The 72,089-nt window shown below is 41.6% G+C and overlaps 4 protein-coding genes across 5 annotated transcripts in view; 3 read left to right on the top strand and 1 right to left on the bottom strand.

The window, feature by feature from the left end:
• Positions 1-3,917, top strand: part of LOC125893127 (nectin-2-like) — a 96,967-nt gene extending 93,050 nt beyond the window's left edge. Inside the window, exons 8-10 of the mRNA XM_049583659.1 lie at positions 118-175; positions 308-394; positions 2,093-3,917. Of these exons, the coding sequence (XP_049439616.1) occupies positions 118-175; positions 308-394; positions 2,093-2,302 (355 nt within the window). The 3' untranslated portion in view covers positions 2,303-3,917. The remainder of the gene's footprint in view (positions 1-117; positions 176-307; positions 395-2,092) is intronic.
• A 29,008-nt stretch (positions 3,918-32,925) lies between these two features.
• On the top strand, positions 32,926-57,059 carry atp1a3b (ATPase Na+/K+ transporting subunit alpha 3b). Of its 2 annotated transcripts, none has more exons than XM_049583578.1 (23): positions 32,926-33,150; positions 33,289-33,381; positions 45,277-45,396; positions 46,001-46,060; positions 46,845-47,048; positions 47,223-47,336; positions 47,831-47,965; positions 48,062-48,179; positions 48,381-48,649; positions 50,028-50,226; positions 50,318-50,562; positions 50,650-50,842; positions 52,224-52,399; positions 52,513-52,649; positions 52,759-52,909; positions 53,522-53,690; positions 54,699-54,853; positions 54,964-55,087; positions 55,295-55,440; positions 55,529-55,659; positions 55,799-55,900; positions 56,012-56,103; positions 56,890-57,059. In XM_049583578.1, the coding sequence occupies exons 2-23, from the start codon at positions 33,376-33,378 to the stop codon at positions 56,916-56,918; spliced, it is 3,075 nt and encodes a 1,024-aa protein (XP_049439535.1). In that variant the 5' UTR covers positions 32,926-33,150; positions 33,289-33,375; the 3' UTR covers positions 56,919-57,059. The 2 variants fall into 2 exon arrangements, with proteins under 2 accessions (XP_049439535.1, XP_049439536.1); XM_049583579.1 differs by having other exon boundaries at positions 45,316-45,396.
• Positions 57,060-60,887: 3,828 nt separating this feature from the next.
• Positions 60,888-65,202, bottom strand: rabac1 (Rab acceptor 1 (prenylated)). Its single transcript, XM_049583720.1, has 6 exons — positions 65,053-65,202; positions 63,481-63,616; positions 62,964-63,176; positions 62,559-62,656; positions 62,158-62,259; positions 60,888-61,877 (listed from the first exon to the last, which is right to left on the bottom strand). The coding sequence occupies exons 2-6, from the start codon at positions 63,600-63,602 to the stop codon at positions 61,789-61,791; spliced, it is 624 nt and encodes a 207-aa protein (XP_049439677.1). The 5' UTR covers positions 63,603-63,616; positions 65,053-65,202; the 3' UTR covers positions 60,888-61,788.
• A 281-nt stretch (positions 65,203-65,483) lies between these two features.
• Positions 65,484-72,089, top strand: part of dedd1 (death effector domain-containing 1) — a 14,018-nt gene continuing 7,412 nt past the window's right edge. The window contains exons 1-5 of the mRNA XM_049583686.1: positions 65,484-65,642; positions 65,987-66,174; positions 66,996-67,513; positions 67,664-67,792; positions 68,254-68,394. Coding sequence (XP_049439643.1) covers positions 67,039-67,513; positions 67,664-67,792; positions 68,254-68,394 — 745 coding nt within the window. The 5' untranslated portion in view covers positions 65,484-65,642; positions 65,987-66,174; positions 66,996-67,038. The remainder of the gene's footprint in view (positions 65,643-65,986; positions 66,175-66,995; positions 67,514-67,663; positions 67,793-68,253; positions 68,395-72,089) is intronic.

The following is a 72,089-nucleotide window of genomic DNA, read 5'->3' on the forward strand; positions in this document are numbered from 1 at the left end:
TTTTATTTTTTCATGTCTGAATGTTTGTTCTGTAAATTGGTCCATTAGATGAAATGCCACGCTGCATGTCTCAAATTTTTGTGGCTCACTGGTCAGCTGTGTGTTTTTGTGTTTCAGTGGTCCACCCAAGTACAAGCCCCCTCCCCCTAAGAAGACCGAGAGCTCCGCTAACAGAGTGAGTCACACCATCGACAAAAGCCTGCAACACAGTATAATAAACCAGACAACAGTGTCACATTGTTCTACACAAGGCAATGTTAACAGATTCGATTATATGTTATAAAATATCTGATGTGTGTGTCCTCAGCAACCAAACACAACTAATGTCCCAATGACTGAGGACAGACCGCTGCAGGACCAGTACTACTCCACCCAGAGTGCTGAGCCAGTCACGGTAATTGAACATGTTGGTTAAAAATGCAGAGGTGACATACACTCCATGTACTGCAAGTAAGATGTACATTATTTATTATGTTTTTTTCTAACTGAGAATGCACAGCTCAGTGTGGACCAGTGTGAGTTTCTACCAGCATGTAAACATGTCACACAGCTCTCCTTCACTATGCCATGCTTTATTCACAAAAACATTTTATCTCACCATTAACAAGATGGTGTCAGAGTTTGTTTCTGTTTTTTATTCATTAATTACAACCAGTTCTGTGCTTTTGCTGGGTGTCTGAAGGTCGTTATAAAGTCTTAAATTCAATTTTACCTTAAAATGTTGGTAAAAAATCTTAAATTTGAATTTGTGAGGTCTTAATTGCCACAGATGCTTTATCTAATTTAATTCAACCATATTTTAATTTCTTTTTGTCAAATTGAATCAAGCTCTTCTGTGTAAAAATCTAAATTTGTGATATTACAAATCTTTAAACCTGCCACTGAACCTAATACTTGCGCGCTTACCTGTTGGTAAAATTTAGATCAACCTAACTCACTCTAATAACAATATTCCTACATAAAACCTACCTCTGTATGATACCACATACATGTATGGCTTACCTTTAATAAGAAATTGCTGATTTTGTCCAACAGTCAACCTTAAATTTGATTAAAAATGATCTTGAAAACATCCTAAAAAGCATTAAATTTAAGTGTCTGATCCCTGTAGATGTCCTGTTTTTGATTCATCCATGTTATTATATGTTTTGCAGCCAAGTCTTGTCAACCTGCAGAAACATCACTTCACAGGGGGAGCAAACACCCTAGAATACACTGTCATGTAACACCAAACAAATTTTAAATAATGCAGACCTTAATTATTATGCAGTGTTTAATTAAAGCTTTGCATGTTGCTCGAAGTGTAATACATTTGAATTCTATTTTAAGATGATTAAGGCAACACTGCGGTTAAGGGTTTAAAAGTTTCATTAAAAAACTCCACATTCAGATAACCAACATTCATTTATTCCATCTGTAGCCAGTTTATGAATTCATGGCTAAATAAGGTGTGTATTTAATTAATTTTATTTTTACCCTTTCAGTATCCCATCACAACTGAAATTAGGAGGATTGTGGGAGAGCTGCACTCTCATTGTTTCACACAAGAGTATCTCAGATCAGCCTGATGCTCAGACTCAAAGGCCATTTAGCAAATCAGGGGTCTGGAAACAGGCTAATTTCAGACACCACTGACTGGAGTCTGATAAAACTTTGGGTAATGGTGTGTGTCACTGCACAGCTGCAGTCGTTTTAGGAAAACACTGATTAGTTTGAGGAGGACAAAATAACAGTGGTCCACTTAATAGGTTTTGCCAAAATGTGACGGAGTGATGCGGTACTTGTTTTTGTTTTTTTCAAATTTTTCTCATCAGCATCAGGGGAGCATTAAACAATTCATTTGATATCAATAACTGAGCAGTTCATATTCAAACCATCAGAGGGAGATATATCTTTACCTTAAAAGAAAACTGCTGTATCATGTTTTCGCCTTTCAGAAACTAATCAAAGAAAACCTGAGTGCAAAAACACACTGTGCGCCAGCGGCTTAGTAGAATGAGTCTTGAGTAGAGACACAGTATGTACTATTGATTCACCAGGGTAGAAATGTCATCATACATGAAGGATGACATCTTTACTACTTTCCTGGCAGGACCTGGATGCTTACCATGATGACAATGATGATTATGCTGGAGACGACAGGGTGCACTATTACTCTGCTGCCCCCTCGGGCTGGGATGATCCGGGAAACAACGAGGTCCCGCCTCCTTACATGCGCACTGACAGCGACCCCCTGGACTATCATCAGGGCCCCAATGTCAACCGCGGGGACAGCTTTGTGTCGCCTGCCATGTTTGTGTGAGAAGACACAGAGGAGGCAGGCGTGTGTGTCTGTATGTAAATATGTGTGAGTGCATGACTGGGTGAGTGAACATTTATGCAGTCTCACATGAGAAAGAGATAGATGGAAGTCTGTGAATGCAAAGTGTGAGGACTTGTGAATGTGAATTTTATGCTTAGCTATTAATTTTCAAGTCTGTGCTGCACAGACAGAGTCCTGTTTTTGCTATTTTGTCAGAGGATATTTGTGTGTGTGTGTGTGTGTGTGTGTGTGTGTGTGTGTGTGTGTGTGTGTGTGTGTGTGTGTGTGTGTGTGTGTGTGTGTGTGGTCTGTGCTATGAAATAATCGGGTTTAGCTGTTTGTTGCTCCTTTTGAGAATTTCATCATTTTTAAACCCTTATCAGCTTGAGCCAGCAAGATATAAAATGTTGTTACTGTACTATATTCACAGCTGTATCATGCAGCTACAGGAATATCATGAAACTGTTATTCTTAAACTGTAGATAAGTCAAAGACACTGTTGTTTTAAATGCCATGTGCTGTGTGTAAATGTAGCATCACAGGACATAAACACATTTTAAGTACACTGTTGCGTTGCATGAGCGTGAGCACATTTTAACACTGAACAGCCTTGCATTATTGAATGTGGCGCTATCAGACACATTGTGGTTACTCACATGCATAGGTTAGGAGAAGCACAATGTGCGGGTATTAGATCTTGCCTCTGTCTGGTTGTATCTGTCTGCTGCGGTTGGTTTACAAACCCAGCTGGCATGAAGTCGGTGTACAACAGGCACCCTGTGGAGAAGCTATTAGCTGCAGTTAATCAGGCAGCACAGAGAGACTCGCAGACTGTGATGACATCAGGGTTTAAACTGCAGTGAGGGGGTTAACTGCTGAAGGAATACTATTTTTGTCTTAATGTTTGATTTAAATGATCATTTTGTGTTTTTGCATCTTTGCCTTCTGTGTGAAAATTCAGTGACACTCGGCACAGCTCAAATGAAAGGGAACATAACCTGTCTATAGCTACTGACTGATGGAACTTGATTAGCCTGTAGCCTTATAACTGTAACATGTGCTTGTTTTGTTACTTGCATCCTTCCTTTAAGCCATAGCAGAACACTTCTCAGTTGCTCAATCAATGAGAGGCCTCAGTGATGTATTTTTCTGGGATATCTGTTACTTTAAAAAACTTTTGTGCCTGGTTTTTTTTTTTTTGTTTTGTTTTTTTTTCTCCACTTTGCCTACCGGGATGCTCAGATGGATTAGGATAAATCTGGATTATGTCCATGAAATCTGTGGCAATTCATCTCTCTAGTGGAGGATTAGATAGTTCTTTATGGAGTTCAGACACAGAGCCTGCTAGTATACTGATGTGTCCGTCCATTATCAGGGTCAAGGGTTAAACAGGTCAAGAATACTTAGTATGAAATTTGTCTGCTCCGTCATAAATCCAAAGGTGTCTCTCTGTATGTGTTAGTGCCAACCAGTGTATTGTATCAAATTGCCTTTTGAGAAATGTGATCTATTTTCTTTTTTGCTGAATGATGTTGATTTTAATCTGTTTTGTTTTATTTTGAATTATATTCAAAAGTCATTTTGTCAGTTGATTCAATAAACATTTAAACTGTGATCAGAGACATTAATCCCTTCATTCTTTGCAGCTGCAGATACTTTTCACCTCAGCTGTAATTCCTCTATTTCACCACGCGGTAGCAGTATGGACTGATATTATAGGAGGGTTCAGCACTACAGAGAGTCACATGCATGACTAGTATGTGCTTACATCTGAATATTTTGGGAGACATGGGTGCTTCATTTAAGAGTAAGTATTGTGTCTTCACTACATTTATCAGTAAATCAGAGAGTATCAGAGAGAGTATCAACACAAAACTGCAGTTAGACTGCAGCTGCAGTACCTACAGATGTCCATGTGAGGGCTCTAGATTTTAAAGGCTGAAACAGCAAGAGGCTTTAGCTCACCTGATACAGTGGCAGGCACTTGTTCCCTGCTTCCTCCCCTCATGTCTGACTCATCTGTTTCTATCTTGAGCTGCATTTCCTCCAATCCCGTACTCACAGTCCATGAAAAAGTCGGCTGGCACTAGAAGAGGGCCATTTTTAGATCACCGTGATTCATTTCCATCACTGAGACTGCACCAAAGGAGCCAAAATGTGCAGTCTTATGGATGCAGAATATAAAGAGTACATTCACCACCTCCCTGCACCACTGACTCATATGTTCAAACAGCCTCTTGTCTTGCAGCTTATCCACATTAACTGGGTATGGAGTGCAGCAGTGTCCTGAATGAGGCAGGTTTGGTGCAGATTCACCTCTCGTACTGCAGATGAAGGTGAGGCCTGAGTAGCAGCTCACCATGACTCTGCAGTTTGCTCCCTGCCTGTATGCTGATCACACAGGTAGACGGAGGATTCTAAGAACTTAATGTGTAAAGGGTTTACTGCTGACATAATGTTTTTTGCAACCGAAAGCCATTCAAGGCTTTAAACCAAGGTTGACTCACTCCACAGAAAATCTGAAAACTCACTGCTCAAACCAACATGATAACTCTGACTTTCACTCCAAAGATGGCTCCTGTGAGCGTTGTTATTTATTTATTGATTCTAATTTTAATTGAGCTGCAGTATCCTTTGCTGACTTTGCAATGTACATTAAGATACCCACTATATAAACGCCTGGATCAATAGATATGATCTGGGAATCTAGCCAGAGTTGTTACTCTCTCTAATGGCTCTGTGTGTATTGATCGAAGGGATGTTACACTGGTATGGTGGGAATGCACACACTGTCAATGGAGTACTCAGATGTACAGAGAGACGAGGAGACACTGAGATTCAATAAATTAGTTTAAAGTATTTTTCGAGGATCAAAAAGTGTTTAACAGAACAGACAATAGTCATGAAGGGAAATTGTTCTCACGCTTCACTGTGTTACTTTGCTGTAAACTAGCAGTGATCTGTGCAGTTGCAGCATTATGGGATTAACAGACTTTGTGAATCGGCAGCCAGGTAATGAGTGAGGAAGACGGCACAGAATAAACCTCTCATGCCTTCAATGCTGCTAAGCTGGTTAAAAATAGAGGCAGAGGAGAGGGATTGGGAGAATCGGCATGGACAGAAAAGATGAGGGGGTTGGAGGAAACGGCTGATTTGACTCCCAGTAAAGTAGGCGATGAGGGATTTATCAGGTGACCTTGACTGTCAGGAGAACAAATGTGTGGCATTGTAAGACACACAAAGAAGCATGCATCATGCATCTACCTTGATCCTGAGTGCTCTCTGAGCCACCAGCGACCTGACCTGATGGACAGACTCTACCCAGACTTATCATGTGTATGACAGTGATGAGCATGTTTGGCTGCATGCTGTTGGCTTGGTTGGTGAGTAGAGACACATACACATTTATAAACACAGGCCTGATGTAGCCTGACAAGGCTGAGGACACCTTGGATGACCTTGAATATCTATTCTAGGAAGTGGGAAGTAATACAGATTAAAGCATGTTAGAGCTCAGCAGCAATTTGACAAAGCTGGGTCATATTTTCTCCAAACAGAATAGTGATAATTTGGTTCAGTGCTACAGCACTCTTAACATGTACATCTAAACCTTCAAGAGCTTAAAAGAGGATGACATGAGCACGTGGCCTCATAAAGACAGAATGTGTGTGTCTGTAGTTTTTAATGTGCTTATAGGAAAAACATAAAGTAGCTGTTTAAAGGTCCAGTGTGTGAGATTTAGGGGGCTTTAGTGGCATCTAGCAGTGAGAATTGCATATTGCAGCAGCTGAAACTTCTCCTGGTTCGAATTCCTTCAGTGTTCATTGTTCAAGGTGTTTTTACCAGGAGCCAAATTATCCACAGAATTCCAAAAAAAAAAAGACAGAATAAAGCAGTTTCATGTTACAAAGCAGTGTGTCTCCAATGATGTTCGGCATGTCTCAGATGGGTCGCTCATCCAGCAATTGTGTGCTCACCTATTTTCAGTGGTTACTTGTGAACTCACCTTATTCCTGATCCAGATACACTGAACACTGAATAAAGAAGTGAACATTACACATCAGTGTTTCTTCAATGCTAGAGACAGGTGGCTAGCCCAGCACATGCTAATGTGTGCTCACCTTTTTTCTCTGATAACTTAACATCCATACGTTCAGGAGGTTTTATCAGGAGCGGCAAAGGTCTCTGAACTTCAAAAACAAACTGACCTTGTGATTTAAACCCATGGAAACACTGAAAAAAGCAGTTTCATTTTGAAAAAATTCATTTTACTTCCTGACGTACATGTCTCAGAGGGGCTTCTAGAGCTCAGTCTCACTCCGAAGTAGTTGGACAGAGACTTGCAGCATCAGAAACCAACGAAAAAAGGCGTCCATAAATGTTGGCATGATACACAGCTGGTTGCCGTTATAGTTTAACAGCACCCAGCAGCATCAGGGGGAAACACAGTGGGACAAGGATGAAAGTTAAGGCGCGGAAGGGGTGGTGGATGGGTCCAACAAACACGGACTTTCACCCAAGAGAGCAGTGTTCACACCCTGTAAGATTATAAAGCCAAACCCTGTTCTTTTTTCCTAAACCTAACCACTTGTTTCTGTTGCCTAATCCTAAACATTCATTTTTCCTGTGAAAACAGAAGTGTACAATGCATGTAACAGGCAGAAGTTGACACGGTGTCCCAGAACGTCAACAACCAACGCATCCAGGGTACCTTGCATGTTCTATGTGGACGTGGAAAGTCCATGACCAGACGTCAATATGTGATGAGGTTGGAGTGAGAATATGTAGGCTTCTACCTACAGTGGCTGCCAAAAATAAGAAAAAAAGCTCTGTCTAGAACCAGTGTTTGGTTTGTCCATTCTGGGCAACTGTAGAAACATGGAGGTGCAACAGCGGTCTCTGTAGATGAGGACCTGCTCCCTAGGTGGAGATACAGCTCATTCTAAGGCAAGGAAAACACAACAGTTTATACTCTAAAGAAAACATATTTATTATATTATATTATATTTCTGCCAATAAATCCCCCGAAATCCTAGACACAGATTGTAATTTGGTATCCATATTTGTAGCCTTGTTTTCCACTGATTTTCCAGAAAGTAATGTTTACAACTTCCGAAAGCTTCTCACCTGCTCTCATCTTCATCTCTCTCCATCCCTCTCTGTTTTTTTTTTCATTCCCTCCGCCATCATCTCTCAACGGTGCTGATTCTGTAAACACCAGGCCAGAAGGACAAACTGTGTGAGAGGAGAGCAAGAGGACGAGGGAGGCACGAACACTGGCACCATGGTGAGTGACGCTGTCGAGACGCCCTCGCAATGGGGAAGGCATGTGGCTCTGGAGAGGAATGGAAAAAGAGAGAAACTGATAGAGCGGGTGGAGTAGATAAGGGGCACAGGCTGTGAAGGAGGAAAGGAGAGAGAGAGAGCGAGAGAGAGGCTTTGGGGATTAAAGAGGAGATGAAGGTGGAGGGCAGACAAGGCCAATGGACAGCTGGGAGAGGCCTGGCTCAGCTCAGATTGGTCCAGATTTGTATGTTACTCCTTTCACAATGTTCTCACTTTGAAAACTTACACATTGGGTCATTGAAATTGATTATGAAAGTAAAACACAACAACCTTCTCAGTGTAAAAAACAACACATCTGGAGTGATATTTCCATTCTACTCCTTAAGTCTGTTACTTAAACAAAACACAATGAGATACTATGACTGAAACAAACGAACCAGAGCAAACTGTGTCATCCAGCAGACAGAGAGATGAGATAATGGTCCGACAGTGCGGCTCAATATTACAGCACTTTGCTCTCTACATGCCTGAGGCAGGACCAGCACTGACGTATAGTGAACACAGCTGCACTGTGTTTTCTATTTTAGTACATGGTGACATAACTTACTGTTTTATGTACTGTATGATTAAGATTATGTCAGAGTTTTAACCCCAGTTTAAATATTTTTGTGCTGGAAAAAGTACAGACAATGTCAACACTTGATACATTTAATCTGGACATAATCCTCTGTGTCTCTGTCGTGCTATGCAAAGAAATCTTCGAAGCAAGCCAATGTAAATTTTGCTAAGGAGTGCCTCTGTGGTGGCAAGTGGTAATTACAGCATAATGGTGAAAGCCAAAACATTCTGTAACAGTAGCATCAGTGGAAATGATTCAAGCACAGCCTTTTTAAATTTTGCTAACATTAGCTCACGTTAGCCTCCATAATCTACTGCTCATACCAGACCAAGTTAGGCTCTAGCAACAAAAACCCTGAGTGTATTGAACCAAGCAAAAAAGTGTTTTTATTGTTCATGAAGACACCTTTAATGTGTACAAGGACGAATGTGTCATTTTTCCTTCAAAAGTTAACCTTTATTCAATGACAAAAAATAATTTCTGAATGCTGAAATACCTGTAGAGAATGTTAAGAGTGTAATATTAAAAATTAACACATTTACAGTGGTGCCCCGACGGTGGGCCATGGCCTCCCTGATTCAATTGCTGCTTCCCCAGCGAAAACAATTGGAGTTCGACATAACTGTCTTTCAGACTCACACACACATGTTTTTTAAGATAGCATTAAGATAGTGGTATTTTTTGAAACTAGACAACCTAAAAGCATCCAATGGTACCAACCAATTGTACCAGTCTCAGCTGTGTTATTTAGCTAAAGCACACTCCAAGCTTAGGCTAAATTTGGGCAAGGAAAAGACTGGCATAGCCATTTTCAAAGCAGTCCTGTGAACTTTCACCTCAAGATAGATGATTAAAAAAAATGAGTTCTGTTGGTACAGACGATTCTCCCCTAAACTTGGGCTTGCTTGAGAAAAATTAATTCCCTAACTTGTACACATACATAACACATCAAAACAGGGTTGTTGTTGAACTCAAAGTATTTACTGTACCTGTATTTATTTATAAGTATTTACTGTATTAGTGTACATCAGATAGCCTAATTAGTAAAATTAATTGTAAAGAAGAAACCAAAGTATAGATGGGTTTCTGTGCAATATCATCACAGAGATGTGCACACCACTCTTTAGGACATTTCTAGCAGAGCCAAACTCCAAACCAGAGATGACAAGGAGTTGTTGTGCAGTGATCTGCACCAGCTGCTGATGATGGATGGAAAATGTATTCGGAGAGGATCACTTCCTAAAAACAGAGCAAGTTTATGGATCCAGGCCATTGAAAGGTCAGATTGGGATCCTGATGGTCCTAAAGGCAGCGAGAAGTCTGTGCAGCGAGTAACCTAGGCTTCCAGTGTAATCTGTGCCAGCCATTTCTACATTGTCAGAGATGTTGCCAGCTGGCTGTCACATGTGTCTCGTGTGTTGTACAGTATGTTTACAGCAGCTGACACAATTCTTTCAAATGTGGCATGTCGTAAAGTAGCCTTGTCATTAGCATCTTTACTTTAACTTAGCTTAGTGACACTAATGTTACAAGCATGCTCCTCATATTGAGTATATTTGTGTGCACAAAATATTCTGTTTTTTCCCATATTCCAAAAAAACAACCAAAAAAACCCCACTACTATTTATATGGCTAATGAAAATAAATATTCCACTAATATTCCTATTTACATACAGCCACGATTATCATGTCCTAACATGCTGATTATCAAGTCAAAATATGGAACAGTGGAACAACTGTAGCTGTCTTGTGATTGTGGCAGACTTTCTGGGCCTTATGATCATCGCCTCCCTCTTTTATTTCTTCAACCACCTTCTCGACAAGGTCGATGTTGTAATATTTGCACATATCCAAAGACCTCTTAATATCCAAGTCTTTGATTATGTTTACAATGGTGTGCTTTTCTTCTTCTGGGCAGAAATTGAGGCTTTTCTTTTGGGCATGCATCTTTGCCCCAGCCTTGCAAACTGTTGGCAAGTTGGTTTGTGTGCAACATATCCATGACAATACACAGAGCCGACTGTAAACACACAAGAGGCCATGTGTCGCAAACTGCAGTAAAAATCCCAGCTGAGATGCATATTCTGAGTGCACTGTATACATGTCCAAATAATCCTATTAAAACCTGAATAATACCAGCATATCCCACATGTCTTAATCGGCCTAATTCGGAATATCCAAACTGTATATGCTGTTTACATGACCTGCATCAAATTTAGAATGTTGTCATATTTGGAATAATAGTGGAATATCAGTGTGCTTGTAACATTAAACATAGCCATTTACAAATAAGGAGAGGACAGCCAGACCCAACAACAAGGTAAGATGAGTGAAATTATAAGACATGTCAGCAGGCCATAAGAGCTTTTGTGATTTGTATACCTCCTTTGATCTAAATGTTTATTTGAATAACTTAACAAATTTCATTCAGAGAGCTAATGGCCTACTGATAGTCAACTAACAATTTCCATAATTATATATTGATATGCAAATGGTAGACAACAGATCCAATCCTGAAACAGTACTTTATTACTGAGTCAAAAAGAATTAGTAAACAATGTGATACCTACTGATTTAATGGCTGACTGCAATCTTGTGTCTTTATCAGCACCTGATTCCTTAACTCTCATACTTTGAGAATTTTTAATTAGCCTTTATACTTAGACAGTATAATCGTACCCTGAAATTCAATTATGGTTTTTGGTTTTGGTGTGCTACCCTAAGATTGTCAGTGGTTGCATCTGGCCACCCTTATGAAAAATTTCTGGGGACACCACTGCACATTTAATCCAGGTTTCAATGCTGAGAGATAAATATATTTTGCAAATACTACATAAAAATACAAATTAAGCACCATTTTGCATATTGCAGGTGAACAGTAAGTGCTGCATGGGTGTTGCCATGTGTTTGTGTGACATTTGCAGCTTGTTTCCCTGGGGCAGTCCTGAAGCCAGTTGGTTTAAAATGATGTTAAATATTTAATGCTATCAACTCAGGTTGCTTCATTCTTCTATACCTGCTGAGTGACTCCCTTTTCTGTCTCTGCATTTTCTCATTTAAAGGAACAGGGTGTCCAGCATGCCCTTTAAATGTCTTCCTCGGTGAGCTCACAGCTAGCCCGCAAATTATGTCATCCACAATCGCAACTACTTACTCACTTATTATCGGCAGAGGGCTGTTGACTTGTGCGGGACAACATCCATCCTGTGATGATAAGTGTGTGTGAGAGGATCGTGTGACAGACAGAGAGACAGAGAGGTGGTTGATACATTACACATTGTTCAACTCACTCCTCTGCTTATCAGCCAACAGTTCTTTCTAGTAACACCTCCATATTGTCTCCCCAACTCTCCTTTCGTTTTCTCTTTATTTTTATTTTTAATGCTTGTGTTAACAGAAACAATAGTCATTATTTAACATGCCCAGCAACATGAGAGTCCTCTTAATCCAGTCACGTTGTGCTGAGTTTCAGCTCTCGTCCATTCACCCAGGGGAGTGTCTTCTTTCTCCTCCAATCACAGTCATTAGGCCTGCACCGCAGATGCAGGCAGTGGGATGGCGCGCACAGATGTGGATGTTCTTATAGATTGTTAAGTAGGTGCTCCACCTGGACAGGACAAGGTAGAGAGACAGAGAGGAGACTGTGTTTTATAACCTTCAGTCATCATGAAGTGTAGTCATGTGAATATGTTGCAGCAGAGGAGAAATATGCTTCAGTCAGCAGGATGAGATGATGGGGTGATAAAGACACCCTTTAGATTTTCATATACTTAGCGTTAATTTATCCTGGTGTGATGATGATTAATCATATGCAATAAAAACTGACACATGAGATGTAAAGCGATAAACACATCCAGCATTAATCAGAGGATTCTGCATGAACTACAAGGTCGGGATGAAACATTGTCAAGATTAACTGGTGTTCTAGTAAGTGGTAACTAATGGCTTTATAAAAGGTAAATAAATAATGTCATGTTTGAGCTCAAAGGTTCATTCTTGGCCTTGAGAATACATATTAATATTTTAAACTCAAGGTTCACTCATAGCTTCTGGCCATATCTTACAGCCATCTTGAATAAATGCTGGCCTAAAACATGAGCATGGAGGTTGTTGTCTTTTGAACTTGTGGTCCTTGTGCTTGTAGACATTTTGCATACAAACAATAGTAGTGGGGTTTTAGTGTCCGGGACATACAGATGGGCGATGAATTAAAGGGGCTTTATGTGAAATTCAGAGCCTATGAGTTGTCTGGACAGTCCTCAACATGGAGACAGTAGGGGTGTCTTTGTTTTTTGAAGATGCATTTTAGTGTCAAAAGGATAGATACCAAAATCAGGATCAGCTTCTCTTTTCTATGTTGTATATATCTGTATTTTAAAAGCAAAACTGTCTGCGCAATCAACATTGTGTTGTCGGGAACACATCTATTACATGCTTTCTTTGCTTCACCACTGCTGTGGACGTGTTGTGTGCACTCAAACAACATTTGTGGTGCAGACATGCAGCACACCGTTGCATCCACCTTGACTAATTTAACCATAGAGAGTTTAATCTGTGAGATAACCGCAGTGATGGCCGAATGAAATAGGAAAACAACACGAAAAAGAATACTTGGAGCTATATCAGAAAAAAAGAGAGGAGGAGTGAAATGCCTCAGCGTCCAGACCCCTGATACAGAGACTGAGTTCACTGGCAGAGTCTTTTCAAAGAGGTGTTATGGCTGTATGTGTTCTGTGCTGCTGTCCTTTTTCCCTCCCTTGTAGATCTGCCCAGGTGTGCTGCATTAGTTAACGAGATGCATTGCACCTGGCATGGAGGAGGTGTTTAAGAGCTCCTGTGCCAGCAGCAGAGGAGAGAGGCCTCTGGTGTGGGGACTGCTGGTCCTGCTGCCTCTCACCATGTTGTTGTTTGCTTGTTTTAATTCTAATGAATCCCATGGATTTGAGTGTTTCAAAGGTGTTTATGTGGTTATTTTGGGTTGGTGTTGGTGTTTTGTTTGCGCCATAGGGCTGCCTAAGGGTGGGGCGTAACAGAGGCTCAGGCAAGGAATATCCAGGTATACACTTGTGAAATGAATATTTTAGTCAAATCAGATATTCAGCGTTAGTTGTAGTTGGTTATTATTAGCTGTTACTTTAGCAGACTGATTATTCACCTCACAAATCGTAACAGTTCTCGCCTACATGAAAGTACACAAGCCAGTCTTAAAAATTAAATTGGTATGGGTATCAATATCGGTAATTCTGTCCCTGTATTACTTGGTATTGGATCAGAACCAAATTCTGTGGTATCACCAATCCTAAGAGAGGGCAGAGCCAGAGGCTAGCAGCAAACAGTGCTAACTCCCACTAATGGTGTTAACCATGGGTGAACAGGTTAGCGACAGCACTGTCCCGATATCAGCAGGAGGAGCACAATACAAAGTGGCAAAGATAAGCCAGCCAGTGGGATATACACATGCGCCCGGACCGGCTTGCCACATAAACCACAGAGAAACTACAACACACTTAAAAGCTTCATTCTCTGCTCAGGACGTCATTACTTCACTTTACACTTTACATAGAAAATGGTAGAATTCCACAAGTCTGTGGATCAGTACAGGAGGGATGAACACCATTATTCCAAAAGATATTCCCTCACTTGGTTTTTTGATGGTGGTGGTGGGAGAGCGCTGTCTGACTAAGGCTATGGTCTGTGGTCATAGGTGTTTGATTGGGTTGACATCTGGTGCCTGTGAAAGCCATAGCATGCAGTATGATTTATTTATTCAATACTCATGCAGCCTCATTCTCTGTATTGAAGCATCTGCATTCATTACATTTCTGCACTCATTTATTCACCCCTCCATTTGTCACCCGTCTGTGGCCACAGCAGTTAAACAAATTATCAAAAGAAAAGCCACTTGAATCAGGACCAAAATCAACTTGTACACTGTGTTTATCATGGACAAATAAGAGCTGTTTATTCAAATAAAATGAACACAAAATGATTAATTAGGATTAGTTACAAAAGAGCTACCCCTGCGCTATGAGAGGCACACTTCCCAATCAGCCTGGGTTACTCTGTGCTTGGTTATGTGCGTTTGCGACTGAGTGACTAAATGAGTAAAACCAGTCAGTCAAGGCCAACACGCCACCACAGTGCCAGATGTTTCATTCCCCAGTGATGACACAACATTTGAACGACTGAGTGCCTCTTGGGTACTCATCCAAACTCCCTCCCCTTCATCAGCCCTCATTTCATTCAATCTGAAATCACATTTCTGGGCACACGTGCAACCTTGCTGTCTCATACACAAACACACACTCTGACATAGATGCACCAACGCATTCAAATGGCTGCCAGGGAAAACACTTGAATAACAACTTGTTTTCAGTGAGTGATGAATGGCCCCCTGATCATCTAGTCAGAGCAAACAAGCCTTGATTTAGTAGCACGATGTGTAAGCATGTGCAAGCTAACATGGGATAATGTAATGAAACATGACTTATTGGTGGGTTATAGCAACTCAAGTTAATGAGGTGTGTGTCCTTTTTTCTGTGTGTATCCCTGCCTGTGTTAGCGTGCCAGGGTGTGTCCAGATGTTCGGTTCAATTTGATCAAGCCTGCAGCCACACCCCCCTGTTCACCCTAATCCTCAGAGAAGCATCACGCCAAAGTTTGAAATCATCAATGAAATCCAGAAGCACAGCAGCAGCAGATGCCACAAGAACACAAAGACGTCCATCCTAATTATATTCATGTCTGTTCCTCACTTCTGTTGTCAAGCAGATTGAGTTTAACCTCTTAACATTAGTCGTCCACTGTAGGTCAACAGTATGTAATAAGACAGAGCTTAATCCGAACTGACCTCTGCCACTGCCAGCATCCTCAGGCTGAATAATGTGGCTAATGCGTCAGCATTAGTTAAACAGCTGGATGTGGGTTATCTGGCTGAAGTAAGTGTTGCCAGCCACTCGATATGGGCTGCACGCAAAGATCCATTCTTGTATAATGTTTGTAATGTTTCACCAAATAATAATAATTCAAACTCAAGCTGCATTTGCTAGATTGTTTCTATCAATTGTGTCTTATGGTTTTCATCAGTGGATGGAGTGTGCTCACTTATCATGGAGATGGCTCATGTTGTCAGTTGTTGGTTGTGGCTTGTCAAACTGCTGTTTCCAGTTGAAAATGAATTGCCAAAACCTAATTTGTGTAAAGGAGCAGTGTGTGGGATTTAGTGGAATTTAGCGGTGAAGATTGCAGATTGCAACCAGCTGAAACCTCTCTCATGTGCCAAGCATGAAGCCCCAGCTAGGATTCCTCCAGTGTCATTGTGAAGGAGATTTTTACCAGGAGCCAAATAACCCACAGAGGTTTTTTTCATCTCAAAAACAAATGCAATAGGTGATTTAAATGATAAGAACACTGAAAAAGCAGTTTCACATTTAATATTTGTTTTTCAGGAGCTGTTCAGCTCTTTGCAGAGGGGCCGCTAACTACGGTGGCCAAAGCAAAAGCGTGAACGTCCCTGTCTGGAGCTAGTTTGTGGTTTGGTTTCTGGTTTGTCCATTCTGGGCTACTGTAGAACATGGTGGTGCAACATGGCACAATATTATATTCTAAATCCTACACACTGGACCTTTAATGTGTTTTAAATCTAAAGGAAAGAAAAATCAGAAATGAGACCTCTTAAAGTTCTCCTTTGTTTCTCCTTGATATCAATCAGATCAATGTGGTTCCAAAAAGAGAATACCATTTATGTCTTATGGTACTCATTTTTTTTCTCCTCAGAAACATACTTAAGCATTTCTCACATCAGACCTCTGTTGATCTATACAAGACATTTAAAATAAATCTTAAATGATGCTCAATTTAACACCATCTTTGCTTCTCAAACTTTATTCAGACTGATATCAAAGAGAGCTCTCTCCATTGTCTCATTTAAATCCCATTTCAGACTACAAAGTATGTCTGAGATTGGACTCAGTCTGATCTATAAAGATGGTCTCCACACAGTCTTAAATAGCTCTCAACTCAGCCTCAACGTCATGTGTTTTAGATCTGACTGATAATAGACCTGTCTCAAGCCCTGCATTTTTTTCTTGATCCTGTAATCACAGCTGCAACTTTTCTTAAAGGCAGCAGTTGCAATTGGTGAATCAAGGGAAAGGGGCGGGGCTTGAGGTGGATCCATTGCATTGAAGCTGGCATAATTTAATGTTTTCCTCAATATTAAATCGAATAAACCCTGCTAAAATGATATAAACCTTTGTTACTGCATTAAATAGTTTTACACAGTGGGTTAGCGTTTTGTTTGTTTGCTTTATTGCATGAAGAGTTGCATATTCAGAAGGCAATCACTGTCTAATATTACTACCATTTTCATTCTTTTACATTACTCGTATTTCAAATGAGACCTGGAACACAAGGTTTATAAAACACTTGGAATACAGTATTGTAGTCACAAAAACCCAACCCTTACATAATAAGCATGTATTTGACGGCTAAGATTCAACTGTGATGGAATTTTAACAAGCATTCAGAAAAACAGCAGGTGAACAGGCGACAGTCTTGTACTGTGAAGCACCGCCAGCAATTTTCAGTCTATTCTAAAAAATACATAGCCTACATCATTTAGCTCTTAATGTGAGCTCGTTCTGCACTGACAGTTTTTAGCAGGGCACCCACGCAGTCAGTCAGAGCCCTGAAGCCTGGCAGCAGACTGAGATTTGCTCTTCAGGTGGTCACGGTGTGGTTATTTGATGCATGTTCTCACCTACCTAAATGAACCATGACAAAGAAGAAACCACGGCAGTGTTTGACTGAACTGTTTTTTTGTGACCACATTATAGACTGTATATAAGCAATGGACATAATGAACGTGATGTCACGGATCCGTTTGGACTGCCGTTTTAAAGCCTTGTGTTTTGAGTCTGACTACTGCCATGTTGCTCATTTGGAGCCAGAAGTGACCATATTTGGAAAAAAGGGTGGGATAAGAGTGGATCTGAGGAAGCACAAAGGGTTGGGTCGAATCGCCTAAGCATGTCATGTGTGTCAATCAACCCCTACATGGTGGACATCAAAGGCTTTTATAAGTGCTAAAATATTAACGTAGCGATAATATTAATAACAGCCATCACTGCACATGTAATACTAGAATGACTTCTTCAACAATAATAATTCACTTAGTATTTCTACAAAGAAGTTAAAGGGAAGTCAATAGAGCTGGGGCTTTTTGGTGCCACCAGCAGCAGGTCAGCAGCAGTTATATTACCATAAGCATTATGTTGCTGTAGAAGCAATCTGAATGCGGCAGGCGTGTTGAATTCAAGTGGCTGTTGTAGTGAATCACCATACTAAGCATCCCACACTGACTCACATTATGTATTTATTTTTTCCACATAGATTGTAATTTTTACATTTAAAAATGTTGTTTGACATCTAGAGGAGGTTGTCAGCTAATCCGAGGATCAGTGGTTCGATCTTCCGATTAGTGGGCTTTGGTATAGTGCTGCCAATACCAATTATTGTCAAAATCAGTGAATCCATAGATTTTTATGTCATTTCATTTTGCCTTCCAAATGTCAAAAAATGACGGAAAGTTCCCCAGAGTACCAGGATATGTTCGCCCAAGATTCCAAAATTAAAAAAATGTCTAGTGTTTACAATTTAAATGAAATAAAACACAAAACAAGAGCAAATCCTTGAGATTTCCTTAACCAGCAAAATAACACTTTGACAGTGATTATCATTATTAAATGTTTTTTTAATCAGTTTTTTTATTGTAATTTTCTGTCAATCTGTGTTTCTTAGCACTTTTTTTAGCACTATATTTTTTTCAACACAAAACGAGTACAAAAAAGAGAGCAAGTTCTCTCAACTGCTTTGCTTCCAAGAGCATCTGTTTATAGTCACACCGTCCTCGGCCTGTCTCTCACCTTGCTCTGTTGAGGATGTGAATGACCTGTGGTTTACTGCTATAACATGTCTGTAGCAGTTTAAATGGAAATGTGACAATCCCCCCAGGCTTTTCCAAGGATAAGGTTCTGCTTCACTGTGTGCAGTTGTTGAGAGCTGTATGTTCCCTCATGTGTTGGCATGCATAACCTTGGGAGCTATCCTTCCTCTGAGCATCATGGGGCGGCTCAGAGGACAGGGAATTAGCCAATCAGCTTTGAGGGTCACCCCAGTCAAATGACCCTGGAGACACTCTGCCTCCAACCCCCCACCCACCCACACACACACACACACACACACACACACACACACACACACACACACTTCATCACATTACTCATCTGTTTGCACATGCTGCACACACACACACACACTCAAGATGTTTGATGTGAAAATGCATATGTCAGACACAAATATCTAGGGCAGTAAAAAGTCGAGTGTAACTGATGTGTTACGGCTAAAATTAGACTCACCATTGAGTCGGCTCGCAAGGGACAATGAGCGAAAGACGGAGAGAGAAGAAGAGATGGAGCTAAGTGTGGGAGAGGGGTGAGGAGGACGGAGAAAACAAATAGAAGGACACAAGATGGGGTGACATAGGCCCACACGGAAAAGGATTTGTGGCTCGTGTAGCATTCTGCACAGCTGACATTTTCCTGCCTATAGAGAGTGACTCATTAAATAATAATAATAATAATAATAAATAATAATAATTGTATAGGCTTCTTCTGACTAAAAGGATGTTAAAGTATTATACTTTAAAGGTCCAGTGTGTTAGGTTTATGGGAATTATTTTCAGAAATATAGTATTTTATAATAAGTATGTTTTCTTTAGTGTATAATCACCTGAAAAGAAGAATTGCCGTGTTTCCGTTACCCTAGAATGAGCTGTTTATATCTACATAGTGAGCAGGTGTTTCTACAGTAGCCCAGAACAGACAAACCAAGCTTTGGCTCTAGACTGGGCCTCTGCAGATAATTCGGCTCCCTGTAAATTCTTCCTGAACAATGAACACTGGAATTCTAACCAGTTTACATTTGGCACGCTGGAGACGTTTCAGCTGGTTGCAATCTGCAAATCTTCATTGCTAGATGCCACTAAATCCTACACACTGCTGCTAAAAGAGCAAAGTAGTCTGCACAATGCATACTGAAATTAAAAAAAATGGATGCAAGCACATGCAGGATGTACTTAAAATAAATCAGAGCCTATACCATAATTAAATGCCCTCCAAGACAAATAGTCAAGGGGCTTGTTTTAAACAGCTTCTGCTATCTATAGATGTGGGAAAGTTCATTTCAGAGAGTGTGATGCAGTAAAGCGTAAGGTCTAATTTCCCCTAATGCAGAGTTCAGTGAAGGAGGTGCAAAGAGTCAAAAGGACATCATATAGGAGGTTGGAAAATCGACCCTTGTCTCTGAGACATTATATATTTAGCAATACAGATCAGTACTATATGAAGCCACAGACGTATCCAGTAAAATTAGTGGAGGAAATCGGTGGTGTAGCCACACTGTCATTAGTATCTAAGCGGCAGGCTGGAAGATTCTGGCAGGAATCCAGAGGCATAGTATATTGCAGCAGTCCAGCCTTGAAGAGATGAATGGATCACTTTCTCTGCATCAAGGAGAGAAACAATGGGATGTAGTTTGCCACTGTTCTCGAGATGATTAAAGAAGGTGGTACATAAATATTTGATGCAGATTAAACACATCATCATCTTTATTTATTTTCTCTCTTTTCCCTCTTTTTGCCCTTGCAGTTTGAGGCAATGTGAGTTTAATTTTGGCTCTGACTTGCCCGTTACACTGAACATTTCCTACTTGTATCTTACATATGCCCCTGTACCCTGAACACCTTGTGAGGATGTGTGTGTGCAGCACGTATGACTGATGAGTAATGTGACAAGGAGTGAAATGAAAGGGGGATGGGAGGAAGGAGGGCCGGTCATCTCCAGGGTCACTTGATGGGGGAACCCTGACAGCCAGCGTTCCCTTTACTTTTCAATCATACACCTTCCCTTGCTGTTGAATAACGGGTGATTCAGTCATGAACGATGTCATATGTACAGTACCTGTCATACAGATGACATGGCTCTCAGAGACCATCAGCTTTCATTTGGGCTCCAGCAGGTAACAGTACGTGCGATTGCACACAGAGGGGACAAAGCTGTGGCCAGTGGAGGGCCAATTACTCAGTCACTTACACACACTCACTCCCACTGAGGGAACAATGTCTGCAAGAGTCTTACAGTAACGAGCACACAGCAGCCTCTTTCTGTCAGAACAGAGCTCAGGATAAGGGCACAAATACAAATCCAGTGGACAAGCCTGGGGGACAGAAGACACACACACACACACACACCTACTTATGCACACAGCTGACATACACTCCGAAGACAAATGAACTACTAAAATTAGCCAGCAGAGTAGAGGCATATTTCTTTTTCTGCAATCTTCACCTTTTAGTTTTGTGTGTCTGTGTGTGTATGCGTGGGTGCACTTCTCACTTGAATGGTCCAGGAGGGTGGGACTCTGGGACAGAGCCCCACCCTGCCCCATGTCTGAGGTGACTGGGTGCAGCACTAATGAAAACATTGCTGAGGTTGCCTAGCTAGCATAGCGTCAGGCTAGCACTCCATCACACTGACTCATTGGGCACAGCAGCAGCAGCCCCCCAGTCACACACACGCACATGCACAGACACACACACACACACACACACACACACACTACTAGTCCCACGGCTAAAGAACACATACTGATGCACATGATGCATGCACAAATGTGCTGATGCACACAGACTTCAACAGATTAAAATTCACTGGAATCTTAGTTTCTTTACACTATTTCTCACTTACATAAATAAAGGCACACACACACACACACACACACACACACACATATGCAAACACTGTATCATCTTGAACAGAATGGGGCCACACACACGGCAACACATTTGCACATCTGGTCGGGCCACAGCACTGCTGTGCCTGGTGCTGATACCACATATAGCGGAGGTCTTTGCAAGTGAATGCATCATTAGGCTGTTGTCAAGATAATCTATCTAGGTTATAATCAAATGTTGTTGAATACTGAATCAAAGCATTTAGAAACATGTTCACACTGGGGCGCTGGTGGCTTAGTGGGTGGAGCAGGCGCCCCATATACGAGGCAGTTGCCGCAGCGGCCCGGGTTCAAGTCCAGCCCATGGCCCTTTGCTGCATGTCACTCCCCCTCTCTCTCTCCCCCTTTCACACTCATCTGTCCTGTCAATTAAAGGCTAAAATGCCCCAAAAATATCTTTTTAAAAAAAAAAGAAAAAAAGAAAGAAACATGTTCATGCTTGTATCTCACTTTAGTTGAAAAAATGCTAAGTTATTCATACATTGGAAATACACTTATGGTAGACCTATATATGAAGCTACAGCTACAAGACATCAGCTTGGCCTAGCATAAAGCAGCCCACTCGCTAGAAGAAAATGTTGGCATTGTAGGTTTCTGCAAACCACAAATTGAGTATATCAGCTGGTCTCAAACAGCCCAGTCAACTGATGGAGCAGCTGATTGATAGAATGGAGTCAACTGATAGATCACATGATTCCTTTCTATGCAGCTATTGGCAAATCTCATTCAGGGTGCCCTATTTAAACTGCTTTGTCCTGCCTACTGTTGCTGCTTCCTTTGCAAGCCACTTTGCAACCTGCCTCCACCCCAGCTTCTCCTTTTCATGCTGTGCCTGACTTATCAATGTCATTTCTGTTTGTCATTGATGCTGCTCTGCTCTGTTCCCAGGGGGTCTTTGCTGCTGCTCTCTATGTCTTAGGCTTTCCATGTAGGCGCATGGAAGGGCAGGGAGGTGTGCTCTCTCTGCCTCAGACTTTCCTTGTTTGCATGTGGAAGGGCAGAGGGGTGTGCTCTCTCTGCCTTTGGCTTTCTACGTAGGCCTAGGAAAGGCAGAGAGGCCCAGAACAGAGCCATGCCGCCAAATGTTACTGCAAATGGAAATAGAGTTTTCTTTGACTAAAGAGGTCCTGACTGGAATACATTACATTTGCACATTCCATACATATCATTCCATACATATCATATCAACGTTTCTTAAGTGACGTAGAATATGAGCTAACTTTGTTCTTAGGGACCCATTGCAGTTTTTCCAGCTGCTGATTTTCCACTGGTGTAGTGCCACAAAAAGCAACTGTTTTTTTTGTTGTTGTTGTTGTTTTGTTTTTTTACCAACACACTGCTGTGTTTCCTGCCGGGATAATGTCACGAAAAGTGATTGGGTTGCATAAAGATTGTAAACAGGGGTAATCAGAGTAATCAGGTAGCCCGCTCAGGGGTTTCACAGTGGGGATATGTGAACTATTAAGTTGGCAAAACCTCAGGAAGTCACTGCTCCAAGCCAAGAAACAGTTTGATATATAAACTCTGTAAAACCACAACTTGTCCTTGGAATAGTTTTATTTTTGTGAAGATTAAACCAAAGAGATATTACATGTTGATAAGGGTAAATAATAATAATACTTCATAGGCTTTAGAGCTGCTGGTAATCAGATTTTTTTTACCTCTGGACTGATCCAGGTGATCTCTTCTCCTCCCTTCACAGTCTTTATGCTAACTAAAATAAGCTAAGCTAACCATCTTCTGTCTGTAACTTTATACTTATCAGACGTAGGAGTGGTATTGATCCTCTCATCTTACTCTCAGCAAGACAATCATGTAATTTCCCCCCATTTTCTTGACAACAGAGTCTCAATAAATGTCAGCCTCCTTTATCCTCTTCCCCCATCTTTAACTACAATTTTTGTGTCCACATTATTACGACCTCTAAATCTGGGCCCTATTCTTATTCCTCTCTTTCATCCCTTTCAGATAGATTCTTATGCAATGTAAGAGTGTGGCATGCTGTCAGTTTAATCTGGACAGGATGACGTCTGTATGTCTGTCAAAGAGAGAGAGAGAAAGCGACAGAGAGGTGAATGAGGCAGAACTACGCAGCTGAACTTTTAATCCTCTTAGTGTCCCCAACTATCTATCTCTCATTCATCTGTCTGCTATCTGCCTGCATTTAACTATCAGTTTGTTGTATCATCTGTCTGTTTCATGCAGTAGTACATGTACCTTTGGAGTAGTTATGAATACATTTTGCATCTCTTTTTCTTGCTGTGAATTTCCTCTCACTCCCTGCCTCCTCCATCCTCCTTGCACTCTCTGTACCAACCCCCCTTTTACTCTCCTTTATCTGCCCCTTCTGTGTGCTCTTCCGTCTCTACCCTCTCTCCATCCCTCGCCCCCCTGCAAGGTCGTTCCCAAGGACGGCATGCTCCCAGCATCCCCTGCTTCATTGGCTGATGGGTATTAAAGGGCCAGTTCCCCCGCCGAGCACATGGCTCGATTCCAGATCTGCTACGACACTCATCATTCCCGTCACTCCTGGGGCTGCTTACTGTACTTGCATCCACACACGTTGCAGCTCAGCTAACACATGATGCCGACAAAACATCCAAAATACTGACATTCATATTATGCCTTTTAAATCAGGTTGAGGCTGCTTTCTGCACACTGCATAACAGGTTGCTTATCAGAGTGTCAAAAGATGCTTGCCTGCAAATATCCAACACACACAGGCTATGGGAAAAAAAACACTTAACCCATGCTTATAGACAGGCAGCACCGTCTGAACCAAGCAAACCTTTTCCTTTATGATAAGTGAGCGTGACACATTACAAGCTCAGCAGGCCTGAAAAACACAAAGCAAACGGCTTCAAAGCAGCTCGGGCAGATAGAGGGTCAGCAAAATGGCTACCACAGTGAGCACATTTAGCAAAATGTACTCTCTGGAATGGAGAGTGGATTTAAGGGCAGCTGATGAAACATACCAAGAGCACAATTCTGAAAATAAATCTTACAAATGGAGTACACCACTTAGCAGGTTTTACAGAGTCCATCAGTCCCCCAGTTTAGGTGAAAAGCTCATCCGCTAATCTGCTGAATAATCATAGTACTCAAAGGCCATTTTCCCTCATGCTAGTGACCTTATTTCTAAAGCAGTGTGACATCTGGGCATTAGATACAAATGTCTGTGCTTTCTTAAGTACTTCAAGAATGTCATGTATTTATTATGAACAATTTGCTACAAGAGAACAAAGTGGCACAGGAATTAAAGTACCTCTTACTTGTACAGACAAATTACTGCAGGCAATGACTGATAAATTTAAGCCTTGAGTTTTAGCCTGTTTGAACTATTTGTTTGACATTTTACAAGTCTTTAATTCACTTCATTGTGTCACTGAAATGACTTACAAATTTCTTTTAGTCCGATCTAATGTCAGTAATTAGACATTTTGGAAAATTGGTGTATTCTCTCTCTATTATAGACTTAGTTTTAGAAGATTGACCCTGCACTCACATTTGTACTGAAAATATGAAGCTACAGCCAGCAGCTAGTGTAGCTTAGCGCAAAGTCTGGAAACACGGGGACACAACTAGCCTTGCTCTGTCCAAAGGTGAGAAATACGGTTTGAAAAAGATAGAGAATTTACAAATTATTTTGTTAGGTGAAAACATATGGCAGAGCATTACAAACCAGCTATATAGAGTGTGCAATTAATGTTCTTCTAAATAACCTTGAGGATTTTCTTCAGTGCTGATTTCCTGGCTGAGATGCTTCAGTGAAAACAGAAGTCTTGTGGTTTCTTTATTTCTGAAAGCACTTGGTGAAATGAGGCACTTTAACTTTCTTAAGAATAACCTCATCAAAGGAATCATCTGCTTACAGGCTATGAATGCTTTTATATAAACTTAATATAATCATTTTTCAAGACTGACCTAAAAAGAAAAAGAAACACAACCAGCCTACAAAAACAACACAAATAAGACTGATCAAGAACTACACTGGCAAGAGTCATAAAAAAGCCATCAGATAATAAAGCTTTGAAATCACCAAGGAGAATAAATAAACACATCTTGAGGACAGTTTGCAGTTTACTCCATTTTTAAAGGTGCACATAAGGAATATCTATGGTTACGTAGTTATTAAATCGCAGTGTTACCCAACGTTTCCAAGTGATGTTACTGTTGGCACCACAGTTGCAAAGCCAACCGGATAACTTTCCATTTTCCTCAGAGCCCAGCCACCACCACAGTTTCCACATTTACTTCAGTTGCTTCACCGTCCATCATTTCTGCTACTGGGGATACTAAGTGCAAAGAACTGAAATTGATGCCCTTTGGTAAGTGGGGATAGCTACCAATGGCTAGCAGTGAAAACAAAAGCACTGTCCTGTTCCTGTTTTGGTTATGCAATGGTTGATGCACTTCCTTAATGCTGTAAACAAGCCTTAATTTTCCCAGGAGGTTGTACCGGGTTGCCGACAGCATTATAATGAAATATAGGGAACCAATCTATACACCCAGGGTGTTTATAGCCACTACATTGTGCCATCAACATTTACTTCATGATGATGAGTAAAAGCAAAAAACATCCTTTAATTTCACACAGAAAGCCTAGTTACTGTTTTTATTTTGGAGTCAAATGTTAAAATGTGAACCTTGGATGACAGTGTGCTGTCAAGACAGATTTGCAGACTGATCTGGGTACCAATTGAAGTTCTAATGGCAGAATATTTGCATATTAGTGTTTATGAAGTCTAAATGGAAGCCTAAGTGTGCTTTAAGTGCATAGCTGCTAAGAATAAATACCTCCTAAAAGGCAGTTACATAAAATGGAAAACAAGTGGATGGATGTTTGCCTTCTAATGGCCTTGCAGACTGAGAGACTTCATTAAATGCCTTTTGGTTTCACTCATAAATCTTTCAATCATTGCTCCGAGTTTATAAAAAGATGCTACACTGAAACCGCTGACTCGAGTACAACAAATTAGCAGCTGATGATCTTTCAGGGAAACCACCTGTAAGCAGGGAATACTTTAACAATCAAATCCACTTAAATCTTCTCTGCTTTTCTTTTTGAAAGAGTGCAGGAGTGCTTCACATTAAAAGCATGGTGTTCCCAAGTCTTTGTTTGCTGTTTGACCGGCTGGTAAGTGGTATTAAGTAGTTAAGATTTAGATTGTGTAGTGAAAAGAAAATAAGAAAACAGAGTGTTAAAGGTAGAGTGGAGGAGGCTTTTGCTGCAGTGGTGGAGGTGCTGAAAGGACAGCTACCAGAGGAGGAGGGGTCAGGGAGGACGGAGAGGAAATACTGATCTAGAGAGAGAAGAGCAGCCGACTGACAATAATTTGCAATTGTGGCAATTTGGAGTCATGTATGCGCTTGACTCGACTATCACATTATTAGCTCTAAATATGAATGCATGTCTATGTGTGCACTCAGGTGTGTGAGTGTTCTCTGAGAAAGCTCTGGGTGTATTCCTAGCAAACATTTTGTCGTGTCATAGCAGGGAAAGTGCAGGTGTAATTAATAACATGACTAAAGGCTGTATTAGGTGTCCCAGGTCCTCGGCCCTTGTGTTGTGCATGCTGGCTTACTGGCATGGATTACTGGGACATTGAAATGGCATGGAGCCATCGTTAATGATATTATTAACGCCTGTGCTTATCCTGCTACGACAAGTGGAAAAGGTCTTTTTGAATGCAGGGCTGTTGCCAGGAGTACTGAGGTCAGGAGTCTGAGTTATCCACAAAGAAAAATAAATGTTCTGTAGATTTGCCATATTTTAGCTATGCATTTAACTGTCCAGTTATTTTATTTTTATTCCCCTTCATCTACTGGCTTTTTCTATGCCAGGAATAACATTTTAGAGGTGAAACTCTGAATGTTTAAAGGCCCTGCACTCTCATGGTACATCCACAGAGGTGATTTAAATTATTTTGGTTGATTAGATGTCCTCTCAGCACTGTGTGGGTGTGAACAAACAGTCCTTGATAGATATCTCCCTCCCTCTTTTGGCTTTATTGCAGAGGCGAAAACACCTGTTGGAGTACTAGGGACATTTAATTGTGTTAAGTCATACTGGAACACACTGAGCTCAAATATCAACTCAGTGTGTTCATCCATATCAGCCCAGTCACCAGAAGAAAATGTTGGCATTGTATGTTCCTGCACACCACGTACGTTACATTTGCACGTTTCATACGTATCATATTAACGTTTCTAAAGTGACGTAGTATATGAGCCAAGTCATTGGGAGGTGGAGGAAATGGTGGTTGGTGTGACACCTCTGCAAGATGCCTGCTTAGCTGCAGACAACTGTTTTGGGCCAACAGCTTAGACCTTCATCAGGTTATGTATGCTGTTTTTTGATAGCCTTGCACCAATGTGATGTGCATATAATTACTCTCCTTCAAAAAAATGGGGAAAAAAATACATGACCTCACTGTCATCAGCGGTAGCTACTGCCCTGTTCAAAATGTGCTTTATTGGTATATCCATTTTGCCAAAGCAAGTTGCACAAGGTTTACAAAATATAGCTACTAAATATAGCTAAAAGCTAGCTAATATAGCTTAAAGGCTGTGTATGTGACATTTGGAGCATGGCGTCATGAGCCGAAAATGAAGTCACACCACTCTGTGTGTACTGTATTGCGAGCTTCTCTGTGGTTTGTTGTGGTAAGCTGGTCCAGCAGTGGCTAGCTTATCACAGTTGTTTTGCACTGCTTTCATATAGCGGTTACTGTTGATTATGGCACGACATCATCACAGTGCCCACTCTATGGTTCCCCCGGTTAACGCAGCCATTGTTTAGCAGTGTATGTGGAGTTAGCACAGTTAGCTGCTAGCTGCTAGCTCAAGCATTTCCATGTTGAGAAGCATGTCTACATTTGCTTTGAATTTTGCACAGAGCCCCTTTAACTACTGGTGCAAAATAAAAACCCAACAGAGGAGGTAGACTTTGAAAGAGCTCAGTAACATTTCATCTGTTGTTTCCCAATGTGTTTTTTTTCCTTGGCTCTGACATTTTTTCCGAATTCTCTGTTATTTCTCCAAAGATATTTCAATTGAACTGCTAAATTTAAATCTTTTTGTCTCTTTTTGTCTTTTTGTTCTTTCTCTCTAGTTGCCAATTATCTCCCTGTACTTTCACTCCTTCCGTACACATAAATGGATTTTAATTTCAGACTGCAATCTGTTACATTCTGTTATATTGACAGATTCCTGTCTTCCCTTCTGCTTTTTTGCATTCTTATCTGAACACAGACTCTGCTCTACCCTCCATCTATCCTCTCTTGCCCTTTACCACACATCTGCCATTCCATGATAAGTGAGTCATCATTGACAGTCATGTGTCACTCTTTCCACGCTAAATCCCAGAGGAATTTTCCACCACCCATCCTGGCTCTTCCCCCACTTCATCTCTGTCTTACTGCTTGTCCTCTTCATCTCCTTTCTTCCCTCCCTCCCCTCTCACGCCTCATTTCTGTCATCCTCCTTAACCCCATCTGCCTTTCCATCATCCGTCCCCTGAGATCTCAGCCCTCTCCTCTTTTTGTTCCTGTCTCTCCTTCTCTCTCTCCTCCCCTTCTTCTTTGTGTCTCTGCCTCTTTTCCTCCCTTCTGGACTCTGTGAGTGGAACACAGATTATGTCAGACAATTATAAAACCGGATTAGCTAGGATCACCTTCACACACACACACACACATTCATATGCCTGCACACAAACACACACAAATACAGATGACTCCATACACCCCCCTTCAAACTCTAATTATGACTTTCTATATATAGTATATATACTAAATGTGGGCATGCCTGTCTACATGCATTCATCATGGTTTTGAGCAAGGTCTCTAAGATCCAACAAAGAAAATGAATGCTATAGCTTAAAGTAATCCTAACATTGTATAGCAACAGTAAGTAAACAGAACTCCCTCTGCACAGCCAGTCTGAAGGATCAGGTGCTGGTTGACTTCAGGAACATCTCAGATAAAATCATAAACATAAACCAACGCACACTCAACTAAATTACTGTAATTTTATTGAGAGTGAACAATGCATTTCGCCAGTGGCCTCTTGAGGTTCGCTCAGCAGAATCTGTTGAACCTATCGAACCTAGAGAGATAGATAGATACTTGCTGTACTTATACTGACTCTATTTTAGTCTTGCCCACACATATTGTCTGAATTCATACACACATGATGCATGACACTGAAACCTCATGACATATGATATTCATCCGCAGCTCTGACTCATACTGTGCACCTTCACATCATACTTTCCGAAATCACTGACTACGCATACTGTCATACATGCACAGGGCCCTCCACATCTCTTGGCTGAGTCCTGTGCAGACAGCTACTCCTCAAGACACCAGCCTCATGCAAATCAGTATGACACAGCACCGTCTTCGAGAGCAGCATCCACACACTCACAATCAGTTAGAATAACAATAAGTACCAGCTTTCTTTCCATGTCACTCGTCTCTCCCACTCTTTCTTTATCCCTCTTCTTCTTTTCTGCCTGCATCCCCCCTCACCCATCTCTCAATTTCTGACTCAGCAGAACAAGTCAGAGACAAGGTCATCTGACTGCTGTTGCTGTGGAGACCGAGAATTGGGGGATTTTTCCCTCCCCTCTTTGTCTGTGCTGCAAGGTGGGGAGGTGTGTGGTGGCGGGGGGCAGGAAGGAGTGAGAAACATGAAGGTATGACAGAGGTTAGGAAAGGATACTAGTGGCAGCCATTTTGGTCGAAGTGAGATTGAAAAGAACTTTATTAGCAGCAGCACAGTGACAAAGTCACCCTCATGGGGCAGCACTATGGGCCTCAGGATTAAATTCTATCTGATACAGTTTCCTGTATGGTATACATATCTCAGCACCTCTATGATGCAAATATTTTGTATATATAAATCAATATGAATTAAAGGAGTAGGTTGACAGTCACAATGTTAATGTTAAAGCTCATATTTGCTAAAAATTTTACTGTATCCACAAAGTACTATATGAGACTGATAGTCTGCAAAAAAATCAGGTTCCTCCTATTGCTTCTAATGGCTTTGTTAGAATCGACTGCAGCACACCGAAAGCAACCAATCAGAGCCAAGGAGTCTCTAAAGCACCTGCCAATCATGTCAGTTACTGCTCGTGAATTGTGATCAAACTGTCTAACTAGGCAGTGCTGATCACATAAGAATCAAGATTCTGTTGCTGCTTTGCCTATTTCTCACCTCAAAGTTTTCGGAAACATATTTTAGTGTACTGTTTAGCTGTAAAATGAGAATGTTTGTGACCCAAGTAGCGCACCAAGCACTGCCCACTGCCCACTGCCCACCAGTCAAACCAGCTGCCACCAGTCAAACCAACTTTGTCCTTTTCAGTAACAGAATATTGATTCATATTTGATCAGTGTTGCATAGTTTGACAGTTTGACTGCAGTTCACAAGCAGTGATTGACATGATTGACAGCTGTGTGAGAGACTACACGGCTGTGATTGTTTTTTGTTTACGTGCAATGAGGCTATTAGGTGGCCAAAATAATAGACACAGTTAGCAATAAAGTGGCCCTGGAATAATTATTCCATCCATCCAATTAAACCGAAACCTCATACAATCACAAAAAGCAAACATTTAAGCTTCAAACTGTTTTTATTTAAACGCTTATGAATGTCACAGGCATTTCTGCTATTTTGTACAACCCCTGTATAGCTTGATTTCACCCACATTTTTGGGTGTTGGTCCAGTTAAATTAAAACAAATGGAATATTTTGTAATGGCAGAACCTTGGGTGAATTTGGAAATAAAGTCTCCAAGAATTCATTACAGTGTTGTACTGCAACAGTGCTTTGAATTTCGTAAGCCACCAGAATTGTAATGCTTCAGCTGTATATGACAACAAGGCATTCTTCTTCTAATCTACTCACTGTATAATGCTTGAGAATATTCGGGTTGTTTTTCATAGTGTCAGCAGTGATATTTTCCTTTGTATCTGCCCTCCTCTAACTTATATTGCTGCTTGTATTGTAGCTACAACACAGCCTTCCATGGCCTAACACTTATGTAAGCTGTGAAAATTGTTTTAGGAACTGGACCTGGGTATAACAGTGATATCAGTAAAGGTCTGTCAACATTTACTTTCAGATCCTGTTGGTGTTGTATGGGTGGGATTTGCCACACTGTGAACAGAATGTGTATTTACCCCACCCATCTGGTAGTTCAAGAAGGTTACAAAACATAAACAGAAACATGATTACTCACTGCTAAATTTAATTGGTGATATTTGTTAGTCATCTGCAGTATTTCAGATAGCTTAGATGAGAAAAACAGACAGCACTATAGCAGCGTGTTTGAAGCCAGTTGTAGCTGACTGTCCTCTGGCCCTGAGCTAACCCCGTTCTGATGCTTCGGGGTTTCATGGTGCTGCGTGGTCACCGTCTGGGCCTGCAGCAAGGAAGCCAGTGAGGCATGGCAGCAATCTGCTGCAGGGACAGCAAGCGTGACTCTCAGCTCTCCCTTGCAAATCAGGCATGGCTTGACATGCACGAATGTGCGCGTATGCAACCCAGTGACTCTGAGTGTGTGTGTGTGTGTGTGTGTGTGTGTGTGTGTGTGTGTGTGTGTGTGTGTGCTCTCACTGCTGCATCGTCCCTTCAGTGAAAAGCACAGACGAAAAACGTGACCAAAGGCCTGCAATGGCAAATCACTGCTGCATATGGGCCAGCCTCCTCTCGCTCTCACATGTCCTCTGTGTGTTTCTCTTTCAGGCTGTCTTTGAATCTCTTTAGCACTTTTACAGAAAAACACACAATATGTCTTTCCTGTCCTCATGTTTTGCTTTTTTTTTGCCCACATCTGTGCCCTTGGCAAACCTCCCTCTTTATCTTTTCTCTATCATTTCCGTTCATGTCTTTTTTCATATCTGTCCAGTGTTTAAATAACGCAGTCTGATTTGTTAGATGAGTTCATTCCTCTCTGGATACTTGCTGCAGCTGTCAGTGCCACATGTCAACAGTATAGCAACTGCCCTCATACTTGTCAAGTAGAGTAACAGCTCCCGAAACCCCAGATTATAAATCTGAAACAAGCCAAGTTTCATTCTTTCCTGTACTGCCATTAAGGTACACCCCTGTCAATATTTTCCCTCCTGTGTGCAAGCCTCTCCACATCAGCTCAAGCTGCTGACTCTGCATTATCAGAACTGTACACCTGCTGATGCACTGGCAGTCAGGCTGCAGGATGTCTGTAGCAGACAATGCCCCTGTTGTGCAGTGATACACTGATGACTGAACTGTGAAGTAATAGGATTAAATATGATTCTGACTTCACCCCATTTATTTTTATCTGCATTTCTCTCTTTCTCTGTCACACACGCGCACGCAGACGCACACTATGACTGTACTGCTGTCTCGTCTGTCTGCTGCGCCAAGGCCCACTACTGAAGTGACATATGGAGGTGCACAACATGCTCATGACAGGACCAACACGACCGATGAGACATCCAAGAGTGCTTATCACATGCATCAATGCACACAAATCCACTATTTTATGTTACATAAATACATTACATGATGAACAAACACAATCACGACAACTAGAATCTAACCTTGTGCGTCCATTTATATAAAATTTCAGCCTAGAGACTCGCGACGCTGCTGGCTGCAAGCCTCGGAATTCTGCAGTAAAGCAGGAGGGGCAGAATTGGCTTTCTATTGGCCCGCTCGAAGACTGAGATGAAACCAATTGGTCAGCGATCCCATCACCGATGAGACGCTCGGGAATATGATTGGCCAGCTGCGTGAGCGGTGGGCGGGTCTAACCGGCCCCTCGGTTCACTCATTTGCTCTAGGCGGCGCTTCTTCCACTGGCGGAGTGGTGCGGCTCGAGCAGCGGAGTACTGCGGTAACCGGCAAAGCCGCGGAGGGAGATCGAGTCCTGAAAAGGTAGCAGTGCGGCTCGTTAGTTTCGCCGGTCTTTCACCGCAAGTATCAGAGAGCAAAGGAAGGAAACGCATCCCCGCGTGATGCTCCGCTTGAGACCGCAACATTTCATTTGAAAGACGTCTCACAGGGGGGGAAAGATTGTAGCCTAACCCTTTGGAAGGTTTGAGAGACCGTTTATTTAACGCCAGACAAACATTTTGCCAGATCTGTAGATAACTTCCCTGACGTCTTCTTCATTTTTTTTTCATTTAAGCAACCCCTGAAAAAACTGAGCATATTCTCTTTTATTTTTCTCAAGGCAAGGTATTTTGATATAATTCAACGCGAGGGGCTGACACCTCTCAAGCCGTGCATCACCTGAGAGGAGAACAGTGACTGCGCCAACATGGGGGTAAGACTGACGTTTCCAACTTTACTTTAACTGCGTTGTAGCCCACCTGAAGTGGCCTGAGAAATGAGCCGTAGCCTGATATTTTACTGCAGACGAGAAAGGGCTGATGTGATGTCATGTTTTCCTTTATGGAAATCCCGTTTGTCTGAGTGACATTGACTCTAATGCGGAACTGTGTTTTATACCCCGGTCTCCTAGACTGCGACAAATTGATGTAGTCAGTAGCTCCTGTCTAGTGCGGCTGCAGAAAGCAGCGACATTTAACTGCTCACTTTGATTTGACTTTAGCCTGTTTTTGCTTGAATAAGACTTGTTTTACTTCATTAGAGATACGGACATTTTATTGCTTCGTCCTTTTCTGTGGTTCACTCGGTCAATTTAAACAGTCACTGATATATGATATGGATGAAAAGTGATGCCAAAGTGTCACAAGTGGAGCAGGTGTGTGCGTTAGAGGTTGTCAGTGTGTCATCTGTATTTGAGGTCTCAGATAGGCCTTAGTTGGGCTATAACCTTGCCGGCCATGGTAGGCCTAATCGGTTTATTCTTACCAAGAGCTCTGGTGAGACAGGGAGGGAGGGGGTGCACGTGTTAGAAACCTTTTCTGTTCACCCATCATTAACCTGTAGTTAAAAAAATAACAATAATTTTGTTACATTTAAAGGCACACATATGCTCAATGACTTTCGCAGTGATGGATGAACATGGTGTACTGTGACCTCCTCCATGCCCTCGCTGCCCCCCTCATGTCCTCTAGCTGATTTGAGCCCCGCTGGCTCTGCCCTCTCTCCGGTCTGCTCCGGCACGGGAGAAGCATCTGGCGGTGTTCCGGAGAGATGCTGAGCCCATCACGTCCTTAGAGTGGACGCCATCAGCGGAGGAGTCTCATCCCCAGTACCCTCGATGACCCATGCGTCATAATGCGGTTACCGGGAATAAGCGCCTCACCAGCTTATTTCCCCTTTAATTTGTGACATAACGGGGACTCGATAATCGCCAACAGTGAACACATTTACACACACTACAGATTAAAGAAACGATGCATCCAGGGCATCAGGGGCACAATGTGCTCTCGTTTCAGTAAAGTTTGTCAGTATGAGAGTTTCCATCTGCTGCACGCACCGGTTAAACCGTTAAAAGCATCTGATCTGTTTCTGGTTATCTAGATAAACTTAGCCTATTAGTCATTCAAATGAATCAGAGGAAGCTGGTGGAAAAACACAGCGCTCCCGGAAAATGCCAAGGCGCAGGAGCGACTGCCGGTGTGAGCTATTGCGCAACGTCTTCTCCATCACTCCATCCTGCGGAAGGAGTTGTAATTTTTAATCTCCGACCCTCGTCTGTCTGCTGAATGATGCGGTGACATGACGCTGCAGAAGGGACCATGCGGTGCTGAGAGAGATCAGGCGCTGTTAGAGGCAGCACAAGCCGATGTCATCGCAGTTACACAAGCATCTGACATTTCTCTGCCGGGAGAGACGTTGAAGATGCAGGATTCGGGGGGGAAAGCTAACCCCGGCAGCATTAGTGGGCACTGCGTCAAAAGGGATGGGAGTGCAAAAAGTGCTTACGTATGTACTGCTGCTGTGTGGAAGCTCGGTGAAGCAGTGCGAGGGAGAGACACTGAGTGGAAATAATGGTGTGTCATTTAGGGAGATGCCGCAGCTCTCCAGAGACTGGCATTATAAAACAGAATATGAGCGTCACTGGCGGTCTGTGAAGGGTGTTTCCTTGACTTTCACCGGATGCGCTCTGAGGTCACCCTGAATGAGAAGGTGGATGGAAAGATGGATGAAGGGATGGGGTCATAGATGGATATCTATACTGAGTCCGACTACACTTCCTTCTCTTTCTTTCTGCTTTTTTATTCCGGGAAATTTGCACTGGCGCACTGTGCATAGCATTGCCAGCTTTCCTTTCCCAAGGCCGCAGGGGGCATTGCTTGATACGTGCCTTCTGCGTCAAACCGGGGGCGGGGCCTCTGGTGTGGAAATTCCCTGTAAAGAGCTGTGATAGGCTGGCACGAGGAGCCACGCAGTAAGGACCGGGCTTAGAGACAGCAGTGATGCTATAGAGGAAAGCTTGGGCATGTGTCAGGGATACTAGAGAGACAACCGGCACATTTAGTCTGGCACTGAGAAAGATAGTCTGAATTTGGCAGAGCATCTCTAAAGAAATGTCTTGGAGTTATTTCCACTCACACAGCCGCTCATCCTGCTCATTGTTCCTCTCTCTCTGCATTGGTGCAGCTATACATGGCTGATGCTGATGAGACTATAGGAGGAGGTTTTCACCTTCAGACACGTGACACTGATGGGGGGGAGGGTGCCACTGCTGAGAGAGCAGGAGGGACAGAGGGAGAGAGAGATAGAGGGAGGGATGAAGGGCAGATCAGTAGTGGCTGGTCTGCAGGTGTGGAGAGAGAAAGAGAGGGATTTAAAGTATTGGAGGAGGCGCATGAAGGGGGAGGGTTGCCTGGCTGTATATCTCCTTACAGGATAATGACCTGAGGCTCACATTACCATGGCTCTTGTTTCCTCTTGCTGCGCATTGTGGGATTGGTTATCGGGGGGGCAGGAGACAGATGGGATTGGGAGAGGAGAGATGTCGTTGGTTGGGACATTGACTGAAGGCTGAGCATGGTGATGGAGAGGTTGGAGAGGTGTGGTGTAGGTGATGCCCACGGGGAGATGGGAGGATTTAAGAGAGATGTTGGTGTAGTAGTGGCACTGAGGCTTTGTCAGAAGGTCATACAAGCTGGTGACGAGGGGTGTGGTTATGGCTGAGGAGATGCTCCTGTCGAGATCTCCGTTAGACTTTGATTAGACTTGATAATTACCTGTGTCATGATGTAAATGTCTCTAAAAAGACATGTAGCTTTTATATCGGCACTAGTGAGACGTGCGGTGATGGAGAAGAAGTTAGAAGGTGTCAGTGGAAGGTAGTTCTGGAGTTGGATATGTGTGGCCTCTGCAGAGGCCCAGCCCTCAGTTTGGTGCAGAGTACTGCACATCCCTCCCCACTGCACCTGCTGCCTGATGCTGATAGGCTGCACTGTACCACAGCTGATCTGTCCACACGTCGCAGGAACCAATAGAAAAGCACGTCCATACAGGATCTGATCAAACGCATAATGTCTCTGATCGCACAGCCAGCTGGGAGCTTTTTGCCCTGTGGCCTGTAGGGGTCAATTAAGGTCAATATGGCGACCTTTGAAATGCTCCGCCATTGTCCCTTTCAAGCCTTTTGTAGGTCTCTGATCAATAAATATCCACTGTAATGAGGACAATGCCCTTAGAGGGACTACTGCTGAAGGACAGAGCCCAGATTTCTCTAGTGCCTCAGCAAAAAAAAAACAAAAACCTGGAGTTAGCCTCCTCGCGAGTGTGAGACTAACAGGACAAAGCCTGAGCTGTGAGCTCAGTAGCAGCTTGTGTAATGCTAATAAAATGAAAGGTCAGTGCTGTCTCCTTCATACATTACTTTAAAACAAGGATGCAGTAGCCACAGTGATTGACTAACAGTTTTCCAACATGAACGTGTTGATGGTCTCCCATAATGAGAGCGATTCAGAGGGGTTAGGTTGCCTGACTACAACGACATGACTAATTCAGGGTGTTGTCCTGGAGATGTGTGTATGTTTGTGAAGTGTGTGTGACTGTAAATGTGTGCGTGTGAGCATCCCTGTGTGAATACACCAAAGTACAAAGTGTAACACTGGGCAGCCACAATGGACAAATTCTTGTTGGAGTCACAAACAGATTATTTTACACCTTACTGTCGTTGACGGTATTATCCTACCATGTACTGCTGCCATTCAGTGAGAAATGTTACAAGTGCTTATGAGATTTACAGTAATTATATTCCTGAATAGTAGGTTGCAAATGATTTTCTATTCATTCAGACACACTTAAAGGTCCAGTGTGTAGCATTTAGAGGGATATATTGGCAGATATTGCATATAATATGCATAACTATGTTTTCATTAGTGTACAGTCACCTGAATCGAAGGTTTTTTGTGTTTTTGTTCCCTTAGAATTAACCATTTATTTCTACATACAGAGTGGGTCCTCTTCCATGGAGCTTGCCACACTGTTTCTACAGTAGCCCAGATTGAACAAACCAAACACTGGCTTCTAGATAGAACACTTTGTGTTTTCGCATTTTCATTTTATTTGAAAGATTATTTCTCAGGCATTATAGCCTTTAATAATAGGACAGCTGTAGATAGACAGAAAAGGTGGGAGAGAGGGGGGATGACATGCAGCAAAGGGCTGCAGGCAGGAATTGACCCTGGACTGGTGCAAAGGACATAGTCTAAATGGGGTGCACACTCCACCAGGTGAGCTAGAGGTCACCCCCTGATTTCATGACATCGTATTTTTGCATCGCCCACCATAGTTCTCATACACACTTGGCACGCACACAAGAAGTTTCAGTGGGTTGCAATGTTGCAACCTGAACATTAGATGCCACTAAATCCTACACACGAGATCTTTAATAAGACAAATCCTGGTTTGGAAACTCTAAGCAACACGTGATGTGCTTATATGTATATTTGAATTAGTTCTGCAGTCAGTGGCTTCATGCACATCTGGACCACTCTGTGCGACCAGCTGCCCGCAGAGGAGTCCTGAGGTGCTCTCTCACACCATGTCGAGATGCCATGTTTGCTACAAGCACCAGTGAACCTGAGATTTACAATGCTAATCTAGACCAGGACACACCCACAGGGCAAATATATTACAGTGCATTGTACAGACCTAAAGATACACAGTCACACAACTGTCTCTATGGGATGAACAGATGGAGATGATGATAGGACGGACAGATGGACAGGAGGGAACAGAGGGAATGGGGGCAGGAGAAGCTACAACCTGAGTTGGGATTTTGAGTTTGGGTTGTGTTTGGTTGAGTTTCTTGCTTTTGTTTGATTTTAGTGTTTGGAGGAAGCACGACAGATGATTTGAGATCTCATGAGAGTTTATCTCTCTCTGTCTCTTTGGGTTAATGTGGTTTAGAGATTAAGATTTTCTCTTAGTGCTCTTATGCGGCCAAAATCCTTTTATTTTCTATTTACGTACACTATTCCATTGGATCATCCATTACGTGTACTTGGTTAATTTTAACTGCCACACAGTCGTACGGAAACGTCCGCTGGGACTGTCATACCAGAAAAGTTTTCCGCCATCTTTTCCCTTTCTTCTACTTCATGCAAGATATCGGGAATCTCCCCCTTTTGATGCCTGTTCACTTTGTTAAATAGAAAGATAAGGAGCCTTCATATCACTCTCCAGGCTGATACAGATGAGTGAAACAAATATCTTAACAATCTCTTTTACAAGGCATTCAAATCCTAATCATCTGTTAAAAGTAATCATCTAATCCATTCGCTAACTCATCACAGCGAGAAGACATTCACCAAACTATTTGGCATCAGGACCCCATGATAAATACGGAGGTTGCATTCACGCATTTGAAAGTAGAGTGATAGAGAGACAAAGAGAGGATGACACACGGTGGGCTAATCCAGTGGAGTAATCAGACGGTTAATCCCAACAGCTATGTCCCTCGGTCCACGGCCTGAGCCCCCCACTGTGGCCCAGAGCCCTGACCATCCTGCTGCAACACACAGCAGATGGCCCAATGACCTTGCAAGGTCAGACACACACATGCATGCAATGACACACACATACACACCACACACATAGTAGCATTTATACAGATGCTGAAATTAAATGACAAACCAGCACATACTCTAATATGCAATACTTAAATATTTCTCTATGTATATTTATGTATTTTAAGGTGTCTTAAATGTTGCTTTGATGGATTTTTTTAACCTTTATGCGATAATTATAGCAAGAATAGAGAAAGACAGCAAAGTGTAGTGGAGATCCAGTTTTATCAAGGATGCCTTATTAATACAAAAACGTGACACATCAATTTATAATGATTTAATTGTGACTATGCTCAGGCCTCTCTGATATTCAGACCTATGCACATTCACAATGGCACCATATCAGTCACGGTTTGGCCTGAATGAGCTCAGCAACAGGCCAAACTGCAGACAGAGCACCTTCAACCTGCAGCCTCGCTGAACTACTACATGACTACAAGAGAGGATGAGATGGATTAGACCCAAAATTCATCTAATGTCATCTGTAAAGGCAGGTAGAAATACAGTTCCTATCTTATTATACACCATTGGCTTTACTTTAAATTCAGACATTTGGTAATTTGGTAAGTTCCCATGTGCCAGTGTAAAGACAAGTAACTTAAGACTAATACTTATGTGTACTTAAAGTAAAGATAACTTAAGACTAATAGTTATATTTACTTATAAAATAAAGATAACTCAAGATTAATAGATAAGAAAGATAACTTAGTGGTTATGTTTACATACCTTTTTCAAGGCAGTTGGTTTCCTAGATGTTTAAAGTAGATCAACTTGTCAGACTATTTTCTACTGGTCAACCCCATTGGTGCTACCACAAAATACTTACACAGTGAGATTTCTAAATGATAATCAGGGTGACGACTAGCTCACCTGTTAGAGCAGGCGCCCCACATACAAAGGCTGTGTCCTTGCCACAGCTGCTGCGGGTTCAGCTCTAACCCACAACCCTTTGCTGCATGTCATTTCCCCCTCTCTCTTCCTCTTTCACGCTATAGCTGTCCTATTAAATAAAGGCAAAAAGCCCCCAAAAATATCTCCAAAAAAAAAAAAAAATCATCAGTAATGTTGATATAATGAGGAAGTGAGTAAAGGCAAATAACAGAACAACTAAAACAGTATGGCAAGTTTAGAAAATTAGATCACTTTACTATAACAGAGCCTTTAAAACCATAAGAATGGTCACAGTGAAAAACAAGCATTAAGGCCTCCAAACAAAGAGGAAGTAAAGACTCATGGTGGTGCGACAGATACTGTAGTGGTTGCTGAACGATAAAATAGCACAACTGGTAGAGCGGGCTGGTAGTTCTTCCACCTTTAAACCACTTCCTGATATGTGCTCCACAGGATGAGAAACACAATATCCCGACAACAGCGTTCTTGCTTTTTGTATTTGTGTGTATTGTATGTGCACATCAGTTCTTCCTCTTACAGGAGTCCCTGTGCGTGCCATTAAAGGGGAAGAAAAAATGCAACATGCCAGTCCTAGTCGAACCCACCATCAGTGGGCAAGCCTCGACCCGTTGTCCTTAACGTGCTTGATGTGGTAGTTCTCTCAGGTGCCACTCCTAATTTAAGCAAGACACTGGGTGGGAACACAATGTGCACAACAAAACAGTGCAGTATTATCTGATTTCAGTTTGTCATTGCTATGTAAACTATGAAGTTTCGTAGTGTGTAAGAAGTCAGAATCTACCTTGAACATGTCCAGTTCTAAATTAAGTTAGAAAATACTCTGTTAACTGTCACTCTGCTCCTGAAATGTAGAGCAACAGGTCTTTCCTTCTCTGACTATATGTTTTGAGGTATGTCTTATCTTTCTGTTTATCCTATTATTTCGCAATCACTTGGTCTCTCTCTCTCTCTCTCTCTCTCTCTCTCTCTTTCTCTCTCTCTCTCTCCCATTCACTCTACATCTCCCTCCCTGTCTCTGCCGCAATGCGTGTAGACGCTGCACATACGGACTGTAGCCAGCACAATGACTCACCTCTGCTCACACAGACACACACACACACAGACACCAGCGCACACAAACACACACTAATTCCTTGAATCAGTCTGTGTTATACAGCAGTGAATGCAGTGTCCGATTACAGATGCATCAATTATTACTTATCCCGGATCGCATCAGGGGATCCTAGGAGGCCACAGCTGAGCTTCGTCACCATGCCAATGGCCGTGCCGGTCACCATGGTTACTTGCCCTCCAAACACACTCGCTCATCAGAGTTGTTGACATGAGGACAAAATGCAAGGATTAGCTTTGTTAGCCAGAGCAGGCCTGCAGGATCATCTATGATCAAATCAAACGCACAACCAGATACGTGAAGCAATAGGCTTTATTGAATTATTGATCTTTTAGGCAGGTTTTAATACATTGACTGAGTGAGTGATTGCAGTATGTAATCCATAGAGGAGCATCCGATGTTTCCATTTCCTTATGATGTCAGAGACATGTCTGTCCATCAGTCTTTTTGTCTGTGCGCTTGTGGGAGAGCGAGCGTCTGTAATTCCAGCCACGAGTCTCTGTTTCCTTCCTCAGGACAGAGGGGGCTCATTACATTACCCAGAGCTGTGTGAGACAGCTGGACACCCACACAGACCAATGGCACACTTTGATGTTTTTCTAAATGAAGGACACTCAAATTGTGTATGGACACAATTCACCTTTCTCTGCTGAACAATTAAACAATTATGGTGGAGACAACAGAGACAAATACAGAAAGAGAGAGACTGAGAAGAGATCAGATGATGTTCAACAACTTACTACAGTAATAAAATATTTAAATGTAGACAGGTTTTTACTTGTGTCAGGTTTTTTTTTTTTTGGCAAAAATGTTTGCAGCATACTGTAGGTGCAGATGATATCAGGTAGCAGGGTGTGAGTGGAGGGAAGAGAGGAGAGGCTTCCACACTCACACACACAAAGCAAGGTATGCACTTAACATACTTAAAATACTGTAAACACAGACACAAGATAAATCAGCAGGCTCTCTTTTCTCTTTGACTCTCGCTGATAAATACTCATTCACACCCATACACACACACACTCAAGGACACGCACAGACACTCGGAGCGAGAATATAATCTATTAGCATATGAGAGCACATGCTCAAAGTGACACTTGCACACGCACCATAAGTGAGGTTGTGCAATCTATTAGAGTGGGGTCACTGCAGGTCAAACACTGACACACAGCCAGCAGACAAAGACTGCTGGTCAATATCTAATTAGAGGCATAAGAGAAGGGTGACAACAGCTTTTCTCTCTCTCACTCACTCTCTGTCCCTTTCTCCACCTGCCTCTCTCGCTCTTTATCCGTCCCTGCTTCTCACCTCCCACTGATGTCTCCCTTTCCATGTGCCCAGTCGTGTCTGTCATCCACCCCCTTAACATCCATCTCTGCGTGTCTCTACTTTTCACCACATATTGCTTTGTTTGGCATGACTCTCCATCTCCTTACCAACCACATCTATTGTCTGGGCGTGTGTGTGTGTGTGTGTGTGTGTGTGTGTGTGTGTGTGTGTGTGTGTGTGTGTGAGAGAGATAGGGAGAGAAAGACCTGTGTGTGTCCATATTTATGTTATTAATTTCAGTGTGCATATGCTCAGAAGAGCAGGTGTGCCTTTGAGCAGACAATGCGCCCTTAATTTGTACTTGCAGTGTTCCTCTTTGTCTGTGGGCAAACTGTGGCCACAATAACAACATTTTACCAATAAACTGATACTAACACACCTGCCAGTTTGTCATCAGTGAGATTATGATTCCTATTTGACGCCTGATGAGAGGGTAAACTTGTACCTTCCTGTATTACCCAACACCTTTGCTCTCCAAATAAAGATATGGCGCCATCATTCATTCAGTTAATCTCCAGTGAATAATATGTCCATACATGTATGTACCAACACACCCTGCACACCCTCTTTCTTAATCACACACACATGCACACAGATCCGAGGGCTGTCTCAGAGGGGCTGAGCAGCAGTACTTTTCCACTGCATTAGTTTCTGCTCTATGCAGCCTCTGCCTCACCAGGCCTGCCTGGCCCAACTGCGGCAAGAGATCTGCTCACCTGCTCCTTTGTTGCAGACCTCAGTGTGTTTGCATGTGCGTGTGTCTGCAGTCAGGTCAGACACCTCCCTCCCACTGACATGCTACTACTCTGCCTGACATGCTTAAACAAATGTTTCATTGTTTGCTTTGCATTCAGCAGCAGCCGTTGAGCAACCCGTACTCCTCAATCAAGCTAGTTGAAGCTGTCATCTGCATGTTGTTTCATGAAGCCCTTGTTTTTGTATTTTTTATGACGACAAACCAGAAAGACAGGTCTTTGTCACCGCATATAAATTCAATATGCAGAGGCAGAGGCATGATTTTACAAGTTTCCCACAGCAGCCATACAATTGGGTGGGAAATTCAGTGGCAAGTTGATCCTTGTCAGGCACATTTTGTCGCACTGCAGGTGTGTGTGTTCTGGTGTGGTTTGGGTGTGTGAGTTTTTGTGGGGGACTCGGACTCTCCATTCATAGTACTTCCTCCCTGGTGCTTTTGTAAACAACTATGTAAGCTGGGTTAGAGAATTTAAGCAAACACACTTTTAAGCATTGTGTCAAAGGGCAGATCACTTTGTTTCTCTCTTCATATCTGCCCTGTGATATCAGACGCAAACAAAGTAGTCCCGCAGCAGTTACCTGTGCATTCTGCACTCCTGATAACATCACTACCTAATTGTACCACTAGAGGGCGCTTACTTTGTTTCAGTAAATTCCAGCTAGTTTTTGATTTCCTGTGAAGGAACACCCAGCCAGGACCTCTTCAATAATTTAAGTTATCAGTGAAAACTTAACCTTTGACCCCATTTTTCGACACACATGCCCTCATTAAGAGGATTGTTGTCACTGATTATTAGTTGATAGATATTGATGTCTCCGTCTGATTCAGTGTAAATGATGTGGCATCCATATCAGCTGGACTTTTCCACTCTGTCAGACCATCATTGTGTATCTGACTGTATTGATCTGCCACATGGGCAATTTCCTTGATGACTTGCTTATGTCAGTAAAGGGCCTGACCACCAGGACCCATGCACACCTCCTGGGAGGGATTCTTGCCTCTCCATGTCACCTCTGACCTTTGATGAGGGACATTTGTATTGATGTGGCCCAGCAGTCAAGCTGCTCTCCTTCCGGACAACAGGCTAGGGTTACAGTTATAGACCTAGAAGGACTACAATGTGCCGTGCTGGAGAAAATTGGGATTATTAATAGTCCACTCACGTCGAGTCGAACAACATAAGCCAATTTCTGAGGGGACAATTATAGGGGAGAGAGTACCTGGAACAACAGGCAGTGCAGTAAAGCAGAAAGAAGACAACGAGGACATTTGATGTGCCTATGTGTGCGTGCATGTATTTGAGACTTAATTTTTAGTGATCTTGACATCAAAGTGTCTCTGATGTATCTGGTCTAACAGTGTAGGACACACTAAAATCTAATCAGAAAGCCTTTGACGTGTACAAACTCTATTTTTCTGCTCTCTCTCATGTCTGATTGCTGCTAGATACATGAAAAAGGCCAGGAAGCAATTAGTTAAAGCTTACAGGTTAAACCACTGCACTCAATTATGTTTTGATGTGTCCACTGGGCTGTTTTTGGACATCAGAGTAAGAATTATTTGATCAGAGGAGATCAAATGGATTTGGCAGAAGAGACAGGAGGCACATGCTTTAATTTGTGGTGATCATGCTCTCCTAATGTAGACGTTTTTGTCCAGAACAAACAGAGCTACCAGGGTACTGCATTTATGTTTCATGTGTTTAATAAGTTTTATGATAATAGTCCTTTATATTCATCCTCTCCATCTAATATCTTCCTCATAAACTGAGAATAATTGATAAAATACAAGCTACTTCACCAGGCCACTTCACAAGGGTACAACATCATTTACTGTATAGTGAAAGAAAGAAACCTCAAGGGCAATTTAATAAAGCCTGCTGGCTTTATATCTGTTGCAGTCAGTGAATTGTAAATACTGTTACAGTGCCACACAAGACTCTGCCCAAGGAAACAATGCATACAATGCATTTTTAGACACAAAGTGTAGTTTAAGTTAATGTACATGTACAAGCCCAACAGTTTAGATTATACACAAAGGCGCACAGGCTACTATCTTATTAATGTAGACAGAAGGCATGTGTAAAACATGTGTGTGTGTCTGTAGTATGGGCGGTCAGACAGTTACCGCGTTGCCACCACACAGGACAAAGATGACCGATCCCCCAAGAAGAAGAAGGGGGCGGGGACCAAGGACATGGATGACCTGAAGAAGGAAGTGCCCATTGTAAGTAAAGCCTTTTCTCTCAGTATTTGTGGCACTGAATGTTGGAATAAAATATGTTAGAGATCAATTCACTTTTGAGCTCTCATTCAAAAGCTGAAATCCTCTAATTATTCTGAAAGATTTTTTTTATATCACTGATGCATTTGTGAGATGTGAGTGGATGATTTTCAACTTTTGAAGAACATCTCTTGAAGAATATAGTAAAGTTAAATGACACCAACTCTGTTGGGGAGAAGGAAATTTTTCCCATGCAGCCAAAAAATGTTTTTTTTACTGGTAAGAGGGGTGACCTGTTATCAAGAAGATAACTTTGATCCCACATCCCAGCGCAAGAAACAGACACCTGGTTTGCCATATCTGGCTGCCCTGCATTCTTGTCTCTCAGGTGAACTGCATGCATAGACTAAATTTTTCAATTACCTTCTGTACTGTTGATTATATTTCTTTTAAAATAGCTCAAAATCTTTTTTATTACTCAATAGCACAACTCTTGTTTCAATTTGGACTATTTCCTACACATTTTCCTTGCATGCAAAAACATGGCAACTACAAGTCATCCTGGACTACACAGATGACTGATTATCTCTGTGTTTTCTTTTTTCAGACAGAACATAAGATGTCCGTAGAGGAAGTATGCAGGAAATATCAGACTGACATTGTCCAGGTGAGTTGATGATAATTTCTCTCAGTATTTACTGCTGCAGTTTGAAACTGTTTCTCCATTTGGACACTAGGTGGCACACTTCCATTGGTTTTACAATCCAGCCCAACAGTGCCCTGGACTCCAAAGGCATACTGAAGAAATAAGAGAATGTTAGAGGATTACTTCGACCACAGAATAGCCATTTGAAAATCTATTAGTCGAGCTGTGTTACAGTGAATTCATGGAAAAACTTTACTTTTCTCACACGAAAACAAAACCGATTGATTGGGGACCACATCTAACAACAGCAAATCAATATCAAAGCATCCATTAACAAACTCTCACACAACTGGTGCAGTATAATCCATGTCTTATTTGTCCAGTCATATACTCAGTACTTCCCAAACACATGCAGTTTTTGCTAAAACTGTACTATTTAAAACTGAACTTACAGCAAAACTCATCTATGCCTTCTTCAAAGCCAGACTTTTTAAAGACTTTTTTTGTGATAATTTGTGTGTTTGGGAAGTACAGAGCATATGACTGGATAAATAGGACTTAGTTGTGTGAGAGTTTTTATGTCAATGTTTTAATTATTGTTATTAAACATGGCCCTATGTCAGTTAATTAATCAATATGTTCTTGGTTTTCCATGAAGGCAAGCAAGAAAAACAAAGCTGCCATGACTAATGATCATGTTGCAGTAAACACAATATGTGCTTTGCTTTGCTCTGCATCAGTGCAGACCCATCTTTCTCTGCTAACTCCACAACTCCACATCCCAATTTCTCTGCGCTCCCTCCAGGGACTGACCAATGCCAAGGCAGCAGAGTTTCTGATCAGGGACGGTCCCAATGCTCTCACCCCTCCTCCCACCACCCCAGAATGGGTCAAGTTCTGTCGCCAGCTGTTCGGTGGATTCTCTATCCTGCTGTGGATCGGCGCCATCCTCTGCTTCCTGGCCTACGCCATCCAGGCAGCCACTGAGGACGAACCTGCAGGAGACAATGTGAGCAATTCACACACCCGCATGCACATCTGAACCCATACTCGCCTCATTAACACAACTGTCACACTACTGACTCTGAAACACAGACATAAATCACACCTCACCTGTACCCAGTGCCTTCCCACAGACCACACACACACACATATGTTTGACTTTGTCTCTCTCTATTTCCAGTTGTACCTAGGTATTGTGCTCACAGCTGTCGTCATCATTACCGGTTGCTTCTCGTACTTTCAAGAGGCCAAGAGCTCCAAAATCATGGAATCTTTCAAGAACATGGTGCCTCAGGTAAATATGTGTTTGCTCAAAAGAAACCAAATTATGTCTGAAAGCTCCTTTTGATTCCCTCTGGAGAGAAGACTCTGACCATATAGCCTTTAAAGGCCGTGAATATCAGGAAATTTAGGAAAAAAAAAAAATTTGCAGTCACCAGAAATTATGGCTCATTCAGTAAATACCCAGTTAATGTGACATAACAGAGACATTGTTCATGTAAGTCTTCACACTTTATCTCTTTGCTCGCCACTGATATCGTGGGTAAATACTGCATATTGCCAAAGGAGGTGGCACAGCTGGTGGTTGCCACTCTCGGCCTGTAAATAGTCATGCATCCTGTGTGTGTTCTGATTTCAAATTCATTTCATGAATTCTTTGCAAACCATATGTTCAGTCAGATGGTTGTTTTCACATGAAGGGATGGAAAAGCTTTTTGCTTCTCTGCTACAAGAAACCATCTTTCTCTGTGCGTGTGTTTTCCAACCATTGCCCATATCTCCCCGCAGCAAGCATTGGTGATCCGTGAGGGTGAGAAGGTACAGATCAACGCTGAAGAAGTGGTGGCCGGAGATCTGATTGAAGTGAAGGGAGGAGACAGGATCCCTGCTGACATCAGGGTTGTCTCTGCTCATGGCTGCAAGGTAAACACACACAAACATGCATAGAAACACACATTTAAATTTTTGCTTCTTGTTATCTGCAGCAACATGTTTTACTTTTTCTGTTTCCCCCATTAGGTTGATAACTCCTCCCTAACAGGCGAGTCAGAACCCCAGAGCAGGTCACCTGACTGTACCCATGACAACCCCTTGGAGACCCGAAACGTTGCTTTCTTCTCCACCAACTGTGTGGAAGGTATGGTCAAAATGGCAACAGCATGACACGCTATTATTAATGTTTGTGTCTGGAGTAATAAAGTTCACACCTGACAAACTTTACTCTTAGACTAACATGCAATATACAATTTTAACTGAGAAAATGTTGTTTATAGGACTAATCACACAGGTACTGATCGTATTTTACAACATTATATTTCTGTTCTTTGTCCAAAACCAGGCACAGCACGTGGCATTGTTATCTGCACCGGAGACCGCACAGTCATGGGTCGTATTGCTACTCTGACCTCTGGCCTGGAGACCGGCAAAACCCCCATCGCCAAAGAGATTGAGCATTTCATCCACATCATCACAGGTGTTGCTGTCTTCCTGGGCGTCACCTTTTTCATTCTGGCCATCATCCTGGGTTACACCTGGCTGGAGGCTGTCATCTTCCTCATCGGAATCATTGTGGCTAACGTGCCTGAGGGGCTGCTGGCCACTGTCACTGTAAGTGCACAAATAATTAGACACTTATTTGGCATTTTTTCAATTGCTCCTGAGTTAGCTTTGGTATATTATTTGCAACCTGTTGTTGCTGCTCATTACTTTTTGGTTGTTGTTTTTTTTTGGACACATAAGGTTGTCACAAGTATTGATGCTTTGATACTTTTTTAATACCATGTGTTTAAAATGATAGGATCTCTATTATTTATACATTCAATATTACCAGAAGAATTGAAGCTATGAAGAAAAGCATATCTACAGTTAGATTTTCAACCCAAGGCTGCACAGATGAAACAACGGGCGGAAAAATAGTCCCGAACCTGTGGCTTTTAGGTCATTCTTTCCAGCACCAAACCCATCAGTGACGGGAAGTGTGTGTTCAGCAGTAGTGGAAGAATTAGTCAGAGCTTTTACTTTAGTAAAAGTAGTAATACCACAGAGCAGAAATACTCTGTTACAAGTAAAAGTCCTGCATTCAGAACTTTTCTCAATTACAAAAATATTAGCATTAAAATATATATCTGATATAAAATAACATAAAAGTACTCATTAAAATGGTCCATTTCAGAATCATCTATATAATGTTATTGGATTATGACTTTTGATCACTTTAATGTGCTGCTATGGGGCTATTTTTTTACTATATACACTGCCAGGTAGCAAGCTAAGTCTCATCTTTATCCACACTAATACATCATAGTATATGTATGATTATATTTTGTATTATTAATCTATATTGGCAATGTTACCAGTAATTAGTGGAGTAGTGGAGTTGAAAATACATTATTTTCCTCTGACATGTCATTGAATAGAATTACAAAATAGCAGAAAATGGACGTACAAATACTTCAAAACTGTACTGTACTGTACTTGACTAAATCTACGTAGTTACTTTCCACCACTGGTGTGAAGTTGTTCATTTTTTAAAAATCACATTTTTTTGTGCCCAGGGACTCATTTTTTCTTTTTGCTATGGTATCAAAAGAGGCATCAAGTATCATTTTCTTTATACTTGTAATGTATTGAAGTTTAAAATTTTCAAATCTGGTATCATGACAACACATTTTCTTCATTTTATTTTGTTTTTTATGTTTCTTTTGCTGATTTTAGTGCTTAACTTTCTTTTATTGTTGTTCCATTTTGTTAAATTTAGTTAGGTATTTTAAGTATACTGTATCTTTGGTGCTATTTTTATTGCATTTCTCTTTCATTTTGAAAGGTGCTCTAAAAATACAGATTCCCTTTATTGCTTCTTATTTAATTGTGCCATGAGCTCACTTTATTTGGCATCAAGAAATTCTATTTTAGAGCTCCTCAAGTGACACATCCAAACACAGTGGTGATTAAAATTGTTAAGCATCATAATTGTATTTGTCTGCAGGTATGTCTGACCCTGACTGCCAAACGTATGGCTAAGAAGAACTGCCTGGTGAAGAACTTGGAGGCTGTGGAAACCCTCGGCTCCACCTCCACCATCTGCTCTGACAAGACCGGCACCCTGACCCAGAACAGGATGACCGTGGCCCACATGTGGTTTGACAACCAAATCCACGAGGCCGACACCACCGAGGACCAGTCTGGTTAGTGAGGACGAGGAACAGAATAGAATATGGGCTTAATTACAAGAAATCATGAAGGTTAATAATAGCCTCTTCTCTGTTCCCTCTCCAGGTGCCTCTTTTGACAAGAGCTCAGTGACATGGCTGTCTCTGGCTCGTATCGCTGGTCTGTGTAACCGTGCTCAGTTCAAAGCTGGACAAGACTCACTGCCCATCCTGAAGCGTGACGTGGCTGGCGATGCCTCAGAGTCTGCTCTGCTGAAGTGTATTGAGCTGTCCTGTGGCTCAGTCAGGGCGATGAGGGATAGGAACAAGAAGGTGGCTGAGATCCCCTTTAACTCCACCAACAAATACCAGGTGAGGAACCAGTTGGATTATAGCTGTGCCCTCAAGATCAACCCACATATGCGCATTACATTAAATTAACTTTCTGTTCTCCTGTAGCTCTCAGTGCATGAGACAGAGGATCCAAATGACAACCGCTACCTGCTGGTGATGAAGGGAGCTCCTGAGAGGATCCTGGACCGTTGCTCCACCATCCTGTTGCAGGGGAAGGAGCAACCTATGGATGAGGAGCTGAAGGAAGCTTTCCAGAATGCATACATGGAGCTGGGAGGACTAGGAGAGAGAGTGCTGGGTAAGGACAGATAGAATTGGAGACAGGGAAAGAGGGTGACAGGGAGAGATAGTAAAACCATGACCAGAGGTACAAAAGTAGAAAATAGAGATTTTTTTTATTTAGTCACGAGTATGTCAAAAATATCTTTTCCAGCTTAGTGTGATTTTCCATTCTATAATGCATTGCCATTAAACAAATAATACAATATTCTGTTAATTTTGCTTTCTGAAAACATTTACTTACTTACTACTTACTTAATAGCATATTGGACCCACACCCTTATAGTGCTCCTACTGTCCTGCAAATAACCATATAATATAATATAATAACATATAATAACCAGAACAAATTCTTGACAAAGCATTTTTCTTATTGTCTTATTCTTTTAATGGTCTCTGTAACATAAGAGGTGAAAGACATTCTCAACCCAAAGAGAAACATTTTTCAGTGTGAAAATTTTTGAAATCACTCAAATCCAATTTGTTTCACTGGACAGCAGCTGGACAGTTGGCGGCAGTAATAGCACAACCCCATACTTGCATTTAGTAATTTTGACATTTTCGACATTTAATTTTCAAATTTTCGACAGCTCGAGATCAGATTTTTCAACTTATAGGGAAAGTTTGGATCTTTTGAAGTGGGGTTTTGTGAGGTGCTTATTCATAGTCCGTGTATTACATACAGTTGATGTCAGCCGGGACGCCCCCAGTTCGGAGAAGCAAGCTGGAATGTAATTTGGCCACCTAAAAGAGTCCCACCTAAAACAATTAAAGACAGTTTAAGTGTCCACTGTATTGAAAATATTTTTCCACTTTACCTTGCTGTCAGACAGCCCTTTCTGTCATTTACAGCTGTAAATGGCTTTTGTTCCACATCTGTGCTCTCGTCAAAGTCACCAGACTCCACTGAGAAAAAACAGTGTCTACCACTGCCTTTCACAGTTCGTTTTTTTGTGTTATTGTGTGACTTTTGTGAATATGAGCTCACATCTTAAATGGAAAGTCACACAATAACATAAACTAACTAACTGTGAAAGGCAGCGGTAGTCCAGAAGCTCCTGAGCAATGTTTTTCTCCATTGATTATGGATTTCAAGAGGGTGATACATCGGCTTCATGTAGCTAAATGTAGCTTACACAGAATTTTTTAAAGTGGCTAAAATACATTTCGCTGGTCCCCCATTTACAACATTCCAGTTTGCTTATCCAAACTGGCTGCATCTCACTTCAAAAGATCTTTTGTATCCCTGTAAGATCTGTTGAATTATTGAAATTAAGTTTCTTGAAGACTACTGGAGATGTGTTGGAAGTTATGTAAGAGGTGGGGATGGATAGAAGATCTGTGTTTATTCTTAGAAATCAAAAATCAGACACTAAATCACACATTTCTTTTCCCTGCAGGTTTCTGCCACTTGCTTCTGCCAGAGGACCAGTACCCCAAGGGATTTGCCTTTGACACAGATGATGTCAACTTCCAGACAGACAACCTTTGCTTTGTTGGCCTCATGTCCATGATTGACCCTCCCCGTGCTGCTGTGCCTGATGCTGTTGGCAAATGCCGATCTGCTGGTATCAAGGTGAGTTTTTTTTTTTTGACTAATGTATTCCTTACAGTGTTGTTTAATAATGTTCTGTATAGCAGTGCCTTAAGATCTTATGATAAAATGTCATCTTTTGTTGCTCTTGTTAGGTCATCATGGTCACTGGAGATCACCCAATCACCGCCAAGGCCATTGCCAAGGGAGTGGGCATCATCTCAGAGGGCAACGAGACAGTGGAGGATATTGCAGCTCGTCTTAATATACCCGTCAGCCAGGTCAACCCCAGGTAAAGAATGATCACAGCCAAAAAAAATTAAATTAAATAAGATACATACAGTCATGTTAATGTTGGTAAATCATGATGCCCACATTAACATCTAAATGTCTGTGTTCAGGGATGCCAAAGCATGCGTGATCCATGGTACAGACCTAAAAGATCTGTCTCAGGATCAGATGGACGACATCCTGAGGAATCACACAGAAATTGTCTTTGCCAGAACCTCCCCACAGCAGAAGCTCATCATCGTAGAGGGCTGCCAGAGGCTGGTAGGAGCAATTTCAAATTGTTTTATTAAAAAAAATGCCTCATGCACTAAAACTGTTGGGATGAGTTGAACAACTATGAGTCAAATCTCCAATCCAGTGTTGTCCTTATGCTTTATATTGGTTTTAATAGAAGGCAGTGTTTTTTACCTTCATTTTTCACTGGGTACATTCAGGGACTAGACATATAGGGATCAATATACTTTTACAACAGCAGATGGCGCCAGTAATCTGTTTAATGAGGATTTCCTGACTGATGTGTACACTGTTTTTGTTCACTCTGAGATGGTTAGTTTGCATTTGATTCACCAACAGGTTTTAGTTTAATTTGATAACATTTGATTTGATTTATTTATTGTAACATTTGAATGCATTTTATTGCCATTTAATTGTGACAGTTTAATTCAACGATGTAAAAAAAAAAAAACATCCACAAAACTACAAAAAACAGAAATCATGAAGTATTGACTTGTTTAATGAAAATATTGTGATCCAGTGTATAAAGGGTATTAAGGAGCATGTCTCCCTTAAAATCATGATACCTGGGTAGATATATCAAATATATCTTCCATTTATTTCTGTCATCTGACCTCAGTCCTCCTTCTTCTCTCCCAGGGTGCCATTGTAGCTGTGACAGGCGATGGTGTGAATGACTCTCCTGCACTGAAAAAGGCTGACATTGGTGTTGCCATGGGAATCTCCGGCTCAGATGTATCCAAACAGGCCGCAGACATGATCTTGTTGGATGACAACTTTGCCTCTATTGTCACAGGGGTGGAAGAAGGTGAGAAGACCCAGAGGACCAAACTGAAACAACATTTAAAGCAGTGAAGAGTTGATAATGAGATAATCTATATATACATATATACATATACATTTATATATATATAAACTAAGCACAAAAAGTAAGGCAATTTGTGATTGGTAGATTATTTCTTTGTTGTGACAATGCTTCTTGGCAATAAATCTTATACCGTGGGAAAGCCTGTTTATTTCCCTTTTAAATGGTGCCACATTTGTAAGGAACATGCATTTGTGGGATGAGCAGCAGAGCTGAGTATGTGGGTTGCGGTTATGAAAAATTTGCCAAATCTTCTCTGGCAATGCGAAACAGCTTTTTTTTGCTGTTGCTATTGACACTTGTTTTGAGCTTCTGGTACCCCCAGGTGCTGACAATCAGGTGCCCGATTGTCACCTGATTGTTTGCGCCTGTGAGCATGGGCCCTGCTACAGTGGTCAGTTGGTGTCTGCTCCAAGAATCGGCATGCCATGTTTGACTGATCTGGATAGGGCCTCTGCGATAGGGCAACTTCAAGCTGGTGTTCCGCAAAACCAAGTAGTGGCATTATTTGGAGTGATCACTAGTACCATCTGCAAACCGAAGGCCAAGTTCCATATAATGGGGGATGTCAGAGACAGGCTGCAAAGTGGGCTACCCAAGAAGACGGCACCCCAAAAAGACCATTTCCAGGCATTGGCAGAGAAGATTTAGGAAATTTTTCATAACCGCAACCCACATACCCACATGTGGCACCATTTAAAAGGGAAATAAACAGTTTTTTTTTAACGGTATAAGATTTATTGTGAAGAAGCATTCTTACAACAAAGAGGGCTTAGTTTATTAGTGTAGAAAGAGACGGATAGATAACAAGATTTCAGATAAACTGAAGTAAGTTTTTTTTCTGCAGACTAAGCTAAAGAATTATTCAGACAGTTCTAGTGGATGTGGCTCCAGAGAGCTAGACAGTAGGACTTAGTATGTGATGTAACCTGTCTGTATTTCTCCCTTCAGGCCGTTTGATCTTTGATAACCTTAAGAAGTCCATCGCTTACACCCTGACCAGCAACATCCCAGAGATCACCCCCTTCCTGTTGTTCATCATCGTCAACATCCCCCTGCCACTGGGAACCATCACCATCCTCTGTATCGACCTGGGAACTGACATGGTGAGAGCTGATCAAACACTCAACTGTCTTCTACGGCAAGCAGCTTTACTCTGTCTGATACAACTTGTCATAATGCACTAGAAGTTTACATCTCTCCCTCTTCCCCTCAGGTGCCAGCCATCTCACTGGCTTATGAAATGGCTGAGAGCGACATCATGAAGCGTCAGCCCAGGAACCCATTCAGGGACAAGCTGGTGAATGAGAGGCTTATCAGCATCGCCTATGGACAAATTGGTAGGTGAAATGCTGCTGCTGATTTAGTCTGTGAATTGTCTTTGATCTGGATTGAGGTTTGAACGTGGTTGCCTAAAAGTAATTCTGTGTTAACATCAACTTTATCCCATACATACAACAACAACCAGATTATCTTTGAACGTATCTGCAATGTTTTTAGGAGGACTTAATCCTAACTTAATGCCACTGTGTGTATTTTTTCCTCAGGTATGATTCAGGCTCTGGGTGGCTTCTTCTCCTACTTTGTCATCTTGGCTGAAAATGGCTTCCTGCCCAGTCGACTAGTCGGCATCAGGCTCAACTGGGACGACCGCTCTGTCAATGATCTGGAAGACAGCTATGGGCAGCAATGGGTAAGAGTGTTGTTTTGGTGTGTTTAAGGTGTGTTTTTAAGGCTTTGTCAGTTCATCTTACCATGCATATGTCCTCTCCTGCACTCAGACATACGAACAGAGGAAGATTGTGGAGTTCACATGCCACACAGCCTTCTTTGTCAGTATTGTAGTCGTGCAGTGGGCCGATGTCATCATCTGCAAGACCAGACGTAACTCTGTGTTCCAGCAAGGCATGAGGTGAGTCCAGCAAGTGTGCCGTGATAACAATAAACGTACATGTGTCCTTTCAGTAAATTATTTTTTTGCCTGTAAGTAAATCTAAATTAGGGTGGCACGCATTTCTGCTCTTCAATATGTGTTGTGTTTCTCAACCCAGGAACAAGATCTTGATCTTTGGCCTGTTTGAAGAGACAGCCCTGGCTGCCTTCCTATCCTACTGCCCAGGCATGGATGTGGCACTCAGGATGTATCCTCTAAAGTGAGTGCCTTTACCACATATCACATGGATACATATACACCCACTCTGATATTAAGATATATTATCTGTTTACTTGATTATGTTTAATCCCCATTGTTCTCTTGTTCACAGGCCTACATGGTGGTTTTGTGCATTCCCCTATAGTTTTCTCATCTTTGTTTATGATGAAATTCGAAAACTTCTCCTTCGTCGGAACCCTGGAGGTTAGTATTTTTGTCCATATTACCTCTTAAACCATAGTTTCTTAAAAGGAGGTTGTGATTCAGCCTGGTCTCACTCCCAGGGTGTCCAAATAGAGCACCTCTTCGGCGTCAGTACAATGTTGCTGGGGGACGCACCTGGCTTTCCACCAAATTCAATGTAAACCCAATCATGTCATTATACACTCAGAGCAACAGATGTAGTTGAAAGAACACAAAAGTCCATGCAAGGTGGGCGGGAGGGGAGGTGAATGGTTGACCCAGAAGAGCCATATTCCAGTCCAACAAACAGCAACACTGGTTGTGGCGTTTCTTTGCCTTTCCAGCTGCATTTGTGCTACTCAGAGCAACATACGCAATCTTTTCCTGACCATAACCAGGTAGTTTTTTTGTCTAAACTGCCAAAAATTGACCTCTTCTGTCAAGACACAATGGAAACAGTTGCCCCCGGCATCATTTTAGTAACGTCCGCGACTTCTTCCCTATAGTGGCAAAATTACAAGTAGGTATTACTTCATGTTGCATGGTATTGCAGCGGTATGTGCTGGGCTATTTCTTGGCTTGCATTAACTTTCTGGAATCTCCATTGGTTTCCTGGCAACTTGGCAATGACAAGACTCAGGGAAGCCACTGCACCGCGCCATGAAATAGTCCAGCACTCCTGTGTTATCCCAAGTTGTTGAACTAGTCCTTCAACAAATGCTAATTCAGAGAAAATCTTCAGAAAATATGAGGTGAAAACATTAATGATGATCTTTTCTGTTTTTCTTTCTCTCTCTTGCACTCCAGGTTGGGTGGAAAAGGAGACATACTATTGATCGACGGAGCATCTTTGCTCAAACCCCCTCCATCTTCCACTTATTTCTCCCCCCTGTCACTCCATCCCTGGCAAGACACACCTCCAAATGCCCCGCCCTCTTAAAGACAAAAACCGCTTTGAAGCAATTTTCATCACAACTGCCCCAAAGATTAAAAACAGCAAAAGCACCTTTACAACTTTCTACATTGACCCGCCCCCCTTTCTCCCCATCTCCTATGATACTCTTTGCATGTGTTCTCTCACTGCTGTGTACATAAACCAATATATCTACCAAACGGCAGCTGCATATTGTGTATGTAGATTTGAATGAGCTAAGGATACAAAGGGAGTGTCTATGCTCTGCAAAAAAGGGCCATCCAGCTCCTCGCCCTCCCCTATTCTTCCCCTGCTCTCTCTCCCCTTCGTCTGTCTCTATACCTTCGTTCCCCTCTCTCTTTCCCTCCTCGCCAACCCTTAGCTTGTCCTCCAATCACACACAGATGTAAAGATCACACAGTGAGATCCCACCGCCGACACCACTTCGACTGCCACCTCTCGCCTCCGTCTCCTGTCTGTGGAGGACCAGCGGAGTGGTCATCTCCCTGTCGTTCTTGCCACGTCCATTTTCCTTCTCTTCCGTTCTCAACGGCCACAGTGTTGTTGTTTTTTAATATGTGGGGCACAGGGGGGGTTTCGATGATTTTACTTGTCTTTTTTTATTTCTAAGACGGGAGGGGGGGTACGTGAGAGCTGCTTTTCCTCATTTAGGCCTAATAAAGCACACCCCATGGCGTCCTGTCCCCTGTCTCCCCCTCTGTCTCTCACATCCCTCCCCTCCCCTCCCTCCTGCCCCGTTTGTCTCTGTTTGTGTGCACTGTGTGAACCATTGTCCTTGTTAATAACTATTACAGTACACCCCCCCCAACCCCACTCCCAAGTTGGTAAATACAACTCAATCTTTCTGTGTGCTCTAGGAAATCTATATAATTCTATACTGAATTTAAATGAAACAATAAAAAAACATATGTTGAAAAACATCTCAAGAGACATTCATGAAGAAGATCATCAACAATATGGATGGAATAGGAAAACACGAGAGAGAGAGATGTGTCTCTCCTTTTGTTTTTGTTTTTCGTTTGGTTTCAGTTATTTTTTGCTGGTTTTTCAGGAGGCTATTCTAAAACTGTAACAGCAGAGCAGGGTTTTAGGTTTGTGTTTTTACCAAAAGACACAAGACACCAACCAAGGCTTTCAGGTTCCTGTCACTGCAGGTGTGCCGGTATGATGTGGTGCAGTGTGCTGTGATGTGGTGAGTGGTGATGATGAGACCGACGCTGCTCCTGGGGTCTGTTTCCGGATCGGGTCCAGGTCCCAGTGTAGCCTGGGTCTGTGTGCATGTATGTGTTGGAGACCAGTGAAGGGGCCAGCGGTCTCAGGCTGGGTCTATCTCAGATGGCTGCAAGAGTTGAAATTCAAGAAGAAAAAAACCACAACTAGTAGAACATGTGTGTCAAATAAATGAAACCAACACCAATAAAACATCTAGAACATTTAATACAACCTAGACCTGTCTGTGTGTCTTTCTGTCTCTGTTTTTACTAACTACACTTAATCATCATCTTTCATTACTGCTCTTTCTTGGAAATGTCTTTTTATATGCAGCAGTCATCAAGGATTCATATTATGACAAATAAAAGGAAATTAATGCCATCCCTTATAATAGACCTGTAACAAAGACCGCTGTGTGAAGCCTGTTAGATTTTTAAGCCTGCACAAAAAATGTGTTGATCTCAATGATAAGATTTAATTGTTAGGCCATATTACTGTCAGTTGTAACATGTTAATTATAACACCACCTCTTACATTTCACATGAAATGATACCTTGAAGTATTTTTGTTGATTGGAGTACCCGACATGCGAGCACTTGAGCCACATAACTTGGGCTCAAATCAGACCCAAGTCACAAATTTGATTACTTAATTGATTACCTGACTCAATAAAATCAAAAAATACTTACAACTCAGCCTGGACTTTACCACCAATGACTCGTGACATCACTTGGACTTGGGCCTTTTGACTTGAAAAGACTTGATACCTTCCCTCACGCACAAAGATTGAAAAGTACATTATTTACTATGTATGCCACAAATTATTTCCTGAATCCACTTACGTTAATACTATTAATTCCCAGCAAGTCAACACTTAATTTGCAAGATCCACTTAGTTTTGAAGCAATCCAGCAACATACAATCAAGGTGCAAGAGAAAACCATGAAGAACTAACATTATGTTACTGAGCAACACCTGGGAAAAAAGATACCAAAGATAATTTTGTTCAGGTACCAAAACTATGAGTGACAAACGGAGTCCAACAACTTTGTTTTAACACCTGAATATAATTTTAAAAGCATTCATGATTATCGTAAATTCAATAGATTGTTCATATTTTGTTAAAATGTTTGGTGGAGAACATTATGAATTGTTTAGGACTTGATACTCAAAGTTTAGGACTTGGTCTTGACTTGTGATTTGAGTGCTAAGACTTGAAATTTACTCTGCAAAACAACATCTTGGTTCCATCTCTTGAATACCCCATATATCAGACTCACTATTATTCCAGTACATACAGTCAAATATGAGATTAAACTCTCAGACATTATTTCATTGCACCAAGGTGCAAATTTGTTGATTTTAGTCAGAAGTGGTGTAAAAGACAGTAGAAATATGAGGATGGGATGCCACCTAGTGTCGTGAATTTATATGCACTTCAACCTGCAAACTGCATGATGTTAACGTGCCATAAGAGGAAGAGCTGGCAGCGGCCCAGGGTAATGCACCAAACCTCTCTGTAAATGTGTCAGTCGTGAGCTTCAGGATGAGAGTCACTGTCAGGAGGAGAGTCTTACAAAGGGAATAATGTCCTATTGTTTCCCTAATTTCATCTTTCAACACTTTTAAGAAGTCAAAAATAGCACACGAATGATGTGCTCAGGAAGGAATAGCAACTTTTATGATTAATAAAAGTTATTTTCAAAAGGTTACATTCCTGCAAATAAGGCAAGGCAGTATATCTTTCATCTTGTGGGAACAGCCTGTAATTGTGCTACCTCTCTGTGCCACAAGGGTCATCTATTTTAAATGAGCCCCTTATTGCCCACCTGGTACACAAATCAAAAAAATTATACACAATAAACAGCTTCATAATGTGAGAGGTAAGGACTGTGCAGTCTGAGAGGTCACTGTCACACATACTGTGGACGTTCAGTCCCTTTGAGTGAGGAACACAGAAACTTTCTGGCACTGCTCTGCCACTGTCCAATGACAAATGCAGCGTCTCCTGCTCATACATAGCCGACACACATACGAACACACATGCACACCCATTTTCTGTCACTCTCACTGACAAACACGCTCACACTCTCACCCTCTGTCTAATTTCCCCTGTGTCTCTGCAGTGAGCTCACTGCAGTGCGACTCTCCTCTCTCCCCCCCCTCGCCTCGCCACCCTCCGTATAATAGAATATCGATCGCTCGCCTTTGCCGCAGTGTGTAAGCGAGTGTGTCTTTGGACGAGTGTGTGTGTGTGTGTCTGACTGGGGCCCTCCAAGGTCATTGCCATGGCAACTTGAGCATGGGGTCCTCTTGCTGTGTTGTCACGGAGCATAGGTCACAGAGGTCACATGAAAAAAGGGGGACAAGAGGGGGTCCATAGGGGGGACAAGAGGGGGTTGGTGAGTGCTGCAGTGTTTGGTGTACTGGAGATAGAGACAGAAACGAGGAGACATGAGAGTTGGAACTGTCCTATTCCACCGTGTATTCACACCCGACCAGAATAATGAGAAAATGTACAGACTAAGTGCTGAGGGCCACTGAGTTCACTCCAACTCCTGCCATGGATGCAAAAACAGGAGCCAGTTGTAGTTTTGACTGAATAGAGTGAATCACTTGTATTAATTAGAGGCAAAATATCAAGGAATCGGACATCAAGTTATATTTACATCAGGGGGTTTATTGCACTTCCAAAATGTAATTTAAATACAAAAACACCCGACTTACAGATAGATGTAAACAAGTGAAAAATGAATTTCAAAAAAAGAAATGTTTCAGGTTTACAGAATGACCTTCAGATCTGAATGTTGTAAGTAGAGCTGATAAATATGCATACAAACAGTCACCACAGTACCATAACATCCCCAATACAAAACATCACTACTATTTACTGACCTTTATCTATGTTAAATACCCTATCTGGCATACCCAGTTTGTCTTATACCCTCTTGAATGAAATGTTTTGCTTTCTTTGTGCATGGTCATTGTAAGATAAATATTTTTAAAGCTTTACATGGCACTTTTCCTTTGGAAAATTTATCATTTTTGAGAAGTTTAGAATTGCAAACATTGCATTTACATTATCGTTACGTAAGAAAGCAGCAGTCTTGCCAGATGTTCCAGACACAGAAGCTATTTCTCAGGATATCTACAGCACAGACAGTCCTTAGAGATTAATAAGTGGAAAGATATGTTACTGAATAAGAGACGTTGAGGGAAGCAAGAGGCTATTTGACACAAACCAGAGGCATCCGAGGTATAATATATGTAGAGAAAGGCATAACATTTGTATGATCATGTGCTTAAATACTTATTGACAAATTATTTGTGCATATGGCAAGTTATTATATATGAGTTTGATTGAAAGGCAATACAGTCTGTAACAACATCTACATTAGAGGCAAGACAAGGTGCATTAACAGAGGGAATATGGGATGCACACATAGCTAAGGAACCAATCTAGGAGCAGCTTTTCCTCAACCCCTCTGGGCTAACATGATTTTAGGGTCAGAGTCATGACTGATCGTCGACCAGCGCCTGCTGAGGGTTCAGCCTGCTCTTCACACGGGCTCCATGAGGAGCTCTTCCATGTCGGACCCCTCCAGCTCACGGAATGCAGCATGAGAGCCAATCACAAACAGCGTCGCTCCTGAGGGGAGACGTGACAAATGTAAAAAGGGGAGTGTGAAGCAATGAGGAGGAAGGTGTTTCTTAGACAGAGGGTCCATATGCATTTACAATTACGTTAGCGTCATAGAGCTCACATACGTACGCAGAGACTTCACTGAATGTTACAGTATAATGATTTGATCAGAAATAACATCACAAAAAACACAACTATTACAGAGCTATGATGAGGCCTGCAACAAATATTTCTGCAGGACCAGAAAATCAAAGGAGGAGAGAACAACTAATGAGGTTTGGCTTACCCAGAACCCAAAAAACTGCAGCTCCAGCTCCGGCCAGCCAGAACACAGGTAGAGAAACAGCTCCAGCCAGACTCATCTGGTGAGGGACATTCAGCTCCCTGCCTGGTTGACATGAAAATAACAGATTTAACAACAACAACAAAAAATAACGCCACTCATTACAAATATTTGACTGGTATCAATATAAAAGGAATGATATTTAATTTTCTTTTACTAGCCAAACACAGTCTTAAATTAATGTGTTTCTGTACCTGTCATAATCACAGAGAGGTAACATATAAGATTATGTTATTCATATAAGAATATGATTCCACTGTGGGTTGTTTTTTAGGTTTTGTATCAAAGTAAGAACTTTCAGTATCGAGACAATACTACAAGGCATACCTGACAGCTTTACTCACCGAGGACAACCAGTTTGGACTCCAGGGACTTGAGGTGAATTATGTAGAAGGCACCAGCAAACACAGCCAAGGCAATCAGTAGCATAGGGGAGCTGATACTGAGGAGCAGAAACACCAATAATCTAGTCAGATTAGTATTACTTTTAGCGGCATATTGTTAAATCGAGTTTAGTCTTAGTTAAAAGCTTAAATGATTGTATATTCTACTTTTTAATCAGATCTCATGCACACTGGTCTCTGTCTCTTTTCCAATATACCCTGCGGCCAAAACCCGCCCAGGAAGCTCTTGACTGTGTCTACACTACAGGTACAGACTGTGTGAGTAAGAGCTAGGAAGGAGAAAGAGTAAACATTCCCACTGAAAAACAAAAACAACACAAATGATTTCCTCTTTGTTTGCCTTACATGCAGTACAGGATGAGACCCAGAAAGATGAAGGTATAGTTGCTGTTATACACTTCCACATTTTTCACCACCCTCTGACACAACTCTCCAAAGTTGCGGGGTTTTGAAAACTTGCGTTGATCCACAAAGCTGGACCAAGGTCGAATGGACACCCGACGCCTGTCGATCCACTCTTTAGCCATGCTGGCTGAGAATCCTTTGGGCAGCCAGAGCCTTTGAAATGAGACAAAACACATTCAGAACTGAAAACAGAGAGAAGTATCAAGAAATTCATAAACAAGTCTACAGAATTGTAGGCTGCAAATACCCATGATGGCTCTGACATATCAGTTATGAGAGACTAATTCATATCATTTGGCTGCACTGATAAACAAGAGTAGCAAATACTCCAGCATATCTCAACAGGGTTAAAGGGAGCAACATAAAATGACAAGCCCTTGTGATAATAGCATTATCATTACAATTGTGTGATGAATTTAGCACACATCACAATAAAAATAAAAATATAGGCCCTTACTTTGCCAAGATTCCACCTCCACCTGTGCCAGTTGGATGAGCATCCTCGGCACTGAACAGATCTCCAGCCTTGCTGTCCATGTCTACAAGGCAGTTCTCCCCCACTGGAGCTCCAGATGGCATCTACAGACTGTCTGCTGCAAGGCAACAATAATAACACAAACATCAGAAAGTGAATACCATTTGAACACTGTTTTTTGTTTCCATCTATTCATTTTTTTGTCTACAAAGATGGGTAGGCAATGTAGCAGATGTTTCATCAGGCACCAACAAAGAAGCAAGATATAGTACTGGGTATCAACAAGGGGTTTTGTCAGAAACTCTTATTATACTCAGCAAAACAGATCCAGGGTGCCTACAGTTAGCCGACACTTAAATTTCTTGCTTTAAAAACATCTTTTCAAGATGTTTCTTTATTGAAGGCTGATTTTTGAGCAAATCATCTTTTTCTTAGTCACAAATTGCCGGTAAGTATAACGGATAATAATATATGTGTGGTTCCTTGCAGAAGCAGGTTTTACAAAGGAAATATGGTTAACAGAGTGAGTTAGGTTGATCTACATTTTGCCAGCAGGTAAGTGCAAGCATAACGTATTAGTTAGTTCTGTGGTGGGTTTAAGGATTTGTAAAGCGAGAAATGTGGACTTTTACGCAGAGGAGCCTGACTCATTTTGACAGATGAAATTAAAAGATGAATAAATAAAATTAGATTAAATGTTTGTGGCACCTATCATATTCAAATGTAAGACTATTTGATGACTTTTAAGTCCTACTATAAACATTATTAATACATTTAAAGATTTTTAAGGGCCTGAAATTATTGTAAAGCATCACCCTCGTGCTGACACATTTACTAGATTAATCTGTTTTGTCTTTGTCAGATAGGCTAATTAATAAAATCCAGTTCAGACAATTATTAAATACAAAACACCAAACATTTGCTGGGTATAACTTTACAAAGGTGAAGAGTGGGTTATTATATAATCTGCAATTGCTGTATGACTAATCAATTAGGAATAATGATGGTTAGGTGGAGTTACAGCGAGTGCCTCAGTATTTCATATGAAAAGTAAGACATTGTACGCTGGATCAATAAGCAAGTTAGTAACTAATGTGTAACTCATTCGTATATAACAGCAGTTAGATACCTACACTTAACAAATCATGCAGAGTAGTAAAGGGATGTTGCTACAGTGCAGTGGCTAATGGAAAATTTTAGTCAATAAAGGGCTTGGCCACTGCCACATCACTAAAAACAGGATACACAAGATACTGTTGCCAACATACACCCATAAAGTACCTATTTATATCGTAACATGGATAGCGTTGCTAAAATACGTACATATCTACAGTTAAACTAATAAACAATAACTAGCAAAAACAACTTTGCTGGTTGTTTGAAGAGCTAACGTTAGCTTCTCTGCTAATGTTCATCTCCACTACTGTACAGGTCCCGGCAGATAGATAAATGTTACACTGAGATGTTGAACACGCTGGTGGGTGGTTATTTAAAGACGAATAGAAAGAAGACCAGACCTGTTTGAAGTATTATCGTTTGACAAAGTATACTTACAGCAGAACTTGGGTGGTACTGTTTCAGACCTTTTGTTGCTGTTCTGGTTCACGGATGTGATGTGGATGTTATTTAACTTCCTGGTGTCTGGGTGAAAAACACCGCCACCTAGTGACAGCACCGGGGAGCACCCATCCTCTGCTGGGGTGTTTGTTTTTCTGTTTGCTCGTAAAGCTTCGTTTTGGTGAGTAAGACATAGAACTACGTTACTTTGTAGAATATTTTATATTAGTTAAATGTTGTCATGTGAGTTCATGTTGGCTTTTCTGTATGGGAGGCGATGTGTTACGGGATGAAAACTGCCAGGACTTCTGTTTTTCCTAGCGATAACCTCTCTGATAATGCAACTCAAACAGCAGACTTGGGATCGGCTGTCTTTTTCCCAGTTCAACCGACTCGACAAGGATCTCGTGGAGAAAATCTGACCGCAGATCAGTAAAGTTAAAACGTGACCGAGCGTCATCGAACAGGCGGAGGGCTGTGATTGGTCGGTTTCTGTGTGTTATTGTACAGCTGTCAGTGCTGCTGCACGGTGCTGTGGGAGTTGACATACCATCCAACGCTCTTGACGAGGAACGACAAGTCTAAAGGTACATTAAATGTTTAATTGTCACTTTAAAATGCACCGAACAATTTTATATCAGTTGTATTTACGTTGTCATTGATATCACCGAGGGGGACCCGTCTCCATTACGGCCCGTGTGTAGCTAACGTTAGCTAACAACGTTCTTAGCTAAACATAACTGTTAATATCCGTTTGTATGTTTTATAGCTAATGTATCGGAAATCTCTTCACTTAGTGAAGGGGATATATGCTTAATGTGTCATATTGCACCAGGTTTAGTACTAGTTATTTTCTTTAAGCTGGGTCATTAAGCAAAACAGCTGTTGAAGGGCGTATTGTTTATGCCTGTCATGTTTTTTTCCCCCACAGAGAAACGTCATTACGTAACGTGCCAAGGGGGTAATTTGCGCCAACGTTTGCTGCTGGGTGGTGGAAGAACGCCTAACGTTAGTCTCCTTGACTTCCAGCTGCCTTACGACGACGACAAAGCTCATTCACAGCTGACACAAGTTACCATTGCATGTTTCAATACGGAGTCGAGGTGACTCCGAAAACAGGTAAGTCTGCTGAGCTTGCTAAAACGGGCTTTGAAACAATGTAGACCGCAGCACGAGCGTGACACTGAAATGTCACCATAACATTAACATGTCAGCGTAAACGGCGTGCTGTTTTTTTTTTTTTTTTGCTAGCTGCTAGTTTACGAGGAATATGGGTTACAGCTTTTGGCTGCCATTTGTCGAGACATGATGTTTTCAAGCTTTTCAAGGAACCACTCACTTTAACGTCTCACTGTAATTTATTTTTTTCTTGTTTAACCTTTAATTACCCAGAAAAAAATCTCTTTTTCAAGAGTGTCGTGGCCAAGACAGGCAGCAACGTAAGTTAACAGTGAGACAACACAGAACAAATATAGATATTAAAGATGTAAAGCTCTAAAGCAAGCATTATTAAACACAAAACAAGATTATTAGAAAGAAAAGCCTAAAAGTATGTTAATATATACTAGAAATGAACCATAAAAACTCCAAAAACAGCAGCTACACATGATAACAAAGACCAGCTAAGACACACCTTGACATTGGCATTTCGAACACTGTGTATATAAATTCCTGCAATTTTGTTTTGAAACCGCTGAGAGGAACCAATGAGTGCATAGAGAGTTCAAACTTAGGTGAAAAAGTTGTAATTTCTACAAGAAAAGCGAGCACAATTATATTGCAGTAAAGTACAGCAACTTGTTTTGGTGGTTGCATGCCTCGTTGTGCTAAGCGACTAGTTACAAATCATATGCTGTTATTTCCTGACTTCTCAGCTGGAAAGTTAGAGTTTTAAATGTCTAATGGACGACTTGTGTGTTTGTGTTTTTTATCCTGAACAGTTTGACACAGGTGGGAAGGTGGAGAGGGGCTGTAGGCAGACCCATGGCCGCAGTGCATCACCCAAGGTGTCCACTCAGGGACTCACTTTACTGGGATGAAACAGAGTGCCTGAACTACTATGGGATGTTGTCTCTCCATGAGGTCTTTGAAGTAGTTGGTTGTCAGCTGACAGAGACTGACATTGAAGTGTTGTCATTCCTTCTTGATGAAACCTGTCCTGCACCACACCCTTTTGATCCAACTGGTTGGACAGTTGAGCCCTGTGGTGGCGATCCAAATGACATGGGCATGTCCCCGAGTCCTGAGCTTCTAAAGGTCTGGATGCGGTCAAAGCCTCAGGGCTCTCAGCATCCCTTTGTAGCCTCATATAAGCCCAAGACTGGCCTTGACCTGTTGTTGGAACTGGAGAGGCGAGGATACCTCAGTGATGGCAACCTGGAGCCACTAATGAAACTACTCAGAGTCCTTACACGTCATGACCTGCTGCCTTTAGTGTCCCATAAGAAAAGGAGGACAGGTGAGGATTAGTCATAGGGGTGCTCGTTACCAGATTTTGAGATTATGATGCGTGCATTCAAAGTTGCCTCTCTTTACGATAGCGTGCTAGAACATGCCAGCCATAACTGCATTCCTGCCCTAATAAGCTTGATGATTGTTTTGTTTACAGTGTCTCCAGAGAGATTTGGACAAAGTTATGGAATAGAGCATAGAGAGGTGGTGTTCACCTCTGGAATGCAACACAGCTACAGACCAACAGAAATACCTCTTTCATCTTTCACACAGCATTTGAGAACTGGTAAGTATAGCCCACAGTGTTTACACAAACCTTTTTAATCAGTCAAGAAATGGGACTGTCCAGTGTCAGTGTTTGTCATTCCTGACAGCATGTCACATTTTTACACTGCACTTAAAGCCAGGACCTGTTTTTTGGTGAAGAGGCAATGGCATCCTTTCTGACACTTTGTTCAGTCCCTCTGTTGTGCTAGGAATGCACATGTACAGCATTTAAGTTGAAGTAGATTCCCCCAGGTTAAAATGTAGTCCAACTTTAGTGCTAATTTACATACATCATGCTTGTGGGGAACCTTCTACAGGGGACAGAAAGTATGTTTTGATCAAATATCAGCAGAAACAGATAAAAATGGGGTGATGAACAGAAATAGGGCAGATACAGAAATAAAACAGCAAATACAGCTCCATCCATGCTTATGTCTTATTGTCTAACTGTACAAACTAATTTCATTTATGTTCTGTCAGGTGTTTACCCTCCAATGCCTGGGCCATCTGCTAGGAGGAGGAGGAAGAAGAGGGGAAATGGCTGGAGCCGCAGGCCCAAGAAAACAAGCAGACAGGGCCTGCCACTGCTTCCACCGCCACGGCCACATAAAGAATCCTGCGGTAAGTGTAGCCCCTGCGTTCTTAACCTGTCTGTCTTTTAGCTTTTCTTTTCTTGCCTTCCTATCTTCATCCCGCCATCTTCTTTTACACAACATTTTCCTGTCTTTTTGTTAACCACATAGGCTCTAGTTTTGTTTTCAATGTATTAACAATTCATTTCCTGTTTTGTCCTCTCAATTTTGATGTTGTTTGTCTACGCTGAACTTCCATTTGAGTTAAGGAGTTTTACACATGAAGTCTAAATTTTTTAATTTTATTTTTTCACACTGCAATCCTCAAACATCTCAAGGCACAAAAACCTTGTGTGTCTAGTGTTTTATTTTTAACTCATTATGAAAATTTGCACTGTAAAGCAATGACTCAACTGTATGCATTCGCTGTTGTCTGTGTAGAAAGATACGTGTAAAGAGCAGGAAGAGAGGCATATTACTAACAATAAATTCAATCAATCAGTTTTATTTATAAAGCCCAATATCACAAATCACAATTTGCCTCACAGGGCTTTACAGCATACGACATCCCCTCTGTCCTTAGGACCCTCGCAGCGGATAAGGAAAAACTCCCCCCAAAAAAACCTTTAACGGGGAAAAAAAACGGTAGAAACCTCAGGAAGAGCAACTGAGGAGGGATCCCTCTTCCAGGAAAGACAGACGTGCAATAAATGTCGTACAGAACAGATCAACATAATAAATAAACAGTAACACACTTAAGAAAAAACAGACTGCTTACTATAATCCATTTGGTCCTAAATACCAGCTGCCAATCCACCAGCCACACTAACACTGTTAGACAAGCATACAGTGGCCTCTGAACTGCACTGAATCTAATTGAAGGACACCTTTGCCAGGTATGCCAGTGTCAATGGGAAAACATTTTTTTATCCCAGTGTGACACTTAGTGAAACCCATCTGACAGCATTAGAACATAAAGCTAAATATTGGAGACCTTAACTGTGAATTTGGTGATATCATCACGTAGGGCTGGGTGATGTTGAGAAAATTAAGTATCAAAAGATTTTTAATCAAATACGTCAATATCAATATTGCGACAATATTGTAGGGTTGACTACTGGTGCATTCACAAAATATTTACACATTGAGATCTTTGATAAATAATCATCAGTAATGTGGATATATTTTTGATTAAGTGGCTAAAGATAGATAGAACAGCTAGAACAGTTTGGTAAGTTCAGAAAAGTACATCACTTAACTGTAATGCAGCCTTTAAAAAAAGTCTTTTATCTCACTATCAATGTAATATCAATACATTGCCCAGCCCCATAGTCCACACTTTAATTGTTGAATACACTGTGAGGTTTGTGTGTGAGCGCTTGTGTCAAACTTACTTGTTAGCGAAGTTACGATTATGCTTTGGTCGGACAATTCAATTTAGTCTCTCATAGCACCAGAAAGTCAACACCTTGTTCACTAACTGTGCAGCAAATGCTGACTTAACATCACCAACACCACAGAAATTCAAGGACTTTTTCTGATTTACAACTTCAGCAAAAAATGGCACACAATTGATCCAACTGCTGGACACAAAGAAATGATCGCACTTCCATTTCAGTTGACTGGCATCTCCTTCAGTACTAATACCTGGTGTTTTCTTTGTCACACTCTGACTGTTGTGTTTAGACTTACAGTATCTCCTTAACTGTCTTAATTAAATATGCAACATCAGGGAGATTTTTGTGCCCTGTCTATTTTTCCATCTTTACATTCTTTTCCCTTCATCTTACCTTTTCTCTAACCCATTGAATTATATTCAGCTGCTGCTATTGATGAGAGCGCAGACTGGTAGGTTGTGGCCTGTCCCCTTTGTCTACTTTGTGCTGAAAGAAGTCATCCAGTCTCCACTAGATGCAGCCCTTGTTCTGCTTTATTGTCACGCTTGATACTAAGTTGTCACAAGAGTCAACTGTCAAACCTCACATATCATCCTGAAAAATTCTTTGAGCAGTTATTCGAAACAATCTAACTCCACTGGAAAGCTGCACTTTATTATCCATATCAATGTTCTGTTCCACGTTTCAACTGTTGCCTGCCTTTTTTTTATCAATCAATGCTAGTTTCTCTCAGCACACAAAGGTTGAGATAACACTAACATCAATTGCCTTCTGTGTGAAGTTTCCTTTCTCATTCATGTAGACCTTCTGAATCATTTTTTTTGAACGTCCATCATTGCCTGTTGGTCAGAAATACTTACTAAAAAAAGAAGGACTGATGATTCTTACTCGATTTAAAATAAAAAACAAAAACAAATCATCTAACAATGAAGACAGCCCATCTTAGCTATTCAAGATGCGTAATGTGCCTGTGACTATAAACATGTTGCTGTCTTGACTCCACATTTGATTCCACCAGGTTGACTCAGGATTGTGACTCAGATCGAATAACCTAAGACACAGTGGATCATGGAGACAGAGGGGGAGACTGAGGAACAAAACAAAAAAGTCTGTCACTCCACTCAGTCCATACATACCGCAGTGTGCGTGATCAACTCAGTCATGCGCTCGCTCACGAGTCTGGGCCGATGCCTAAGGTAAAAGAGGCTCTCCCCCTTGTTACAGCAGGGGTTGGTGCTGCCACTTTGCTCTGTATTCGATGCTTGTGTATCATAATGTAGCTGCCCCCTACCCTATCCCCCCAGGAAACGTCTTTAGTGTTGTGCACTGTGGATGATTCCTTATCTATTTCTGACATGGGTTGTTGGTGTCAGTGTTTCACGGAACTGACAGAGTCCTCAGCAGCAAGCCTCAAAGATTTCCAAAGAGTTTTCAGCTGTTTTCGCAACTTGATTTTTCAATGAAAATCTCTGGACAATTCTAAGTTCATTTGATCTCAGTAAAACCACAATAATGGGGATATATGTAGAGAAATGCATGTTGAATTTCCTGATATTCTTTGTGGATAATAACCCTGGTGAACTTGACACATTTTCACAAACATGGCCAACTAACTGCGGTCTCTGTAACCCAGTTAGCATTTAAGACCCAAGCGCAAAAAACTTTCACAGTTGTGCAGTCATGTGACAAAAGAAACAGAAGTTGATATTTTTTGTATACTATGTTGAAAAAGAAAACTTATCTTTAATGTGTCTGATGTTAGAGAAAATTAGTCGCTTGATGTTGCTGATTATAATGACAGCTGATCTCTACCAGCCAGGTTAAAACTTAACTGGGGAGCTCAGTGCTAATCATTCCAGTGTACTATTATCTAATTTAAATTTCGCATATTCTTAAATGCTGTTTAAATGGAGTTTGCAACTTGTGTTACACGAGTTGTGACAAGATAAATCATGGTTGTAAAATTGGAAAGACTTTAGCTGTTATCAGAGCTGCAATGGTAATACAAGAGTGGGAACATTATTTAGGACTGGTCCTGATATCATTTACAGCAACAAAAAATTGATGGTAAATACATTCTGTAAACGAAACAGGAAGACAACAATTAATTGGTTTTGTCTAGTTTATCTTAAGATTATCTGTGGTGAAGGTTTGAATTAACTTAATGGTTAGAGTTGAGATCTTAAAGGCCAGATGCACCAAATCGACGTCAAAGAACTAGTGGTGAAGAAGGTTGACCTTTGCAGTGCCTCTCATCACCTGTGACCTATGGCAAAACAGGTCACAAAACAGTTGCACTGAACACACTACAGCCAATGGCCAGTGAGCACAAACATTCTGCACCTGC

Source organism: Epinephelus fuscoguttatus, linkage group LG8, assembly GCF_011397635.1.
Source record: "Epinephelus fuscoguttatus linkage group LG8, E.fuscoguttatus.final_Chr_v1".
NCBI lineage: Eukaryota > Metazoa > Chordata > Actinopteri > Perciformes > Serranidae > Epinephelus > Epinephelus fuscoguttatus.

Excerpts from the sequence above, each read along its gene's own strand:
- atp1a3b (XM_049583578.1), top strand. Across the intron at positions 50,563-50,649 it reads ACTCCACCAACAAATACCAG|CTCTCAGTGCATGAGACAGA; the intron begins GTGAGGAACCAG and ends GTTCTCCTGTAG. Across the intron at positions 52,910-53,521 it reads TAGAGGGCTGCCAGAGGCTG|GGTGCCATTGTAGCTGTGAC; the intron begins GTAGGAGCAATT and ends CTTCTCTCCCAG.
- rabac1 (XM_049583720.1), bottom strand. The coding sequence starts at position 63,602 with ATGCCATCTGGAGCTCCAGTGGGGGAGAACTGCCTTGTAGACATGGAC. Across the intron at positions 62,657-62,963 it reads GGTCTCATCCTGTACTGCAT|TATCAGCTCCCCTATGCTAC; the intron begins GTAAGGCAAACA and ends TCTGCTCCTCAG. Across the intron at positions 62,260-62,558 it reads GTCCAAACTGGTTGTCCTCG|GCAGGGAGCTGAATGTCCCT; the intron begins GTGAGTAAAGCT and ends CATGTCAACCAG.